This window comes from Muntiacus reevesi, chromosome 1 (genome assembly GCF_963930625.1).
Source record: "Muntiacus reevesi chromosome 1, mMunRee1.1, whole genome shotgun sequence".
NCBI lineage: Eukaryota > Metazoa > Chordata > Mammalia > Artiodactyla > Cervidae > Muntiacus > Muntiacus reevesi.
Window position 1 is genome coordinate 215,745,943 of NC_089249.1, and position 70,337 is coordinate 215,816,279.

Below are 70,337 nucleotides of genomic sequence, written 5' to 3' on the forward strand. Positions count from 1 at the left end.
TCCCTACCAAGGGGCACTGTTTCAAGGGGTAGCCTAAAACCGTCTTGAGCTAACCCCTTAACAGCAAGTACTCGGTAGATGCCGGTGTAACCACGTCTGGTCCAGCCCAGGCGCAGCCTCTCGCTCCACACCGCACCTAGCGGAGTGGGTGGGAGGACCCCGCGCTCCGGGCCGCGCCCCCCTGCTCCCGCCGCCTGTCGCGACAGCGGCGGTGCATTGTGGGGCTTGTAGTGCGGGGCTGGGTTGGTTGGGTGGGTGGGCGCGGCCGAGGCAGTCGCAGTGGGGCCATCTTCGGCAGGCCGGCTGGCTCGGCCTGTGCAACCGGCACTCGCGCCCCTCACCCGCCCCGATGGCGCCGCGGCCGCTGAGCCCCTTGGTGCTGGCGCTGGGTGGCGCGGCGGCCGTGCTCGGTTCGGTGCTCTTTATCCTCTGGAAGACCTACTTCGGCAGCGGACGGGAGCGGCGCTGGGACGGAGGCGAGGCCTGGTGGGGCGCTGAGCCTGCCGGCCTTCCACAGTGGGACGAGTGGGACGTGAGTGCCCGAGGAGGGTCGGCGCCTCCGCGCGTGCAGCCGAGGGGGTGTGACCGCCGCCCTGCGAGTTGGGAGCTTGGCGCCGCAGGCGCCGCGCTGCTGGGCGCGTGGCGGGCGACTGGGAGTCCCGGAACCCTGGAACCGGTGGGCGTTTGGGGGTGTGTGCTGTGCTGCGCCGCTGTAGGCCTCCGGCTTACTCGCCGGGGCTGGGGCCGGGGCGCGAGCGCGCGGCCGGGGAACGCCGTCCCGCCCGCGCCGGGTGCAGCCCGTGTTCGCCTGGCGCCTGCGCTTTGCGTCCAGCCCGGGATGCCCTCCGCCTCCTCCTCGCGTCCTGCCGCTGTTTCGCTCGTTAGCGCGGTTCGGCGCGTCCTACCTCCTTGGAGTGACGAGGGATTGTCAGTCCAAGGAGGCTGAGGCTCCGCGAAGGGGAGGAATTTGCCCGAGGTCACCCAGGGAAAGCCAGAAGAACGGCTTTGGGGAATTCAGGACTCTTGGCAGCGCTCGTCCCAGTGCACCAGAGCGGGCCTGGCAGTCCCTTGAAGGCGGGAGGGCGGGGATGTGCGCTTTGGGCTTTCGGTCTTCCCTGCGGGAAGGGTGAGGCGGGAGGGTGCCGATCGCAGCCTGATCCGTGCTCCGCAGCCCGAGGACGAGGAAGACGTGGAGCCGGCGCTGGAGGAGCTGGAGCAGCGCGAGGTGTTGGTACTGGGGCTGGACGGCTCCGGGAAAAGCACATTCCTGCGCGTGCTGGCGGGGAAGCCACCGCTGGAAGGCCACATCCCCACCTGGGGCTTCAACTCTGTGCGGCTGCCCACCAGGGACTTCGAGGTGGACCTGCTGGAGAGTGAGCAGACACCCCCCTCCCCCCGAACCCGTCTCCCGCGTCATCTCAGCTGGACCCGAGTTGGGGCTTGTTAATTAAGCAGGACACGCCCCTGTAGAAAATTCTTCCCATATGTCCCTGGGGCATAGGATGGAGTCCAGCACCGCTCTGTTTTCTGGTTTGGTCGCCGCCTGTCCGTCACCCTTACTGCAGCCCAAGTGCCTAATCTAACCCTGATACACTCACAGCTGAAGTTTCCTTTATGCCAAGCACTTGACAGACAGCACTTTAAAAAACCCTCCCGACAACTCCATAAAACTGGAAAGAGTTATTACCTTCATTATATATGTCCTGCATGAGGCAGTGAGGCCCAGAAAGTTAAATAATTTATCCAGGCTCAGGCAGCTTGCCAGTCTGTTAATGCTGTCTGGCTCTGGGCTCTCCTCTGAAGTGAGTGAGTGAGAGTTGCTCAGTCGTGTCCGACTCTTTAGGATCCCATAGGACCTCATGGATTGTGTAGCCCGCCAGCCTCCTCAATCCATGGAATTCTCCAGGGTTTCTGAAGGGTGCTTGCTGTTTTCTTTCCTATCATCTGTGCTTTGCATACACTGTTCTTCCCTTTATGAACTGCTGTTCATCCTTCAAGGTTTAGGTCAAAGGTGATATCCCATGAAGCCTTATCTGACCACCAGGCTAGCTTAAGAGTTCTTCCTTCTGCCCTGACTGGGCATCTGGGGCACAGATAAATCTGATCCAGCTCTGGCCCCATGGACCCAGCCCCAATCAGGTACCTGGAAGAGCTTGTTAAGTGAGTGATCGATCAAAGGAAACTCTGAGTAGCCTCCTGCCCTCAATGTTAGGCTTCTTGGGATCTCAGGAGAGGATAGGAGAGAGGGTATTGAGAGGGCAGCAGAACTTTACTACCTGTGTCCAGGTAGAGGGACAGGTAGATTTCTGCCAGCCACAGGACTCAGACCATAAAGACTCAGTGGGTTTAGTTAAGTGCCAAACTGGTGGGATCAGACTCAAGGCCTGGCCGTTGGCCTGAATGGGCCCAGTTCCTCTGGTGTCAGGGCCTTGCCTGCTAGCCTGCCCTGGCTACATCTTTCCTCCCTGATTGTAGGAAACATTGATATTTACCTGAGATTCAGTCCTTTCAGCATGCTTTCCACGTCTCCATCTCATGCCCGGGACACAGAACATTCAGATGGGGGTTCTGCAGTTGAGGCCCCCCCTGTCTGGCAGAGACAGTATCCAGGCTCAATAAGGTCACTCAACCTGGATTCAAACCCGGATCTCCTATTCAAGTCTGGGGCCTTTCCCCTGCCACAACACTCAGTTTGCTGTGGTCGCCTACATTGCTTGGCCTGGAGCCTGGCTGAGAATGAGCCCTCTGTGGGTCTTTGGCTTTTCCCTCCCTGCCCCCGCCCCCGCCCACCCACCTCCTGTGTTCATTTTATTAGCTAGTTCTGTCAGCTTTATCCTCCAGTAGAGTTTGCATCTGTCCATTTCTCCTCACCTCCATCTCTTCCTGCTTGTCCCAATCCACGGTCACCTATCAGTACTACAACAGTCTCCTTGCTGGTCTTCCTGATTCCACTTCTGTCCTCAATGTTGACCAGCAGCATCTTTCAGAAATCCATATCACTTCATGTCATTCTTGCTTAAAATGTTTAAGGGGCTCCCCACGGCCTCACTGTGGCCTTACAGGCCCTGGGTGGTCCAGCCCTGGTCCTCCCTGCTGGTTGTGGCTCCTTCTCCCCCTCTGGTGGCGCCTCAGCCACCCTGAATGCCTTCTATTTCTTGAACACATGGATCTTGCCCTGCCTGGTGCCTATAACGTTTTTCTCTGCCTCTTCTCATGACCAGCTCCTTGTCATCAGCTCATGTGCCACCTCCTTAGGCCACCTTCTCAGACCACCCAATCCAAAGCTACCAGCAGACACCACCCCCACCCCGCCCCACCACTTTCACTTTTCCTGTTTTATTTCCTTCCTTTGTGGAATGTGTTTTTGTGTTACTACTGTGTTGGTCCTGGTTACAGAGGGAGCTCCTTGAGAGCAGGGCCCCCCTGCCTGCCTTGCTGACCTCTGTGTCCCCAGCACCCAGATCAGTGCTTGGCACCTAGTAAGTACTCAGTATATACTTGTTGAGTGCCTGCTATGTGCCAGGCATTGTGCTGAGGGCTTTGGGGGGATCCAGAGATACATAGCTCTGACTCTCAAAGAGCTGAGTCCACAAGTGTCAGAAGTCTAATCAGAAACACTAGGATGCGGGGGTGACCATTGAGGACTTTGCAGAGGGACACAGAGGAACAGGAATGCAACCCAGGTTGGGGGAGGTGCTACTTGGACAGCCACATGGTGGCAGGATTGAGTTTGGCCTTTCCAAGGAAAGAAAGTGGGGCAACCAGACTGAACAAGAAAAACTGAGTGGAGAATGGCTGTTCTCAGGCAACACAGGGGATCCTGGCTGCTGACCACAGCCACTGACCTGAAAGGAAGCTAGGGATTGGGAGGAGGCAGGACAGCCCAGGAGGAAGAACCAGAGTACTGTGTATTAAGGACATGTTATCCCCAGTCCTGTGAAAGGTACATTGCGTACAGTACTTTGGGGTTTTGCTGCAGCCTGTTAGGTAAGTTCAGTGAGGAGGAGACTGATGCTCAGAGGTGTCGACCTGCTCAGAGAGATACAGCTGTCAGAGCTAGAGCTGCACTCAGGTCCGATTGGCTCAGGAACCCGTGGACGTTCCCTTGCTCCACTGGCCAGTGGAGCCTTGGGAGACTGGAAGTGAGGTGGGGGTGGGCTGTAAGTAGAGAGCCTGGGCCCAGGGAGGCTCTGAGCTGGCCCCTGGCCTCTCCTCAGTCGGCGGCAGCCAGAATCTGCGCTTCTACTGGAAGGAGTTTGTGAATGAAGTAGACGTGCTGGTGTTCATGGTGGACTCGGCTGACCGGCTGCGGCTGCCATGGGCCCGACAGGAGCTGCACAAGCTGCTAGACAAGGACCCTGACCTGCCTGTTGTGGTGGTGGCCAACAAGCAGGTGAGGGCCGTGGGAGGCTGGCCAAGGTCGGCTGGGCTTGATCCACAATGCCTGGGGCCGGGAGCACCAGAGAGGGATTCGGGCCTAGACCCATGACCTGCAGCACACAGCTGATACTGGCACCCCCGCTGCTACCTGTGCTGTGTCCTCATTCCTCATCCCTCATCCTCTCTGCCTGCCTCTCTGCCTCCCTGTCATTTGTCATCCTGGAAGAATGAGAAAAATCATTTCTCTGTGTCCACTGTGTCTGAGGTGTGGCTTCAAATAATATTTCATCTGATGTTTCTATTCACTCTGTAAGATATGGGATACTGTTTCCATTTTACAGATAGGGAATCTGAAGCTCAGAGAGATTTTGTACACCTTGAAAATAGTAAATTGGGAAGTCGTACTCCAATTACACCTTTTCCACTCTGATATGCCCTTAATGATTTCTGACTCTAGATCAGAGAGCTATAGCTGGGAAGTGGTAAGAAGTTAACAAGTTTAATAATAATAACTAATATTTGCTGTGTGCTCACAGCATGCTAAGCACACTGTAATCATGACCTCGCTATAGGCCTTGACGTTAGCCCAGAGTTACAGCTGCTATGTGGCAAAGCCAGGTCTTGAGCTCAGATCCTCAAATTTCCTGCTCTTCACTCTATGCTATATACATCTCCTGGCCCAGTAACTGTTGGCATCACATACTTACAGTGCCATTCTCTGCCACAGTAGAGTCCTGTTGTGTTTCAGGTGGCATGGGCCCTTGACCCTGAGAGCTGTGGGACCTGTTTCCAGCCTGGCTTGGAGACATGCTGTCTGTCTTAGACTCAGGTTTCCCCTGCCTATCAAGAAATACCTGGCACAGTTATAAACAGGGTAACCTTAGGTTCTGGTCTACCTGGGACAGGCCCCAGCTATGCCTGTTGCTCTGATATAACTATACTAGTTCCTACTTTGAGTCTCAGACGTGACCCAGTTTGGACAATGAATCATGTCATCATCTTATATATAAACTATGATTTATAGTGATTTTGAACTTTACAGGAGACAGCACCTAAGGTCCCATCATTCTATGAACTGCTTCAAGAAGAAACCTTTTAATCTTGGGCCAGGCTTGAAATTAAATGTACCATCACCAGCCATGTTGAGTAATGGCCTCTGTTTTTTCCTCAGCAGGTTTCTAGGAGTCTAGGGGAGGTGAGGCCTCTGTCTGAAAGTGACCTTACCATAAGATCTCTCCACCATTGAATTTAGGAAACTGAGCTAAGATTTCTATAAAGATCATAAACTTGGTCATCAAACCAACCTGGGTTTGAAACCTGGCTCTGCCACATATCACTGTTATCCTTTGCTAAATGGTATCACCTCCCTGAGCTGATTTCCCCATCAGTTTAGTATGGACAGTGAGTTAAATAAGGTAAGTACCTATCAAAATGCCTGACTTAGACGACATGCTGTTTCTTAGCACAGTGGCTGTGGGTGAGAATGAGGGGATGGAAAGAAGTTGATACCATGGAAAGTCAGAGATGAGGAAGTGAGTTTAGACCAACTGGCCAAGAGAGAACTTAGTCCCCAGTGTTTCCCCCCAGGGAGCCGTTGAACAGTTTATTTCACAGATGACAAGGGTGGGTTGCTGGGACACGCTCTGAGTCCAGCCTGATGTCTCCGTTTCATCCCAGGACCTGAGCGAAGCCATGAGTATGGTGGAGCTGCAGCAGGAGCTGGGTCTGCAGGCCGTCGACAGCCAGCGGGAAGTGTTCCTCCTGGCGGCCAGCATCGCCCCTGCAGGAACCAGCTTTGAAAACCCGGGCACCGTGCACATCTGGAAACTGCTCCTGGAGCTTCTCTCCTAGGCCAGCGCCCGCCCGCTCACCAGCCCTGGGGACCCCAGCTCCGCTCCTCCTGCCTCTTCATCTCCAGCCGGGGCCTGGGGCACGGGCCACATAGCATCACTCCCCTTCTCCCCTCCTCACCCCCGAGAGCAGGCCGGGGTGAGACCAGGAACCACACAGAAGCCCTCCTGGCGAGCTAGCCATGAGGCTGAAGCAGGGAGGCAGCTGAGGCCAAGGCTGGGAGATGGCGGTGTCTCGCTTATTCTGAGCAGCATGTGGATCCCACCTTCACCAGGGAAGGCGGCCTCATCCTCTGACCTCTACAGCGAGCTGCTCAGCAGGCTCCAGTCTCCCCGCCCTGCTGGTCCCAGGGGGTGAGGACTGCTGTAGGTGTCCGAAGTATGCCCTAACCCTAGACCGATCCCTCCTGGTGTATTTTGTACCCTCTCGTGTGGGCAGGTTCTGGGCCGTAAGCCATGGGCTCAGACTCCCTGTCCTGCCTTATCCTCCAACCCCAGTTGGCTCGTGGCCTTGTGCAATCCCTGCCTCTCTGGGCCATCCCTTTTAAAGAGGGGTGATTTAGATGGTGGCTTTCTAACCGAGCCATGAAGATAGGAAGCTTGAGGAGTAATCTAGAGATCCTGGCAAGGAGCTTCCTGAAACCTCCCTGCTTTCCCAAGGTTGAGGTCCAGCCCACTAACCTCTTAAATACAGAGCAGGTGGTCTTCACCCCCTAATCAGAGAAACTGAAACCCGCACCCACCCTAATCTGGAGTCAGAAGCTGCTACTCTTACACTTAACTGTGCCAATGCCCATGTTTACATAAGTCTGGGGAAGGAAGGAGCCTGCCTGTGTTCCTGGGAAGATTTGTCAGGGGAGCAGGATGTTGGCCTCCAGACTGCATTTAATTATTTATTTATTTATAAAAGGAACAGGCCCAAGTTTTAGGCTCTGTTTCTAGGTGCTGTTATCCAAACCCCAGATGACTGTCATGGAAAATTTGGATCTTTGAGGAAAATAGCTGGAATCATGAATGACAGTGTGGTAAGCTACGTGTGTCAATGGAGACAGAGCTCTCGCTCCCCCGACCCTTTGTGGCTGTACTTGATGTCATAGAACTTCACGATGACCCACATGAACTTGAACTCCAACACTTGGCCTAATACGTCAAAGGGACACAAACTCTGTAGAGGTAACAAATGACTCTGGGAGAGGCAATTTCATCATAGTTACTCTTAAGAAGAAATAAGAGTGAGCAGACCAACCGATGGGTATCCTTGAGTATATCGCACAGCCTTCCTGGACCTGCTGATTGTGCAGCTCAGGCAAAGCTGAACAGAGTAGCTGGTGTCCGCTCCAGCACACATTCCACGATTCTCCTGTTTCCAGTGCTCAGCCAGTTTAAAGACTGTCTGTATTTGACCCTTCAGTGCAGGCAGAAGGAACCTTTTGTCTGTAAAGAGGCCACTGAACAGTCAACAGCCACAAATGGGCCTTTTTTTTGAGGAGGTAACCAACTCAGTTTGCTTTTTAATTGAGAATAGAGATCATGTGCCTTTGTTTCATTTGACATTTACTCAGCGTGCTACAGTTTCATACTGTGGCGGGTGCAAGAAGGGCGGGCCGGGAAGGTGTCTCAGAATAGAATCACTTTTCTTTGAAATTCCAATTAACTTTGTCTTAAGAAGTGATTTGACTGATTTTATTTTGAATATTTTGGGAATGACTTGGGTTTTAGAGTAGCCTTTGAAACTCTGCTGACACTTCATTTTGCTGGCAGAAGTTAAGACTTGACTTCTCTGTTCTGTGAACTTCACCTTGTCCTCTAGTGTTAATACTTGAAAGTTACTCTTGGAGCCAGCGTTTCGGAGAGGGGAGCCCTTTTCTACTAATTAAGACCTGCCTTTGTTCTAATGCATATCACTATGTAGGACAGTTTTTAAAGTCCCCACTGTCAGGAGGTGAACTTGAATAGAGTTACGTACTTGAGCAGCTTTCAAAGACCAGTCTCAGAACCAGCAGGTCCCAGGGCACACCAGAAGATGACACTGAGGAGCACCGAAGGTCCAGGGCACCTGTACAGACTGGATGGACATCCTGTTGGCCTGTGGGTGTGCTCATGTCTGTGGCTGACAGCAGCACTCAGCTGGCCTGGCCTCCAAGCGGGGCGCCAGGCTTGTGTTCCGGTCCCTACCAGGACCAGACTGGGCAAGGTCGGGGAAGGGCCTTTATTAAGAACAGCTAACTACCTTGTACTCTCACATAGTTGTTCCTGAATGTGACTTTGTTCAAGAGCCTAGATGACTGCTTTGGGGAAACTGTTCATCTCCAAGTGCAGTTCCTGACTAACCGGGATGACACCATGTTTTTCCCCTCTGCCCCACCTGAGCTTGGGAATAGTGAATGGATGGCTGGGCAGCTCTCGTACTCTCGTGAAGACCATGCAGTGCCCACTCACGCTTGGGAAGGAAGCTCATGCGTCTACATGCTGGTTGATCCTATGACTCACACACCCTGACACTGGGAGCTTCTGTTCCTAAGGTTGTTTGAATGAAATCATGGCTTCTAACCTGCTACTGTCCTTCTGAAAAGAGGTCAGCCTGGCCCAGAGCCTGGACACGTGGATGGTCTAGGCAAGAGGGCTCTTGAGGCTGCTGGGACCACCACCTTGGACCAGCTGCCTATCCCAAGAAGCCTCTGGCACCTCCTGGTGCTCAGAACCATCCATTGTAAGCTTGTGCCAACGCAGTGGTATCCAGCTGTGAGGACTAGACAGGAGGCAAAGTTGGTCCCTCAGGACCTCCGGACCCTCCTCAGAAAGCTGGTGAAAAATTTCACAACTAGCGTGTCTGAATGAGACCCCAGATTCTCCAGAAAAATGTTTCCACTTGCCTTTGGAAAATATTTTGTTCTTAGGCTAGCTTAGTAGCAACTGCCAGCATCTCAAACCAGCCACTGAAACGCGTCTGTGGTGTCTATTCTCGTCCTCTCACAGCTGCCCCAGACCTCAGACCTGCATGGTCATCAGTCTGCCTCTCACCCTCGCCGTCTGCTGTCACATTCTCCAAGTCTTCTCTAGTAACTATTTAAAGGGAAACCTCCAGCTTTCCCTGCTGCCTCCTTCTCCTTATGGAGATGGGCCCATAAAGGGACAAGGGGAAGATTGTCATCAAAGATCATCAAAGAAGTAAAGGAGCCTTGCTGTCCCTGACCATGCCCTGTGTACCCAGGCCCACAAACTACATAAAGTGGAGTGTTGGTGGCTATGTACAATAAATGCCAAAAATTCAGTGGTGGTTTCATATAAATTCTGATTTTGAGGAACAATCATGTGTTTGGTGCTTAACTGTCTGGGGGGGGGACAGCTATGGAGGGTGGTCCCAGAACACTTCCCACATCTAATCTCAATCCCTTCACTCCACATTGGGGTGGGTGGGTACATCAGCTTTGGCCTAACAGTACTTTTGGGGAGATAACCAAACCCTTGTAGGAGTTCTAGCTGACAGGGCCAGAGCTAAGCATGAAAATGGAAGTGAGAACTTTTTAATTGTAGCAATGTTTTTTAGTTGAAATTTAATTGCTTTACAGAATTGGAGAACAGCTTTGACTGCCTCCACACCAGAGGTCAGAATGGAGGTGGCACCATTCCACAAGTGTCCCCCCCAACACCTGCCCTTGGGCTGGGCTCTCTGGGTCCCTCACAAGGTCCCTGCACTCAAGCCCAGTCTGGTAGGGGATGTCCAACCAGACTAAAAGATAGTTACTGGCACTGGCTATAGGAAGTCGGGGCTGTGGGGACTCCAGAACACTGACACAGCCTAGGGGCAGAGGAAAGTGGTAGGGAAGGCTTCCCCAAAGCCCTGTGGTATGGCAGCTGAACTGGATGAAGAAACAAGGTTAAGGGCCTGGCCCAGTCACGGGCCTGATTTCAGAATGCTCTGAAGGACTTGCATTCCTAAAGCCTGTGCTCACGGTGATGGTCACTGCTGGAGTCCAGCAAGCCGGGTCCAGTAGGCAGGTTTCTGTCCAGTGTCCAGCCTGCCTCAACGGGGTCCAGGCTGCCTTAACGGTGTGAGATGGTGGGCTGCCTCCAGTGGCTGAAGAGAAGGCCAGCAAGGGAAAGCCTAGACTTAGTCATTGGACAGACTGACTTCAAACCCCATGTTAATGCCTCTCAATCCTGCTTCCTTATCTGCAAGAAAATAAAACCACACAACTGTGTGGTTTTATGTGAAATGTTCTATGTAAAAACACTTAAGTCCTTCTTTTCTAGAGTAGTGAGGGGAGACATTTTATGTGATTTCAGGAGAAACCTCGGAAACAGAGGGCTTTTGTATTATTAATACCTGATGATAATGAATCAAGAGAAAAAATGCCCAGCACCCACCTCACACTGTGACTACAGTCCTGCTACATACCAATCATGCCACCAAATTACACAGGCCGGGCCCGAAGGAATGCCATGCAGTGTGTAGCCCGGGACTTTGTACACAGCAGAGTTGCATTCAGCAGTCCAACGGACATCTCAGAAAGCAGGTTTGGGGACCTCAGACTCAAAAGACATGTAGCAAAGGCAGGTCACTTGAAGGCAGATCAGGAAGCAGCTGCAAAGCATCTTACCTCTGGCGCTTGAGCCACAGCTGGCTTCAGACCAGGGCACAGAAAACCAGTCCACCAGCCCCTAGCCTGGGGTGGGGCCGGCACTGGAGGCCCCTCCCAAGCAGCCCAGGCTTCCACAGAAGTATTAATCAGCTCAGATGGTAAAGAATCCGCCTGCAGTGCAGGAGACCCAGGGTCTAACCCTGGGTCAGGAAGATACCTGGAGAAGGGAATGACTACCCACTCCAGTATTTTGTCTGAAGAATCCCATGGACAGAGGAGCCTAGCAGACTACAGTCCATGGGTCACAAAGTCAGACATGACTAAGTGAGTGATTCACTTTTTTATATAAGTGATAGTGGAACTGCTATTCAGGAAACCAAGGTAGCGAGCAGTAGAACCAGAACAGGGGAGAAAAGGTAGGGCAGCTCTGCCTAGGAGGGTACATGAATGTGCAAAGGACTGAATGGCCTCTTTACTTTGGTTGAGGAGGTTATTGAAGGGGCAGCCCCAGGGCTTGGCTGGGAGGGCAAATACAAAATTGTCAGAGAAGTAAAAATAACTATTTTATTATACACAGACTATATTCAAACAAACTGCCCGCTCAGAAAACAACAGGTTCTGGCTTTTCCCAGAGCCCCTAGGAGAATATAAATGGGAGCCTCTGGGAGACAGTATCTTCTCCAAAGTGAAATATGAGAGAGATTGTGTGTGTCTGTGTATGTGTGTGTGTGTGCGCGCGTGCACACGCATTGTAACCTTTTGATTCCATGGGGTTTGGCCGGCCTCGTGTAGATGCACACCCCTCCTTGCTTCTCTGGTCCAGGAAGAAGCCTCATCCTGGGGCAGGCATAAACCAGTCACTCAACCTCCATTCTATTCTTTTGTAAAGAATCAGTGAAGGCTTGCCACTCTGCTGGGTAAAAACGCTTGTACACGTTGATCTTATTCCGAATCTGTTTTGGGGTATCTTGATAGTAATTCTTCTCGTCCCGGGCCATAGCCTAAGGAAGGAAAATGGCCACTTGAATGAAGAAGGCTGGACAGGCAAAATTCAAATCCCTAGCCCTGAGTTGGGCAAGGTACTGCCCATCCCTGAGATTCAGATTCCTCGCATCAAAAGTCATAGTGTATGTGGGAAAATGGGTACAGGTGCCCTCAGGGACTAGGCAGGAGCTGAGACCAGCTGAGTAGCTCATTCTTCGTCCATCACCAACTGATCCCACCTGGGCACAGGGGTCCAGTGTAGCCAGATCTTTCCATTTTTAAGAGAAACCAAAAAAAAAATAAGGACTTTTACTTGAAACCTCCCATAATTAAAATGGGAGTTAACCCCTGAACAGCAGTTAACTCTTGAACAGCACAGATGTGAACTGCATGGGTCCACTTATAATGGGTATTTTTCAGGAGTAACTACTATAGCACTACATGGTCCACGGTTGGTTGAATCCTTAGATTTGAGGAACTGCAGACTTGGAAGACCAACTGTAAATTAAACACAGGTTAACTCTCAAGTTGTCCGAGGGTCACCTGCATTCCATTAAAAATACCACGTGAGCAAACAATATATATTTATGAGTGGGATACACACCATAGGCTACTTAGTCTACCCAATTATAAGCATTCTGTCAAAGGGATTCATTTCCTAGGGTATCTTTCCTCTTTGTTTCCACTCAACCTCAGGAAACAGGCACTAGCCAAGCAGATCAGACCCCAAACGGTCCAGGGTACCTTCTCCAAGGGCCCAAGTGGTTCCTCCTGCCAGGCCTGAAACACTTACCTTATAGTTCTCCCCATGGTTCTCCACCATGTAGCGAACATAGTCAATGAGATCTCGCGACAGTGTATTTCCTTTCTTTTCTGGAAGGCTGGCTTCTGCCTCCAGGTCTGGGTTGAGAGAAGCCAAGAGACAGGGAATGAAGCTTTGCTTCCTGCATAAGTTGAATTGCTCAGTCAATCCCAACCCACAAGAGTTGCTACACTGGCCAAGTGATGACCTTTCCCTCTTCCTCTCCAAATTCAGTGCTAGAATCTTCCTCATTAGCCCCTCGGGTCCCAGGCTCTCCCTGTGGCACAAGCATCCATCAGTATGGCAATAAGTCACCTCTCTTTGGGTCTCAGATGGGTGAAAGGAAGGCACCAAACTAAAAATCCCTACTTGGTGCCAGGTACTAGGGACAGAGATGAAGACACATTGCTTGTCCACAATGCAGGGCTCCATTCCAGCTCTAAAACTCTTTGAGAACCTCTTAAAAGTATTAATACGGGAAATGAAACTCGAGCTGTAGAAACTAGGGCCCGAGGCACCTTACTGTTCCACGTGAGGGGGAAAACCAAATTCTGGAGTCAATATGGCCTCACTCCTAAAATAGCTGGGCTTCTCTGATGGCTCAGCGGTAAAGACTCTGCCTGCAATGCAGGAGATGCAGGTTCAATCCCTGGATGGGGAAGATCCTCTAGAGAAGAGGAAATGGCAACCCACTCCAGTGTTATGCCTGGGAAAACCTATCCATAGAGGACCTGGAGAGCGACAGTCCAAGGGGTCAGAAGAGTTGGACATGGCTTAGCGACTGAAGCACACAGGCACAACACTACTGAGCTATGTATTTTTTAAATGATTATGATGGTAAATTTTGAGGGTTTTTACTTTTGCCACAATTAACCTTTTTTAATGGTAAATTTTGTGGGGTATTTTTTTACCATAATTTAAAAAATTTTTAATTAAAGAATTAAAACTTTTTAAGATTAGCTTTCACTACAGTAAGTACACATGATTTTGTATATACAATCCTGTGCAGTAACTCTTACAAGAATCACTAAAATAGACTACAGACAGGAATTCATGGAATTCTATACCAAATGTCTGGTCAGAGGGCTTTCCTGGTGGCTCAGAGGTAAAGAACTGGCCTGCCAAGGTAGGAGACGTGGGTTCGATACTTAATCTGGGAAGAGCTCACATACAGTGGAGCAACGAAGCCCATGGACACAACTATTGAGCCTGTGCTCCAGAGCCCAGGAGCCACAACTACTGAGTCCACGTGCTGCAACTACTGAAGACTGTGCGCTTCCAGCCTGTGCTCCACGAGAAGAGAAGCCTCCACAGGAAGAAGCCTGCGCATGCTTGAGTTATGCTCAAGCCATAACTAGAGAAAAGCCTGAGCAGCAATGAAGGCACAGCCAAAAATAAATAAATACTATTCTTTAAATTTCTGGTCATTCAAATCTTTAAACTTTGCAGAATTTACCCTCTTGTTTTAATATTCGGTCTCTATAGCCTTAAAATACATAAAGTTGATTTATCATTGGAAAGATTCAGTTCAGTCGCTTGGTCGTGTCTGACTCAGACCCCATCGACTGAGGCACACCAGGCTTCCTTGTCCATCACCAACTCCTGGAGCCTACTCAAACTCATGTCCATCGAATTGGTGATGCCATCCAACCATCCCATCCTCACTCGAAAGATTATGTGGTGGAATCTCTAAAAAGAAATCTGTTCATCCTTAAACTCATGAGAAGCTGAATTCACGCCTGAGACTTGATGCTTTTCTCCTTTGTCCTCTCAGGCACCGGTTAGGTCCTCCCTGAACATCTCTGGCCTCCCTTCACGCATTGGAAATTAGTCAGTAGACTGAAAACATCTCAGCCAGGACACAGTTCTAACTCTGCCAGCTGAGCCCTGGACCAGCTCACTTTCTCCCTCTGAACCTCAGTTTCTCCATCTGTACACTGAGAACATCTGAGAGTCCTTTCCAGCCCTGTATAGGATGCTGACCTACAGAAACTGTGGCCCACACCCACCATTAAGCACATACGGCTTCCGCACAAGCTCCTTAGGCCTCTCCTCTACATCCACTTCCATGGTCTTTACCTGCAGAGAACAGAGACCGTGAGAACAGTAGCCAGAAGAAATTATCCTGGATGAGGGAGAATTCTAAAGGCTCCTGCCCATCTCAACACAACTGCGTTATCCATAAGGGCCCCTTCACAAGGTCAGGCAAGACTAGATGACCAAAGAACTAATGCCCTGGATGCTTTTTCTTCCCAAGATGCTCAAGTAAGCAGTTTATCTTTCTGTGCCCATCTATAAAATGGGCAGAATATTCCTTGCCTGCCTCACTTCACTGTGTGATTATCAAATGAAGCAATGCACATGAAAGCACTTTAGAGTTTTCAATGAGGGAGAGAGGTCAGATGCCTTCTCTTATGCAAGGAGCAAGCTGACAGTGCTTGGCTATAGTTTCATATTTATTCAATAAACAGTAGTGCCTTGTTCCTCTAGCATAGAGATAATAAGAAATTTGCCTGAAGGCAACGGGACAAACCCAATCAGCGCTCCCAACTCATGATTCATTAACTACAGACCACTAGTCACATCCTAAGCACCACCGAGGCTTAGTAGTGAATGGAACAGAGTTCTTGTCCCCAAGCAGATTATGTTGGAGGAAAGATGCACAGATAATAAACAGATAAATATATAACATGACATACCATCAAGTATTTACAAGTGTCAATGAATTAAAGTAGGAAAGAAGTTACTGAGTGAAAGGGGGTGCGATTTTTGAAAGTGGTCCAGAAAAAGAATTATTCTGGAGAAACTAGAAAAGGGAAGCATCAGACCAAGGACGATTGGATAACTGAGGAAAGGTGTGAGGCGCAGTAAGGATTCCAAACTCCTTGTTAGGAGAGTTAAGGGCAGAAAAAGATAAATTCTGGAAAACTGAGATACCAAGGAAGACCCAAACAGTTTACTTTCAGAAGGATAAAGTGAGTGCCGAAGGAAAACGGCAGCTCCAACCCAGGTCCAATGTGTGCTGGGGAGGCAGTATGAGGGAGATACTAAAAGGTAATCTCAACGCACTGTCAGGCTGGCCGAGTTGGCTGTGGGGAAGTCGCAAACCCAAGGGCGTGAGGGAGGTAATAGACAGGATTAAGCCAGCTAAGGATGGTGTGGGGGCGGAGGGCAAGGCCGGGACCATGTCAGTACCTTTCTCTTAAGAAAGGGCACTGCCCTGTTGGGGTCCATAGCCAAACCCATCTCGGCCAGGTTCTGCCGCACCGATTTGGTCTGGTCCCAGGCATGTCGGATGTGCGAGCTACGGGAAAAAAAAAAGAGGGCGATCGCGGGACTGTCATCTAGCTAGCCGTCCCGGCCAAGGTCTCCTGCCGTCTGAACCCCGGTCTCCTCACCATTCGATCCGCGGCGCTGCCTTCCGTCGAGCATTCCGGTTCAGACGCTTCCGGTTAATATTATAACCGAACTTCTGCCTCCGAGTCTTTCCCTTGGCTTTGGGCATTGCACTGACCACAGCACCGCGTACTAGACTCTGCTTCTCACTCCAACTACCTCGTGTAGCGACTCCTTCCGGCTAGTGGAGCACGTGGTTTTGCAGGCTTTCGGGAAATGTAGTCTTCTTCGAAGCGACACAAGCTGGTACTATAACTCCCAGAATGCCACGAGCGACCGCGCCTGCGTACAACGTTCAGCAAAGCCCTTTCCCCTGCCCCCTTTAATGACCTCATCAGGAGGCGGGGCTTAGTGTCCGAATTTTCGCCTACTGCTGTTGCCCGAAACATGGAGACTCCTGGCCGTGTCACTCCGGAGGCACCTTTTGAACCATCGCAGCCCCCAGTCATTGAAGGCTTTAGCCCCAGTGTATACAGCACTTCGGAAAGCTTCAAGGAAAAGTTTATCCGCAAGACCCGCGAGAACCCACTGGTACCCATAGGTAAGCAAGTGGGAGCTGTAGGAACTGTAGACCAAGAGGGCAGTATGCAGAGGGAATGAAATAGGGGAGGACCGGGACCCCAGTGGGGTGACCGGAATGAGAAGGGGCCGGGCGGTGAGGGGTGAACGTGATTGGAGTAGGAGCTGGACGGGATTGGGGACGCTGGTACGCGGCGGACTCTGACTCCGAGGACCCCCCCCACCCCTGCCCCGGCCCTCCTTCTTCCCACCCCTCCCACCTCGGCCCCACCTCACGGCGCGCTCTCCTCAGCTCCTGTTTAAGGATATCTTGACCCTGGAGAGGGAAGCCCAAAGAGGGGAGGGGCCCTCTGGAGCCGGACCTGCCACTTCCCACCTGCTTTGTCGCCTCTTCAGGCTGCCTGGGCACTGCAGCCGCCCTAACCTATGGCCTCTACTGCTTCCACCGTGGACAGAGCCAGCGCTCCCAACTCATGATGCGTACCCGGATCGCCGCCCAGGGCTTCACGATCGTAGCCATCTTGGTGGGTCTGGCTGCGTCCACTCTGAAATCTCGACCTTGAACCGGTGGCCTCGCCTTGAAAGCCTCACGGAGATGGCGTATACAGCATTTCGGAACCACCAGTCCTACCACTGAAATAACTCCCTCATCTCCCCTAACAAGCCCTGTATCAGTGCGGGTGGAAGTGGCCAATTGTGTAAACGACAGATTTTTTTTCCGGAATCTCGGGTTCCGTTCAGTTTACGTGTTGCCAACTTCTGTTTGTGCTGCACCTTCGCCACTTCCTACCTAATAAATTCTCATTCACTTGTAATTCAGTGAATTCGTTCCCACTTTCACCGCCATGGTTTTTGGTCTTTGGTTTTAGGAGAAAACAGACTAAAGACTGCAGGGTCTTTTAGAAATCCAGTAGTCTACTGATTCTCAAACTTTCCTGACAGCAGTCACCCCGAGGTATTTTTTAAAAGTAGGCAGTCTTGAGAGTCCCTTGGACAGCAGGGAGATCAAACCAGTCAATCCTAAAGGAAATCAACCCTGAATATTCAGTGGAAGGACTGATGCTGAAGCTCAAATACTTTGGTCACATGATGCACAGAGCCAACTCATTGGTAAAGACCCTGATGCTAGGAAAGATTGAGGGCAGGAGGAGAAGAGGGTGACAGAGGGTGAGATGGTTGAATGGCATCACTGATTCAATAGTCAAATTCGTGCAAACTCCAAGAGATAGTGAAAGACAGGGAAACCTAGCGTGCTACATTCATGGGATAGCAAAGAGTCATGACTTAGCAACTGAACAAGACAGTTTCTACAGTGCTGTTATATGGGGGGCCAGGGTCGGAGGTGGGGACTGATCTTTCCAACAATTTTCAAACTTTAAGTAGAAAACCTTCCTTCCCATGAGGCCTGCCATGCTTCTGCCCTCCACTTGTGTTCCTGACTCCAGTACTACCTCCTGAGAACACTTAAGGCTGATCTAGACCATCCCAGCTTGGTTCTTGATGCATCTTATAGAGCAGGAAACAGGCTTACAGACACAGCCTGATGTAACAGAAACAGCGCACAGGGTAATCTCAAAGCTTGCCAATGATTTGTGGCAGCACCTAGTGTTTTATGGTTAAGGAGAAAAGGAGACTGGAGATCTGAGCAAACTCAAGAAGAGAGGCACCCTCATGAGTTTCTCATTCATGTAAAGTCTCAAAACCAGGTGTTCCTGATCTGCTGCTGCTGCTAAGTCGCTTCAGTCATGTCCGACTCTGTGCAACCCCATAAATGGCAGCCCACCAGGCTCCTCCATCCCTGGGATTCTCCAGGCAAGAACACTGGAGTGGGTTGCCATTCTGCAGTCATCCCTAAGATGTTGAGTCAGATTCTGTTTCCTTCCATCCGTGGCACCATCAGTTTCAATACCAGCTGTATGACTAAGGCCAGCGAAGCTTCTTGCCCCCACCATGGTCTTTCAGCTGTAAGAGAAAGATTCTAAGTGTGGTGACCCTTGGCCTCCACACAGAACAGACATGAAGTGGTGAGGGCTATGGCACTTCTAGAGAGGATGGTCACTATTTTTAACTTGTTGCTGTTCCTCCCCCTCCAACCCCCACCAAAAAAAGGTTAGTTGAAAGTCCTAACCCCAGTACTTCAGAAGGTGATCTTATTTGATAATAGGGTCTTTTCAGAGGTAATCAATTTAAAATGAGGTCAGTAGGGTGGACTCTAATCCAGTATGACTAGTGTGCTTATACAAAGGAGAAGTTTGGACACAAAAGCAGACATGTATAGAGAACAGGTGATGTGATGATAAACTCAGGATTGTAGTAACGTATGTACAAGCCAAGGAACACAGCTCCTTCCCTATGGCCTTTAGAGGGATGGTGACAGCATGGTTTCAGACTTAATAACCTCCAGACCAGTGAGACAATAAATTCTGTTGTTCTAAGCCAGACAATGTGGTTATGGCAGTTCTAGGAAACTAATACGGTTGGCAATTAAATCTTTTTAAACACTTCAGATCACAATGGCTTGAATGTAACCTGTGTGCAACCTCTGTTAAAAGGGGAGAAGGTATAGTCACTGATTGTTTCTCCAAAATCCTTATCTCACAGGCTTGTTCGATCAGAAAGGGTTGAAGTTGCAAATGCATCCTGTGAGAGGTTGGTTGTCTCCTCCTGGAGCTGGAGGCAGCAGACATAGATGGGTTCCCTCACTTCCAGCTGGGAGCTCCTGGGTTACCAGGGAAACAGCCTTACCTTCTCTCTAGTCCATGAAGCTGGGGAGGTTCTAAGCACAAACCAAGCCCTGACACCAGTTGTGGCTTCCAGAGAAATGAGAATGATAATAAATAAGTGTAAAAAGAGTTAACAACACACCCTTTAAGCCAAGAAGAAAAAAAAATAGATCAGGAAGGACAGTCACAATTCTGTGGACCGAGAGGTGTGAGGGGCTGGGCCACTGGGCCGTGAGGGAATGACGGGTGAGGGGGTGAGGGGTCCCCTTCCCGGCCCCCGGGAGATGGGGAGGAACGGAATAGGCTGTGTAGCAGCTGTGGGAGGCATTGCCGCCCCCTGGCCAAAGCAGCTGCTCCTCCTCTGCCCGGCCGGGCCCCTGCTTGGCGGCCATGCTGCTGGCAGGCTCCTAGCGGGACAGCGGTGTTTGCTTCAGGGACATGAGCACCGAGCGCAGGCGGGACACGTCTTTGCACTGCTTGCTGCTCTTGGGGTTGAAGTCACACAGCTGGGCCACCTTCTCCCACTCTGTGCCCGGGGTCTCCTCCTTGGATTCCTTCACAAAAGCCTCCTCAGATGCCCTGCAGGTGGAGACAGGAGAGAGGTTTCAGAGCGGTCTCTCTCTTCCCCGAAGCAGTGATGCTCTGCTCCCATGGAGCAAGGCTGTTTTGCCCAGCCTACCATGGGGTACTTTACCAAGACATCTCCTTCCCGGTTCCATGACCTCTGACCTCAGGCCCACAGGAACACCTTAGCCATCAGAGGAACCCTGGGTCCTGCCTCAGGGCCTTTTTTGAGGTCTTCCCTCAGACCTGCTCACAGCTTGTTGTTTCTTCTCATTCAGGTAGAGTGCGGGCCTTACCTCCTGAGAAAAGTCTTCCCTTGCCACCAAAGCTCAAGTAGCCTACCCCTGCACCAGCACTCTCTGTTCATCACCTCTCCATCAGGAGTTCCCAAACTGGGTCCCATTTATTTTTGCTTTCATTTCCATTACTCTAGGAGACCAATCCAAAAAGAACAGTACCGTGATTTATGTTAAACAGTATTCTGTTTGTAGTATCTAGTCTTGCCTTTAGATCTTTAATTCATTGAGTTTATTTTTGTGTATGATGTTAGGTGGTATTCTAATTTCATTCTTTCACATGCAGCTTTCCAGTTTTCCACCGTGTAGCTGATTCACTTCCTTGTACGGCAGAAACTAACACAACATTGTAAAGCAATTATACTCCAATTGAAAAAAAAGGAAAAAGAGTTCCCATGCTGGGGCTCCTGACACCTAAAGGCCCTTGGAGAAATCAATGTAATACCTCAGCTATTTTCAACACTTCCCCAAACTGAACAGGACATTTACTAACCACCTAACTGAAATCTCTGATTTGGCATTGCCCCCGGGTTCTCTGGATCCTGAGTGTTCCTCAGAAAAGGTTGTGGTCAAAAATGTGTAAAAGAATCAACTGAAGAGAATCTTCAAAACAAGTCACCCGTATTTGACTACAGAACTCTTTTTAGCACAGAATGACTATTCTCTCAGTCTGGGGAATGCTCCACTGGAGTCTTTGCTTTTGGTTAGAATCAGATTAGGATGGAAAGTGGTCATTTCTTCATCAGAAGTTCTGGCTGATAGTTACAGAAGCCACTGATGAAGGAACAATGGGGAAATAAAGTATAATAAATGTAGTTTTGTGGACAAAACCTAAATGTGGGAGTCATTAAGAGAAAGACAATAAGGGACTCTGGGGTGGGGAGGGCTGGGTCTGTGTTCTGTTTGACCGGCAAGTGTCCTTAAAGTCCCTCTCTCCTTAGCAGTCCCCCTTGCATCGCAAGCAGGACCATTTCTGCCAAGGGCTAGGCACTAGCTGAGGGCGAGTGATCACTCTCCAGGTGATCCAGAGGGATCCAGGATGAGCCGGCCCTGGCTCAGGCGACCCAGCCCCTCCCTGGGGATCTTGCTTCCCTGCTGGGTGCTCATTTCCTAATCTATAAAGTGAGAAGCAGTGTCTCCTCTTTGCTGATCCGTTTCACTGGTCTGAGAACCCAGCATCATAACAATGTGTGTGTGGGCTTGGGAAAATGTAAGGTTCTGAGTGGAGCTGGCTGACCAGCAGGGCTGAGGGGAACGATCTTTGAAGCTCTCTCTTCCAGGTCAAAAAGTGAAGTGAAGAGAAAGGCGCTCAGTTGTGTCTAACTCTTTGCAACTGAAGAGGATCTTCAAAACAAGAAGACTATACAGTCCATGGAATTCTTCAGGCCAGAATACTGGAGTGGGTAGCCTTTCCCTTCTCCGGGGGATCTTCCGGACCCAGGAATTGAATGGGGTTCTCCTGCATTGCAGGTCGATGTTTTACAAACTGAGCTATCCGGGTCAAGAGGCTCCCCTCTAACCTTGCTCTCAAAGCGGGATTCATGGTCCAGCAGCACCGCATCACCATGGAGCTTGTTGGCAATGCAGAATCATGGCCTCACTTCAGTCTTTCTGTGTCAGAATCTCCATTTTGACAAGAGCCCCTGGTGATTCACAGGTACATGCAGGTCTGAGAAGCGCTGGTCTAGACTCTTCCTCTCGTTGGGATTCCCTTGGGTGCTCCTTGGGTCACCTCTTCAGGCACAACAGGAGCAAAGAACCCCCTGCAATGTTCTCCAGCACCAATGCCCTTCTGCCATCCCATCTCCTGCTTGAAACCTCCCATGGCTCTCCGCTACCTTCAGGATCAGGTCTGAGCTTTTAAACATCACACTACAGGCTTTCTTCAAGTGGCACCAAACTGATTTTCTCCCCGCCCCCCATACCCCAACCCCAGCCACTGCAGGCCATGAGGTATTTCTCCTCTCATAGCCTTTGCCCTAGCAGCTTTTCCCATCGAGGACACCCTTCTCTTCTCACCCTCCCCACACAGCAAACTCCACCTCACGCTTTAAGGGCCAGGGGTGGGCCCACATCTCTGAAGCTTCCCCCGCAGAGGGTGTCCTTGTGAGCAGCTCTTATCACAACACAGCTCCAACCATGAGCAACTTAAGGGGATGGACTGTGTGCATATTATTCCTGTTGGACCGGAGACTGGCATTGGGTAAGCACCAGTAAGTACTGGATAAATAGGAGAGTGGACAGAGGAAGGAGTGGAAGGCTGTTATTTTGGTGTGTCCCAGGTTCTGTGAGAGGAGGGTTAGCCCAGACAGCATGAGAGGGCTGCCAAGGGCGTACCCAGGGCGAGGAACAGCAAATATTTGGCACATACGCACGAGGCAGTCATCAGACACTCATCACTGCTTTTTTTTTCCTCCTTCAGCTTCACAATCCCCAACACACCACCCAGCTAACTATGAGAAGAAATCTCTTGCCTGGATTAGGCACAGGACCAGCTAGACCCCAAACCAGGAACATGAGACAGGCCAATGGTGGTCTCGCCAGGGGCTCGCAGCCAAATTCAGGCTGGAGCTCTGAGAGGAATAGCGCACTCAGGCAGGAGGTGGGGGATGGCAGGGCATGCTTTATACCTCCAGCACCAGGCACCCCATGCTTGTTTTGTTCAACAAAAGACTCACTCCACCTCCCACCTCCCACCCCGGAGAGCCATCTCAGGGCTGGGGGAGTTGGGATGCTTGGCCCTTTGCCTCTATCACCTGAGGATGGCCAGCATTCTTTCCTTGTCTCTGCTTGGATTTAGCAATCTGTCTCAAAGGTGCTCAGGACACATTTGCCAGGGGGATGGAGGTGAAGGCTGGTGCCTGGGTCCACCCTGCGGGCTCACCTCCTTCTCTGATCACTGCCCCAGGCCCAGCCACACTCATTCATACCCCACCAGGGAGAGACTCAAGAAACTGCCAGCCGCACACAGGGGCCCCAGCAGAGGAGCAAAGGAGACACGTACACGTAGCCGATGATATCAGCATCTGGCTGCTGGTAGAATGCTTTGTCAGCGATCCTTGGGGGAAGGGGGTTAGGTGAGGGGAGAACAGCAGGGCAAGGTGGACAGACAGGCAGAGGGTTAAAGAGAAAGAGAAATCAGCATTAGTACCTCCAGCTGGAGACATGTTAGGAAGCACAGTTCTGGAAGGCTCAGCAACTCTCCACAGCCCAGAGAGGAGAGCGGGGATCCCCCACCCACCCGAGGAGAGGGCCCTTTCTAAAACTCAGCCCTTATCCTGTTACTCCTCCTGTTCACAAATCTTCAGTGGCTCCCATAGCCCATGTCTTCCCAACGCTCACATTCGAGGCCCTGCACACATGAGTCCTCACTCCGGCCCTCCCTCCCGCCTCTCTCCCTGCTGCCCAAGCCTTTCTTGGACAGAAAGAAAGAAAGGACAATGGCCTTTCTTTCACATCATGTTGTGTCCTGGTCTCCTAGTTGTCCTCAAAAGCCCAGGTCCCCAGACCTAGAGGCCCCCTCCTCTGCACACATCCCTTGCTTCCCACATCCCTTGTTTCCACAGCCTTCCTGCAGAGGCCCTGCTCCCGAGACCAGCCCAGCACGTTTGCCCACTGCTGAGCTCTTTGAGGACACAGATGCGGTCCTTCTCATTTCTGCCTCCCCAGGGCCCAGCCCAGGGACTGGCAGGCAGCAGCTTGTTGAAACGGAAGCTGGAAGCTTCCCTGAGCCAGCCTTCCCCTTCCTGGCGGGTCTGGTGCCTTCAAGGGCTCGGCCTCAAAGGCAGGGGCTGCCGGGCGCTCTCTGGGCAGAGAGCGTTTCTGCAAGGGATTCTCTGGTGGGTCTCCACTGTCTTTCCTGCCCAACACCTGTCCTTCTTCCGGGAAGGGCATCCTGATCGTCCTGTAAAGCATCAGCTGCCCCCGCCCAGTCCCTGTGGTTTGTGTGGGATCGGAACCCACACACAAACCAAGAAATGAGACCCCATCTGGGTCCATCAGAGAATATCTGCTCCTGGGACAGTCACTGGGCCTGGGGTGAGCACGTGACCCCACACCAGATCAGCTGAAGCTGCTGGGGGCGAGAGGCTTACTTTCACTGGAGTTGCCAAGAAAATAGAGCAGGAGTCTGGAGCTGCCGGTGGCCACCTGGGGCCCCATCCCTGGGGTGTGTGCCCAAGAGTGAAGGTGGGGGGAAGGAAAGCAGGGCTGAGAGACAGTAAAAGTGAGCACTGATGGACTTTGTTTCAGCCGGAGCCCACTGTGCCTGCCTGCTTCCCCCTGGCCTTTCCAGTTACATAGGTCACGAATTTCCCTCTACTCTTCAGCCACTTCTGAGTCGAAGTGTTGTCACTTCGAGAAGCAGGAAAACCCTGCATATGGCTTGGTTCTTCCCCCCAGCCAGGCCTGTGTTCTCTGTGATGCTAACCGTGGCCACAGGGCCCCCGGTCCAACATTCCAGTGGGTCCTAGGCCCTCGTCCATCGACTGATAGACTCGCTTTTCTCTGTCGTGGGGAGGAGGCGAGAGCTTACAGTCACCAGCTCTGCAGCGTTCAGGGTGCTGAGCTCCACAGGCCACTGAGGAAACAGCCCTGGGGGTCTGGCTTCTCCTTCCTCCATGTTCTTGCCACCACATCACCCATCCTTGTGACAGTCCCCCACACCATGGCTCCTCTCATGTCCCCACAGCCCCCTCACGCCCTGATAGCTCTGCTCACCGGTTGTTGATCTTGTTCTTCTCGACTTGTTCACTCTGGCGCTGGTTCCATTCTTCCAGGTCCTTCTTGGCCTTCTCCCGCCACTCCTGCTCCATCACTTTGGAGGCAGCATCTGCGACCCCCAACAGGTGAATGAGCAGCCGCTTTCCAGGAGGAATGTGAGGCACAGCTGCCCTGGCGGCTTCTCCCCTCAGCCCCGACCTCTGCCAGTTCCCACACTAAGGAGCCCCGTGTACTCTCAGGCTTCCCACCCGACCTTGGTGATGGTCCCAAACCACCACCCCAGTGGGAAGCCCTGTCAGGGGGCCCAGCCCAGCTCGCAGCCTCAGCCGCGTCCTCACCCAGCTCCTGCAGCCGTTTCCGCTGCTCCTCTCTCCACTTGCGGATGCTCTCGGGTTCCTGAGTCAGCCTGTCCGCCTGGGCGATCGCGGCATAGCCGTCCGCTGGACCGTTGGCCTCCTAGGACACAGACAGACGCCAGTGTACCCAGCCTGTCCACCTGCCCCTCTGTCTCTGCTCCTTGACTACTCCGTTCCAGTTACATAGGCCACTAATTTCCCTTTATTCTTTAGCCACTTCTGGGTCAAAGTATTGTCATTTCTGTAAGCAATAAAACCCTACACATCGGTTTTCTTTAAACCCCTCACATCTCAAACCACGTCATGCCCACTGTCTCCTGTGACTGTAGCCTGCCTTTGCACTTGCGGTGCCCTCCGCCAGTCACTCTCTCCCCTCTGTGACCCTGGGCAAGTTACTCAGCCTCTCTGGGCCTGACTTTCCCCATCACAAAACGGGCTACAGAACAGCACCCACTCCATAGGGTTACTATGAGGGTGAGATGAGTTTTAAAAGCGTAAAGAACTTCAACTGCTTCTTGGCACACAGAGAGTTCCCTGTGTTTCTATCATTAAAGTTCCACTCTGTTAGCTGTGGGCTTCCCACGTGGCTCAATTGTAAAGAATCTGTCTGCCAATGCAGGAGCCACAGGAGACTGAGGTTTCATCCCTAGGTGGGAAAGATCCCCTGGAGGAGGAAATGGCAACTCCAGTATTCTTGCCTGGAGAATCTCATGGACAGAGGAGCCTGCCAGACTACAGTCCATGGTGTCACAAAGAGTCGGACACGACTGAGCACTGTTAGTTTTATTCACCCAATAACACACAGCCCCAGATGGCCTCACTTTATAATGCATTTACTTGTCTATTGTCTGTCTCCTCTATCAGAATGTCACATTTGTGACAGCAGGGATTTGCCTGCCCTGTTCCCTGATGTGTCCCCAGCACCCAGCACAGTGCCTGGCACAGAGCAGGTACTCTGTAACTATTTACTGAGTGAACAGTCCTGAGATAGGCAGGGTGGGCTTAGCTAAGATTGTGCAGTGATGGGAAACTCAGACTTAGAGACCAGACCATCTGGATCCAGATCCCATCTCTACTCCCTGCTACATGTGTGTAACTCCACCTTGCTTGACCTCAGTTTTCTCATCTGAAATGAAGATGATACTAAAACTACCTCTAAGAGCTGGTATGAGGATTTGATGCAACAGTACTTGTAAGAAATTTACAAGAGTGCCCGGCATGGAGTGATGGCTCAGCAAATGATAGCTAGAATTATTATTATTATTCATTCTCATCTTACAGGGGGTGGAAACTGGGGCCAGGAGAGATGGCACGATGTCGTGGCAGAACCTGGGCCAGAGTCCAGGCCTCCTCTGACTTCCAGGCCAGGGCTCTGCCCAATTGTCCAGGCTGCCTGCCAGGGTAGGGGACTCCAAGCATGGCAGGCTGAGAGCTCAGCCCAGACAGGATGGGGCTTCCTTCTGTTCTTGAAGAGCCAGAGCTTTTTTATGATCCAGCCCATCTCTGACAGTCCCACTCTGGCTCTGTCCGCCCTGTGCATTCCTGTCTCCACCCATCCCACACCCACGCTGCCCCGCCTTTGTGCTTTTGGCCTGCAATTGTCTCCCCTCCTTCCCCCAGCTGATGAAATCTTATTCCATCCCAAGTTTCTAGCTCAGAAGTCACCAGCTCTGGGGTATTTCCAAACCCCCAAGCAGACCACAGCCCTTCCTCTCCCCGTGCTCCTTTGCCTTCCACCATGTGAGTCTCCTGGCTGGACTGGGAGATCCCTGTCAGCAGGGCAGAACCTTGTTTATAGCCCTATGAACCTGTCCCTCCTTTCACTGCTCTGTTGCTCAAGGACTCATCAAACTGTCATGGATCCCAGTGTTGTTTAGTGTCTTCTCCCCACCCAAGAGCGTCTGTCCAACAGGGCCCACACAGCTGGTGCTCAACAAGCAGTGGCCGTGTGGATGAAGATCCCCCCTGGGACCAGCATGTGCCGGTTCAGAGGAAGTGCTGGGTGTCTGTCCAAGGGGCTGTGGGCAGCAAGGTGGAGGAGCACGCAGATGGACACAAGAGCTGCATCTCCCTGGGGAGACAGAAGGGCAGGCCGAGGGCGAGGCAGTGCTGCCTGGCTCCTTGGATCAGACCACCCTTGGGTGGGGCAGCTGGGGCACTGCCCTTATTCCTCCTTCCTGCCCAGCATTATATTTCAATTCAGAGAGTCTCTCCTGACATCTCAAGGGGCCTTTTCAGGGCCCTAATCTCAACAACACAAGTTGATCATAAGTTGATGTAGGGTGAGCCCCACCCTGTTCTGGGAACAACCCTGTCCTGAGGCCAGGCTACCAGGACCTCTACCCAATCCTATAGAATGTCCCATCTGCAGACAAGTGCAGTTACTTTGCTGTATATGTGTTTATCCAGGTGCTACATTTTATTTCTTCTTGGTACTCGTGATATCTTAAAAGACTGGCTTCCTTGGTGGCTCAGACAGTAAAGAATCTGCCTGCAATGCGGGAGACCTGGGTTTGATCTCTGGGTCAGGAAGATCCCCTTGAGAAGGGAATGGTGACCCACTCCAGTATTTCTTGCCTGGGAAATCCCATGGACAGAGGAGCCTGGTGGGCTATAGTCCTTGGGTTGCAAAGAGTCGGACATGACTAAGCATCTAACACGTTCTGATTTTCTTTACTATCTGCACCCCCCACCCCTCCCCAGTAAGTGAGTTCCATGCAGACAGAGACTGTCTCTGTAAGGACCCAGGACAGGGAGGGCCTGGCTGTGAGAGGAGCTCAAGAACATCTCTTGAATGAATTAACATATGTCCATGCTTGGGGACAGAGATGAACAAGTTGGCCCATTATCCAGGAGCTTGGCAGAGGGAGTTCCTCACAAATGAAGACCATGACTTGGGGTACATGCATAATAACATGGGTCATGAAAAGAGGGGGGACAAGGGAGGGCATGACCTTTCTAGCCGAGGAGCAGAGTAGGCTGGGAAGAGACAGGGGAAAGGCATTTCAGACCAAGAGTTGGCAGCGTAAGGACCACGTGAGGCTGGTGCCTTTGGGAAAATGTGAGTACAGACATGCTGCCACGTGTGGATGAGATGGGTTGAGAGAGGTGGGCTGGAGGGGTAGAAGTCATTCCATGGTGTCCTTCAGGACTCACCATCTCCTTTAGAAGTGCGTGCGTGCTCAGTCATGTCCGACTCTTTGTGACCCCATGGATGGCAGCCTGCCAGGCTCCTCTATCCATGGAATTTTCCAGGCAAGAATACTCAAGTGGGTTGCCATTTCCTACTCCAGGGGATCTTCCCAACCCAGGGGTCGAACCAGCATCTTCTGTGTCTCCTGCATTGGCAGGCAGGTTCTTCACCACTGAGATACCTGGGAAGCCCCACCATCTCCTTCAAGACTGCCCTAAAATTAAGACTCACAGGTTAGAGTGCTTAAAAACTTGCAAAGAAAAAAAAAAAAAAAAAACTCGCAAAGAACCTTCAATTAAATGGTTCTCTTTGGCCTTCACAAACCTTCATGGTGGGTTTTATTATCTTTGTTTTACAGGTAGGAAAAAGTCTAGCTTCAAAGTCCCAAGGTCACCCAGCCAGCAACTGGCAGAGCCAGAATTCAAACTGAATTCCTGGGTGTAACACACCAGCCACACATAGTCAACAGGGGCCAAAGTCACTCTTCTGTGTCACCTGATTTTTTCCTCCCTAACACGTCTACCATCCCAAAGTTAGAGTCCGTGCCCTGTCCTCCCACTGCCCCAAGGCCCACTCCCTGTCTCTCTGACACTTGCCTTCATACCCTCCTTGGCTCACTGAGTGGCTAGCTCAGGGATAAGAAGCTTCTAAGGCTACAGAGCACTCTTCTCAACAGACCTGTGGGGACAGCAAGGGAGGGCTTCTCATCCCCATTTTACAAATGACAAATCCAGCTCAAAGCAGCGACTAGTCCAAGGTCGTCCAGCTGGGAAAAAACAGAAATGAAGCCCAGATTGTCTGACGCCATCCAGACTTCACCGCAGCACCTCAGTCTGGGTGTAGAAGCAGCTGGAGTAGATGCTGGGGACGGAAGGAGGTTAGGAGGGTTGAGGGGAGGAGCCTGGAGCAGCTGCACCCACATCCAGGGGCATTGCTCAGTGTGGCCCCAGCAGGCGGTGCCCAGAGCTGGCTGTGCCCCAGGCTCTGAGTGGAGAGCCCAGTCAAGCTGAGCCCGCCTCCTCTACCAACGCGGCCCACTGATAGGCTCTAGCTGGGAGCTGTTCCCGCCCCCTACACACCCCTATGCCTCCCACCTGCAGGTACACGGCACGCACCTGTGGTCTCTTCCGGCTCCCCCAGCACACCCTTCCCTGCAGCAGCCCCAGACTGAGCATCTTATCTTCTGTGCCTCTGCACATGCTGTCCTCCCAGCCAGGACCACCCACCTTCCCCTGGGCAGCCTGGAACCCACTTCCAGCATCCGTTCCTGTTGCCCTCTCTGACTTCAGTGCAGCAGCTAGCGGCTGAGCCTGCTTCAGGTCCCAGCTCTTTCCAGCTGTGTAACCAGAGGTATTAAACTTCGCTGTGTGTCCTCCTTCTCCTCATCGGTAAAGTGGGGATAATGTATGGAACCTACGTGGTAGGAGTGTTGGGAAGATGAAATGAGTTAATCCATTAAAGCTTTTGGGTGGTGCCCAATGCAGAATAGCTTCCCTGGTGACTCAGATGGTAAAGAATCTGCCTTCAATGCAGGAGACCTGGGTTCAGTCCTGGGTTGGGAAGATCCCCTGTGGAAGGGAATGGCAACCCACTCCAGTACTTTTGCCTAGAGAATCCCCATGGACAGAGGAGCCTGGCGGGCTACAGTCCTTGGGGTCAAAAAGAATCGGACACAACTGAGCGACTGATATTTCCATTTTAAGTACAGTAAGAACTCAGACTCCTGGCTCTTAAGACCAGCCCCATACCTGAGCCCCTGCTGTCCTGCACTTTCAGGTCTCTGTCACTTGGACTCTTTGAGAACCAACAGCCATTGGATTTGCCTCTACATCCAAGGCCTTGAGCACAGCGCATGGCACTCAGAATGTGAGCTGACTAAATGAAGGAATGAGGGGCTGCCTGCAAAGCGATGTGGAGGGCATGGGGAGAGCCTGGACACAGCATCAGAGGGACTTGGGCTTTAAGTCCCCTCCTGCCACTCACTGGATGTGCGACCTTTAAGAAGTCCCCTCCTGGTGCTCCATAGGTGTCATCACCTGTCAAATGGGAGTGACAACGTCCCACTCCAGGTGTGAAGTGGGGCCTGAATGTGATAACTGCCCTGCAACTGCTGTAGTCCATAGGCTTGGAGACAGCACATGTGCAGGGGGCAGAGCTGCATGACTCTGCAGCATCGCCCATGGCACCCACGCCCCCCAACCATCAGTCGGCCGGCCACCCTGCACCATCACCACAACCAGAACACACAGTGGTGCTGCAGGCAGTCCTGAGTAGCTGTTTGCTGGCTCCATTCACCCACTGATCTGGACTTATTTTCCAGCCCTGCCCCTGCCAGTGAGCAGTGAGGCTGGAAGAGTCACGGGATGGGCTCCTCCTCAATCACTAGACTGTCCCAGTGAGGAAACAGGGTCAGCTGCCAGGGGCCTGACAGCCTAGGAGGGCTCGTTCAGGGCTGCAAGAATGCTTGGAGCCCCTCCCAAGCTCGAAAGGGAAGGCATCTGGGAATGGCCGGGACCAAAAGGCAGGAGGCTACAATCAGGGCCGGGCTGGTCTCGGCCCGGCTCTCTGGTGGCACCCCTTTCCCAAGGGACCCCTCCACTGGACACTGGAGACCACCACGAGGGCTTCCAGGGGCCAGGCTGGCCCAGCACGTGCTATGACACCATGGGTAGCCAGGAGGATGAGGCACAGCTGATCCTGGGGATTGACCAGCTAAAGCTGAGCTGAGCTGAGCTGTTGATTCCTCTAAGTAGCTCAGTGGGCATGATGGCCACGTGAGTGGAGGAAGCAAGAGAGCTTGTGTAGGAGGAGGGTGTCCTTCTGGGGCCTTCTCTCCCTGCCCCTGGCAGCAGCAGAAAGAATTAGAATAGGTTTGGACAGGCTTATCCTTAGGCCTTGTTGGGGATCAGGTTCATAGCTGGACCCCGCAATGGCCCATGTGCGTGTTGCGTACCAAGCCACTTCAGTCTTATCTGACTCTTTTCAACCCCATGGACTTCTCTGTCCAGGGATACTCCAGGCAAGAACACTTGGGTTCTTGCCTTGCAGTGGGTTGTCATGTCTTCCTCCAGGGGATCTTCCTGACCCAGGGATTGAACCCATGTCTCCTGTGGCTCTTGCACTGCATGCAGATTCTTTACTGTTGAGCCACCAGGGAAGCTCCCAGTGGCCCACAGGCTTCCAGAAAAGATCAAGTAGCAGGAAAGTTCTGTCCAGGACCCCTGAAAGTCAGACCCTGCTCTGTGCTCCATCCTAAGAGAAATCTGCAGGGGCTTCCCACCCGCAAGCTGGCCCCTGTGGCCTGCCTGGTCCAGCAACAAGGGAGTGGAGCAAAGGGCACCAGATTAGGAAATTTAGATGAATCTGAGGGCTTCCCAGTTGGCGCTAGTGGTAAAGAAGCTGTCTGCCAAAGCCCAAGAAGTAAGAGACAACGGTTCGATCCCTGGGTCGGGAAGATCCCCTGGAGAAGGACATGGCAACCCACTCCAGTATTCTTGCCTGGAGAATTCCATTGACAAAGGAGCCTGATGGGCTACAGTCCATGGGATCGCAAAGAGTCAGACAGGACTGAAGTGACTCAGCATACACTGCATACATACAGATGAACCTGAAATTGGCCACTAAGCTTCTGAGTAACTTGCCTCATCTGTGACCCCCTTCCCTGCCTGTAGGGATGCTAGCGTGGCACAGATGTGAAATGAAAGTGAAAGTGAAAGTTGCTCGGTCGTGTTCCACTCTTTGTGACTCCAAGGACTGACTATACAGACCATGGAATTCTCCAGGCCAGAATGCTGGAGTGGGTAGCTATTCCCTTCTCCAGGGGATCTTCCCAACCCAGGGATCCAACCCAAGTCTCCCACAAATGATTCACAAATAAACATACCTGGGGCTGTTCTTGGTAGCAGTGAGAAGAAAATTCCCACTGAGACTGGGGAGGAAGCCTAGGGTTTCTCAGATTCATTCAATACAAAGTGAGGCCAGGGGGCAGGATGGGAGAAGGCCTCAAGGTGCTAATGTGTAGAAAGGGAAAATTATCTTGCTCCTGGTGTTCTAGGTACTATGGCCCCAAGTATATCTCCAGCTCCAGGGCCACTTTAGGTCACAGACCTTTTGGATCAAGCCAAGTCCTTTGAAGTATGTGCAGGACAGGGGCAGTCTGAGTCTCTATGCTCTGCCTAACTGACCAGGCATCCGTCCTGCTTATTTGGAGCTCTCAGGCAGCCCCAAGGAGACATGAAGCTCTTAAAGTCCTAGAGACTAACTCTTCTAGCTTGCCGGTAGTTGAGTAATTTTCCAGAAATGGGACTTGGCCAGTTGCCCTGTGTAAGGTACCAGCCCATCCCTCTTATATAAGAAACTATTGTTTGTTCTCCCTGAGGATTTAGGAGGCCAGCTCCTCCATGAGGCAGAGCTCAGGAGATCCTGCAGCAGTCAAGGGTCATTGACCCAGTCCAGTGGGAATTAAAGTTCGTCCGGTGAAGACTGTTGCATCTGTGGGGTCCTAAGGATACTATTTGTGTTCCAAATTCTTTAAGTACTCTTAATATGATCTGTATATGTAGGAAAGGAGGGGGCTTAGGTGAGTGTGGAGAGAAGTTTTTAACTAGAAATATCTTTGATGTGCTTAGTCGCTCAGCCGTGTCCCACTCTTTACGACCCCAAGGACTGTAGCCCGCCAGGCTCCTCTGTCCATGGGGATTCTCCAGGAAAGAATACTGGAGTGAGTAGCCATGCCCTCCTCCAGGGGATCTTCCCAACCCAGGGATCAAATCCAGATCTCCCTCATTGCAGGCAGATTCTTTATGGTCTGAGCCACTAGGGAAACCCAAGAATACTGGAGTGGGTATTTACTAGCTGGGTTTTTTTTTGGGGGGGGGGGTGGCGGGGGGGGGGGAAGTGTGAGAGAGAGAGAGAATGTGTGTGTTACAGATCATTACAAAGAATTTTAAAACCACTCAAAGTGAAAGCTTTTCCTCACACTCCCTCCCTTCTCCCACAACCTTGGGGTTAACCACTGCCAACAGTTGGTACACATCCTTTCAGATCTTCATGCAAACATATTTCTAAAATAAAAAACAGGACCATACTGTGCATATTACTCTGCAAGCTGCTTTTCCATTTATTATGGGCATCTTTTCATGTCCATACAGAAAGCTCTGACTGCTCTTTGTAACAACAGCATGGTTTTCCAATTTACCTACCCAGGTCCTCAAGAATGGACACGTAGATGATTTCCAGTTTGTCTGCTACTATAAATAATCAAACAAAGAATCTGAGTGTCTCTGTCCAGCTATTTCTTTAGGAAAATTCTGAGAAGTGAAATCTCTTTTAACTGGGTCGCATGCAGTGAAAATGCGCAGACATGGTGGAGATGGCCGCTGGGTTCAGCCTCCCGCCAGTGGCAAACACGTGCAGGGCCCTGTGTTTCCTTTAGTCCATGCCACTGAGAGCCACTTTCTTTCTTCCTCTGCAAGCTAGACATTACCATGGGCAACCTGAGGCCATACCCCATCGATCCCTATCTGTGTGGTCCTTATTCTTTATCCCCTTCTCCTACACAACCAAAAAAAAAAAAAAGTGTCAAAACTTTTCTTAATGTTCCCATCCCAATGAACAGAACTTGAAGCCCTCTTCCTACCCATGATGGGGGCCAAAAAGTTACTGAGACCCAGGCTGTCAGTCCCTCCCGCTGCAAGGACAGAATCTTGCTTACCTGAAACACATCTCCATTGACCGTGGTCCCCATGTCCTCAGAACCTGATAGAAAGAGAACAAGAAGACAGCATTACTCATTGCTCAGCTTATAATAAGCAGGGTCCTACATTAGCGACTGAGCCAACCTCTCTTATATATCTGTGTGTGTGTACTGACTTCCACATATGCAGACATCATGTACACATAAACAATCTGGGTTCAGTCCTTGACGGTTCACAAAGCCTTCTCATAGCTGTTATCACATCTAATTTTCACCATAGCCTTGTGCTGAAAGGCACAAGGTATGTTATCAACCCATTTTACAGATTCTCAAACTGAAGCCCAGAAAGGCTATGTGATTGCCCAAGGTCGCCAGCCAGTAATAGCTCCTCACCTACCTGAAATTAATTTCCCCTCAGCCACAGTTAGGAATGGCCTGATTACCTATGGGGCCTATGCCCAGTGAGCCAGCTGAGGAGCTGGAGTCTCAGGGCAGGTCTGCAAGGGCTCAGGAAGAAGGCACTGCGCGTCTCCGCTTGTCCCTGAGGTGCCTTGAGCAACGGCTTCACCTGGGAGAGCAGGAATCAGCCCCTACCAGGCAGCACCTGGCTTGTTTTTCCTCCTCCTGCCCCTCCCAGAAGGACTTACTGAGGCCCTCACCTCAACAATGACTCCTCCTGGTCCCTGGCCCTGACACCCGATTAGTCACAAATTCCCGTGACTTCTGCTGCAGCAGGAACCCTTAAAGTTGGGGGTTCCTCCGCCCCCCGCCAGCACAGGTACTAGTGGCAGTGAGCACCTAGAGGAACACACCTGTGTCCAAACCCTCCCCACTGCCTTCCCCAGAGCCGGGTACCATACCTGCGGCTTAGAAAGTGCTCAGAAGCTATTTGTTGAATAGCAAATGAATCAACGCACTAAAGAAAGAAGGATTAAATGGCTTCTGCCCACTCACAGGCCTCCCTGCCTCCATCTTCACCCTCTCCCAAACCTCTTTCAAACCAACCGCCATGGCTGATGAAAAGCATACACTTACCTATGCAACTCTTCTAATTAAAAATAAAATAAACACAAACTAAAATGAAAGCCACTTTCTGTGGACCACGGCAGCCCATAGGGTCTGCTCCTTCTTTGGGAACTTGACAGGTGCCGTTCCCTCTCCCTGGAAGGCTCTCCTGCTCCCTCAAGCCCTTCAGCCTTTGCTCAAACACTTCCTTATTAGAGGCCTTCCCTGACCATCCCTGACATTCGTCCTCTGCACCCCACTCCCCCCTGTACAGTACTTTCTCTGTATCACCTAGCACAGCCTGATAGGTTTATTTTTGTACGTGCTAATTACCTGTCTACCCCACTTGAAAGCCCTCCAGGAGGGTAGGCACTTTGTTTTGTCCATCACTGGGATCCAGCACCTAGAACAGTGCCTGACACACAACAGGTGCCCAATAAATATTTGTTGAATGGATACACTGAACCATAACTCATGAGTTTGCAACCTGGCCCTGCCCATTTTTCCTGCCTCACTTCCCACCAGTCCTTCCCACAAACCCTATTTTGGTTTCCACCTTCCCCAAACACACTATGCCACATTCCACGCCTTTCTTCCTACTTCCCTCACCAAAGAATGCTCTTGGGGATCCAGTCATTCTCCAAAGCCCAGTTCACCAGTCACCTCCTCTGGGAAGCCCTCCACAGCTTCCCCTTCTACCTTGAGTGCTGATGGACGGTCTCAACTACTATGGAGGATCCCAAAATACTATATAGCACCCCCCACCCTCTTACATGATTACTGTGACCTCCCATGGGTCATGCATTCCCTTATCAGGCTCTGTATCCCATTCAGTTAGCTCCTAAGGGTGAGCAGTCAGTATTGGCTAAATGGAAGCTGAATTGCTCTTTGGGGGCCCGCTGTTGTCTGCAAGGCCTGAGGACTCTCAGAAACTGCAATGCTTCTTAGCCAGGAGCCGCGGGAGGCTGTACAAGACCACCCCAGATGGACAAGTACACTTCACCAGCCAGATAGAGCCATGAGTCACAGAGACAGTGCTTCCAACTTGGGGACTAAAGGGAGGGGTCCTTAACCCCATGGAAAAAATCCCCAGCAGATATAAATTCTAATCAATTTTGTTTTCAAACAGTGATGGATTTTAACCAACAGTTGTCAGCCGTCCTCCCTGCTCGTTTAGATGGGGTTTCTCCTGCACAGGTGGCCTGGTCCCTAAATCAGTGGCAGCATCTTCTCCAGGGGCATCTCCTCTACCAGGGTCTGAAGTTACCAGGGTCCATTCATGAAGCTGGTTTGTGCACTTGGCATTTCTGGAGGCAAAGCTGTGCCCCCTCCCACACTCCACCCTGACCAGTCCCAGTCTCAGACCCTTCAACCGCAGGAGCGGCCAGGGGCCCACCCTGTCCTTCAGGAAGTCTCTGCAACCCAGCCTCTCAGTCCCATGGGTGCTCCCCTTTGGAAATGAGGCTTCGGCCTCCTTGGGAATCCACACACACCCACACACGGAATTACGAGTTTCCGTCCTGACCAGCCCACGGCACCTTAATAATCATGTGCCCACAGCCCAAAGCCAGCAGAACAGGAGTGAGGCAGATAGGAGTCCCAGGGATAAGCTGTGTTGTGACTTCCCTCAGATCCCTAATCCCCTTTTGGGACGGGGACAGATGGGGTCCAGAACATTTCTAGGAGCTTACTGAGTCCCATCAGGGGAAAATGGGCTTGCCCAGGAAATGACTGGGCAAGTCCAGGGCAGAGCCAGGCTGGGCGCATAGAAATCTGGGTGTGAAAATGTAAACCTCCTGGGCCCTGCCCAAGGCTGATAAATGGAAACAAAGTATCTATTGCTCAGGCTGGCTGCAACTCCAGCCCCAGAGGAGGGACTCAAAGAAGCTCAGGCTCAGGCCTACTGTAAACAGTTTCGCCTGAGGTATATGCACGCATTCATGCTCCGTTGTGTCTGACTCTGTGCGATCCCATGGACTGTAGCCAGCCAGACTCCTCTGTCCATGGGATTCTCCAGGCAAGAATACTGGAGTGGGTTGCTGTGCACTCCTCCAGGGGATCTTCCCGACCCAGGGATCGAACCCTCATCTCCTGCATTGCAGGAGGATTCTCTACCACTGAGCCATCCAGGAAGCACCCCCTGTCCCCAAAGTCAGGGCACTCAGCACAAGGGCATCATTTAAGAGACAAGACTCAGAAGTGATGAGTGGTGCTGGCTGCAGGAGCTTCCGTCCAGCTTCCAGCAGCCTAAGGCACATTTTTTGCAACTTATTTAGGCTTCTGGCACTCATCACCGGTCTCCGGGGGGATTACTTACTCATCACCATCTAGACCTAGGAGAGTCAGATCAATTCTATCCTATCTGGCCACCTATTGAGCCGAATCCCATAACTCCGCTCAGATCCCTGTGCTCCACTCAGCAGGGCAGCTGAGCATTTGCAGCTTTAGTGATTGTGAGTCCAGGAGACCCTCAGAGGGCCATGTCGCTGCTTCTTTCCCTGCCACCTCCGGTCTGGGGCCAACATGTACCATCCCTGCCAGAGAGGGAACCTCCCATCCAGGCCATAAATCCCTGGAGTCCCGCTGTCCTAGGAGAGGTCACAGCCTGTTCAAACCCCAGCCACCTCTGCAGCCCTGTGCCTGACTTCTCCCTGCTTCTCTCTTAGGTGGTTCTGACATGGGCTCTCCCAGCAGGGCGTCTCCCATGCCAACCTGACTGGGGAAGTTGGTAGTCTCAAGACGTGGGCCCATATTTTCTAGGAATTCCCTGGGGTGTGTGAGGGTCTGTGCCAAAGTGCTAGAAGCTGCTGCTCCTTCAGAAGACATCCACTGCTGACTTGGTTAGGTAGCAAAAGACCTCCCCACCTCCACATCCCATCACCTCCCAGGGTGACTGCCACAGGATTTGAAAGAATGTGGAGCCCAGAGTTGAGAGGCCTGGGATCTAGTTTCAGGTCTGTCACTCACGGCTGTGTGACTTTGGGCAAGACACTCAGGCTCTCTGGGCTTCCAGTTTCTTACATGTGACAAAGGGCTTGTTAATGTTTCTCACAGGAAGAGGATACAGAGATGCTCAAGCCCCTCAAGTCACAGGAACTGTCTTATTCATATCTGTATCCCCACTGCATCTGGCACACAGTAGGTGCTCAGTAAATGTTGAATGAATACAAATATGACTATAAGGAGCCTTACTTGTAAACATTTTTTTAAAAATATGTAAGCTACCACTTATTCCAACAGGCCCATAGACCCCCACTAAAATGACAACATTAACAGGAAACAGGGGCTGTTTTGGATGCGCCCATGAAAATGATAGCTAGTTTTTAACTTTAAGAAATTGTTCTTTCAGGCAGAACTACAGCAGGAACATTGCTGATAAACACGCTATTGCAAGGACCAGGCCCCAAACCCTGAGCCTGAAGCTAACCCCAATAGCCCTGGACCACCTTTGCAAAACCACTAAGCTCCAAACCCTCTCCAAACCCAGGAGGGCAGGGTCCCATCTGACTGAAGCCCTCTGTACCCCTGCCCCCATACTGGCGTCTAACTCAGAGCTTGGCATATGGAAGACAAGGTGGCCAGGGGGAGAGGATTCAGAGTCTGAGAGAAATGGTTTAGTCCTCACTCTGCCACTTACTAGTTCTTTCAGTCGTGTACATTTTGAGCCTTGGTTCTGCCGTCTCTGAAATGGGTTTATAAGGCACATGAAATGATGAAATGTTAAGTAAAGTGCCTAGAACAGTGACCGCAGGATGGCAGGTGATCCTCCGGGAAAGTCTGTAAGTTCTGAGAGTGCCTCCTGCTTTCCCAACTGAAGGAGGGAGCTAAGTCCAAGGGTCAGGGAGGTCTGAGGTCCTGTGCACACTCGCAGGGCTCAGCCCGGGGCAGCCAGCCTACTGGGAAGCTCGAGGCTGGGCTGCGTTGGATTCCAGAGACAGGCAGTGGTGGAGCTGGCTTGGGGATGAAATGTCATGACGAATTTCTTTGCCAGGAGCCACCAGATCCTCAGCCCCAGGCGGGGCCTCAGATGGAGAAGGCCACAAGATCCCCCTCCCCATTTCCTTCTCCAGGTCCCCCTCAGGTACACATACAGCCCCAGGCCTGCTGCTGGCCGGCCACAGCAGGCCTTCTTCGCTCTACCGCAGGGCCCAGAGGCCGAGGACCCCGGGTGCGAGCCCCAGATCCCCCCACCCCCACCCCAACCCCCAGTACCCAGGCCACCGCGCTGACTCACCCCCACTCGCGGGTCCCGGCTGCGCGAGGCCCCCCTGGCTGCCGGCAGGTGCCCCGAAGCCCTCGTCATTCTCTATGCCCGCAATCTCACTCTCCTGCTGGGCCAGGAAGGCAGCCGCCGGGTCCTCCTCGGCCGCTTCGGGGGCCCCGCTCTCCGACGACGAGAAGAAGCCAAAGTCATCAGCCATTTTCCCCGCGTCTCCGCCGAAGCGTCCGTCTGGTGCTCGGCTCTGCCCGGCGCGTGCCCCGCGCTGCGCCCGGCGGCCACGGCACTGTCACCCGAGCACCCCGGGGGGAGCCGCTCGGCCTCGGCGGGGACGGGCTCAGCGCGGCGGCCCCACACTTCCTCTCCGCCACCGGGCCCGGCTCGCCTGTCACTGCGGCTGCAAGGCGGGAGGAGCCGGGACGGGAATGCGGTGATGTCACCGGCCGAGGGAGGAGGCCCGCAGGACGGCCGGAGGTCGCCTCGCAGCGGCCACAGGAGGGCGGCAGCAGGACGGCGGCGCAGCCCGAGGGGCCGGGGCCGCGCTCCCGGCTCGCGGCCACCAGCGCGCCTTTCCAGGACACAGGACTGGCGCGGCTCCTGCCGCGTCCTGAGGCGAAGCAGACGGGACCAAGCGACCATCGCGCGTACAGGGTCACTGCAGGTTGGCAGCCTGGATCTCAGGAGCACCGAGGGGGTGGTCGCTGCGCGACATGGCTCCTCTTGATTCATTCTGCACAAGTTTCTTCTCCAAGGCTCGGGTGTTATGAAACCCGGCTATCAGGAGCCTTGGAGAGGTAACATTGAGACCCACCGCTTTATTGCATCCTTCCTGCAAGTCCAGGGTCTTCCCCACAAGGCCATGTTGTTTCCGTACATTTCTTATGTATTTCCCTTCATTTGGAGGCTTCAGCTCAGGCCCCCAGAGTTTGTGTGACCTGATGGGGTCTCTACTTGGAGGATGGGTCCCTTCAAAGTCCCTTGCTTCCCTGGTTGCTCAGGCGGTAAAGAATCTGTCTGCAAATTCAGGAGACCCGGGTTCGATCCCTGGGTGGGGAAGATCCCCTGGGGAAGGACATGGCAATCCTCTCCAGTATTCTTGCCTGGAGAATTCCCTGGACAGAGGACCCTGGCGGGCTACAGTCCATAGGGTCGCAAAGAGTTAGACATGACTGAAGTGACTTAGCAGTATCAGCAAGTATGAACCAGATTGAGAAAGGCAAACCCAGTTTATCCAGGCAGCCTACCACTCCTCCACTCAGTCACCCTGAGTAAACAGACTTCAAAACATAGTAAAACCCAAGCTCTGGCCATGGGAAGATTACAATCTAGGAGCCCAACAAATGGGAAATGGTCAGACATTTTCTCAGAGTGAGAGGTGCTCTGAAATTTAAACACAGGCTTGGGGCGTGGGAAGGGGAGGAGGGGGAAAGAACAGGGAAGGTGGGGTGGGGAGGAAGAACCTCCATCGGATCTTTAGGCTTTTCTCTTTCTGATTTGAAACTTGAAGGTCAAAAAAGAAAGGAAAGACGAGCCCCAAACAGTGGGTTCCCTTAGTGGGTGGGGAGTGGAAGCAAGGTTAAACTGAAAGGCAGTCTCAGTTTTTCACAGTAATACTTTGGTGTAGGTTTCACTCTTATGATGAAAATATAATCATTTATCAGTAGTGTGGAAAAGAAAGAAACTAGGCCCTGCACAACCTGGTGCAAGCTCAACACTCCACCATCACTCATCTCACTCTTCTTCCTCATTATCCCAGCTGCAGCCTCAGGTCCTGAAAAGAGCTGGAAAGTTGCCTAGTTTAACAAACCAGCCTTAAATGTCAACTCCAGGCTTTGTAGAGACAGAAAGACTACTGAACACACTGTGCGCCCTTTGTGATCACCCATGGATGTACTTACTTGGTTCCTGGAGACTTCAATGCCTCTGCGGGCACTCTTCCCAACTAGTTCCTCCTTCCTTCCTGCTCCTTCCTAATGTAGCCATCAGCAAAATTAATTACATGCTTAACTGATGCAAGTTACTGGATGAAGCACAAGCTGGAATCAAGATTGCCGGGAGAAATATCAATAACCTCAGATAAGCAGATGACACCACCCTTCTGGCAGAAAGCGAAGAACTAAAGAGCCTCTTGATGAAAGTGAAAGAGGAGAGTGAAAAAGTTGACTTAAAACTCAACATTCAGAAAACTAAGATCATGGCATCTGGTCCCATCACTTCATGGCAAATAGATGGGGAAACAATGGAAACAAGGACAGACTTTCCCACTGCAGAAGGTGACTGCAGTCATGAAATTAAAAGATGCTTGCTCCTTGGAACAGAAGTTGTGACCAACCTAGACAGCATATTCAAAAGCAGAGACATTACTTTGCCAACAAAGGCCCGTCTAGTCAAAGCTATGATTTTTCCAGTAGTCATGTATGGATGTGAGAGTTGAACTATAAAGAAAGCTGAGCACCGAAGAATTGATGCTTTTGAACTATTGTGTTGGAGAAGACTCTTGAGAGTCCCTTGGACTGCAAGGAGCTCCAACCAGTCGATCCTAAAGGAAATCAGTCCTGAATATCCATTGGAAGGACTGATGCTGAAGCTGAAACTCCAATACTTTGACCACCTGATGTGAAAGAACTGACTCATTTGAAAAGACCCTGATGCTGGGAAAAATTGAAGGCAGGAGGAGAAGGGGATGACAGAGGATGAGATGGTTGGATGGCATCACTGACTCAATGGACATGAGTTTAAGTAAATTCTGGGAATTGGCATTGGACAGGGAGGCCTGGCATGCTGGGATCGTGCTGGGATCGCAAAGAGTCAGACATGACTGAGCAACTGAACTGAACTGGTCCAGATCATTCTACAGCCATGCTTGCTCCTATGTTAATACATGACTCTTATTCTTAAGCATGAATATTAAAAATTATCATTAAAGTCTGAACTATGTCACATAGCACTTTGTGCTGGAGATCCTCAGTTTCTTGACACTTCCCTAAATATCTTTGTTAATTGCTCAGTCATTTCTGACTCTTTGTGACCCCATGACCTATAACCTGGCAGGCTCCTCTGTCCTGGGATTCTCCAGGCAAGAATATTGCAGTGGGTTGCCACTTCCTTCTCAGGGGACTAAATATCTTTGGCGATCTCTAAACACAGTTCTGATCTTCTAATTCTCCACTTAATTATGAAACTCAGCAGTGGTCAAAAGACATCAGTTGAGTAAAGATATGAGGCAATCTCACAGAATCTAAACTGCAACTTACAAATTCTGAAGTGGAGATATTTTTAAAATGTTTTTAATGGAAAGTTTCAAGCATCCAGAAGAGTAGAAAGACTGATTTAATACAACTACACATACCAACACCTGAGCATCAATATTACCAATACATAGTCTTGTCTCATCCTTAACCTTTATTCCTTCCCATAATTTCATCGGTAAATCATAACTTTTTTCCAAAATCTTGTGGTAAAAAACACATAAATTTACAATCTTTACCATTTTAAGTGTATAGTTCAGTAGTGTTAAGTATATTCACATGGTTGTAAATTGACATCCAGAACTTTTTCATCTTACAAAAACAAACTCTATACCCATTATATAATTCCTCTCTTTTCCCTCATCAAAGCCCCGGCAACCATCAGTATTCTTTCTGTTAATATTAATTGACTGGTTTAGATAGCTCACAAAGGTGAAATTATAAAGTTTTGTATCCTTATTTCACTTAGCATAATGTTCTTAAAGTTCATCATGTTCTGACAGATGTAGCATCGGTCAGAATTTTCTTCCTTTTTAAGGCTAAATAATATTCTGTCATATGATATATATATTGCATTTTCTTCATCCATCTGTCCATGGACATTTGGATTGCTTCCACCTTAGTTACTATGAGTAATGCTGTTGTTAACACAGATGTACAAATATGTCTTTGTGATCCTGCTTTCTGTTCTTTTAGATATGTACCCAGGAATGGAATTGCTGGATTCTATGGTAATTCTATTTTCAGTTTTTTAAAGAATCGCCATACTGGTTTCCAGAGCTACTGAACAATTTTACATTCCCACTAATAAACTCCTTTTTTTTGATTGGTTGATTTCACTTTCAAAGTTTGGTTTTTTTCCTTCATTTTTTCAAGTTTTTGACATATTCCAACTTACAGGAAATTATAAATAATTCCCATAGACTTTTCATCATTCTCACCAGATTCCCTAAATGATAACATTTTATCACCTTGGCTTTATTCTTTTTTTCTTTTCTTTCTCCTAAACTACTGGAGACTGAGTTGCACACACCATGACCCTTCATCCCTAGATGTTTCACTTCATGTTTTCCTAAAAATAAGGACATTCATTTACATCACCACTATACAATTGTCAAAATCAGTGTATTAATTTTGATATAATACCATTATCAAATTGACATAACTTACTCAGATCTCACCAAATGTCCCAATAATAGAGTGTGTTTAGGTATTCCACTCAGTTACCTTCTCTGTTTGATTTCCTTCAGTCTGGAATGGCTCCTCTCTTTCTCTGTCATGAAGATGACGTCTTGAAGATTACTAGTCAGTTATTTTGTCCTTCAATTTGAGTTGTCTTTGTTTCCTCCTGGTTAGATTCAGTTTGAACATTTATGGCAGGAATAATAGGATTCAGGCATTAGAATGATAGGTGACAAATGCTAATCTTCTAGTTCTATTTCCATATACATGTATTAGTTTTCTTTCTACTATAGGGTGTTTGTTCTGTCTGCAAGACTCATAGATTCATTTGATCCAAGTGAATTGTATTAGTAGCACTTTGCTTTCATTATTTATTTTAGTGCTCAAATTGTCCAAGATTGGGTCAGTAGGAGCCCCTTTGAGCTGGCTCCTGTGTTTCTAATGTGTGTGTGTGTGTTGTCAATCATGTCCGATTCTTTGCAAGTCCATTAGGTGCCTCTGTCCATGGGATAGTCCCAGCAAGAATTCCCAGTTCCTCTTCCAGGATATCTTCCCAACCCAGGAATCGAAACTGCATCTCCTATGTCTGCATCATTCTTTGAGCACTTTCTCATTTTCTGGCACAACAAAATATTTCAAGCTTAAGAATAAGTCATTTCTCCATCATCAAAAAGTCTATAAATAATAAATGCTAGGGAGGGTGTGGTGAAAAGGAAATCCGCATAGACTGTTAGTGGGGATATAAGTTGGTGCAGCCACTATGAAGAACAGTATGGAGGTTCTTTAAAAGAGCTAAAAATAGAGTTACCATATGATCCAGCAATCCTACTCCTGGGCATATATCCAGAAAAGCCAAAAACTCTTAATTCAAAAAGACTTATGCACCCCAAGGTTCATAGCAGCACTATTTACAACAGCTGAGACATGGAAACAACCCAAGTATCAACAGATGATTCATTTAAGAGGATGTGAGATATATGTAATATAGATATATAACGAGATATTAGCCATAAAAAAGAATGAAATGTTGTCATTTGCAGCAACATGGGTGGGCCTAGAGAATATCATACTAAGTGAAGTTAAGTCAGACAAAAAAGACAATAATTATATGATATCACATATATGTGTAATCTAACAATGTGGAATCTATATACAAAACAGAAACAAACAGGCATAGAAAACAATCTTGTGGTTACCGAAGGGGGGGTGGGGAGAGGAGGGATAAATGGGTGGAAGAATAAATTAGAAGCATAGAATTAACAGAAATATACTATACATAAAATAGATAATCAACAAGGATTTACTGTGTAACACAGGGAAAAATATTCAGGATCTTGGACGGAGGATGAGATGGTTGGATGGCATCACCAACACAATGGACATGGGTTTGGGTGGTCTCCAGGAGTTGGTGATGGACAGGGAGGCCTGGTGTGCTGCGGTTCATGGGGTCACAAAGAGTCGGACACGACTGAGCAACTGAACTGAACTGAACTGAACTGTGATCATCTATGATGGAAAATAATCTGAAAAATATATATGACTTAATCACCTTGCTGTATATCTGAAACTAACAAAATATTGTAAGTCAATGATACTTCAACTAAAAAAAGAAAGAAATGATGGTGATTAATGTCATACATGGGTGAACTAAGGCTTTGGTGACAATTATTTTGCATTTTGAAAGTATCAAATCAACTGGTTCTACACCTTAAACTTACTCAATGCTATATGTCCTTCATTTCTCAGTAAAGCTGACACTGGAAAGAATAAGCCATTTCTACAAGAAATTCTGGTACTTTTGAGAGGAAAATGAAGAAACCAAGATTCATGCACCAGGTGCTATCCTTGCTATGACTGTAACTTCTCCTTCTCCTTAGTCCTCATCTTCATCTTCTCCTTTGGGCTTCCCTGGTGGCTCAGACAATAAACAGTCTGCCTGAAATGAGGGAAACGGGTTTTATTGCTGGGTTGGGAAGATCCCCTGGAGAAGGGAACAGCTAACCACTCCAGTATTCTGGCCTGGAGAATTCCATGGACAGAGGAGCCTGGCAGGCTATAGTCCATGGGGTCGCAAAGAGTCAGACACGACTGACTGACTTTCGCTTTCTCCTTTACGTAACCACAAAATTATTATAACATCAAAAATTTCTCCTCCAAATTCCATAATGTCATCCATCATAGTATTCAGATTTCCCCAGCTGGTTGCCATAAATATCTCTCTATTGTCTGTTTGCTTACTTAGGATCCAAATGAGGTCAAAACATTGCATTTGATTGATATAACTCCTAAGTTCCTTAAAAAAATGTTTTTATTATGGATAATTTCAATTATATACAAATGTAGAGATAACAAAATTAATATAATGTGTAATGCAATAGTAAGATTATAATAAATCTCAATGTGGCCATCAACTAGCTTCAATAATTATCAATATTTGGCCAGACTTGTTTCATCTACATCCCCATCACTGCCCTGTGTTTTAATTCTTTTAAAACAGATTCAATATACCATATAAATTCATCTATAAATAGGTCTAAAACAGAAGAATTTCTTATACCTTCTTAATAGAATCAATATAATTATCATAGATAAAAATTAAAACTGTTATTAATAGTATCAGCAAATATTCAGTAAGTATTCAAATTTTCATAATTGTCTTATTTTTTTCAGTTGGTTTGTTAAAATCAGGATCTAAACAATTCTCCGTATTACATTCATGTCTCTTAAGTCTTTGAAAAATCAGCTTTACATGGTAAATTTTATAATCAATAAAGTATGTCCATTTTAAGTGTACAGTCCCATGAGCTCTAACAAATGTGTATACCTGTGTGACTGTCAGCACCAAAATATGAAGCATATTACCCTGAAAGTTCTCTTATGCTCCTTCTCAGTCAACTCCCACGGCTGCCTACAACCCTCAGCCCCAAGCAAGCACTGCTTTCTGTTACTACAGATTGCTGTCTGTTATATACTCTGTAATACATATATAACATAAATTGTGTATCTTTCCAGATCTCTCCCAGGTGGCTCAGTGGTAAACAATGCACCTGCCAATGCAGGAGATGCAGGTTTGATCCCTGGGTTGGGAAGATCCTTTGGAGGAGGAAATGGCTACCCACTACAGTATTCTTGCCTGAAAAATTCCAGGGATAGAGGAGCCTGGTGGGCTACGGTCCATGAGGTCGCAAAGAGTCAGACATGACTGAGCACGCACACACATGTAGTTTTTCATCTGTCGATGGTCATTAGAGTTGTTTTCCAAGTTTTTGCTATAATGCAAAAGCTACAATCTTTCAGCAATATGTGAACTGTGAACTTCCAGATGTTCAAGCTGGTTTTAGAAAAGGCAGAGGAACCAAAGATCAAATTGCCAACATCTGTTGGATCATCAAAAAAAACAAAAGAGTTCCAGAAAAACATCTATTTCTGTTTTATTGACTATGGCAAAGCCTTTGACTATGTGGATCACAATAGTGATCTGTGGAAAACTGTGGAAAATTCTGAAAGAGATGGAAATACCAGACCACCTGACCTGCCTCTTGAGAAACCTGTATGCAGGTCAGTAAGCAACAGTTAGAACTGGACATGGAACAACAGACTGGTTCCAAATAGGAAAGGGAGTATGTCAAGGCTGTATATTGTCATCCTACTTATTTAACTTCTATGCAGAGTACATCATGAAAAATGCCGGGCTGGAGGAAGCACAGGCTGGAATCAAGATTGCCAGGAGAAATATCAATAACCTCAGATATGCAGATGACACCACCCTTATGGCGGAAAGTGAAGAAGAACTAAAGAGCCTCTTGATGAAAGTAAAAGAGGAGGGTGAAGAAGTTGGCTTAAAGCTCAACATTCAGAAAACTAAGATCATGGCATCCAGTCCCATCACTTCATGGGAAATAGATGGGGAAACAATGAAAACAGAGGAAGATTTTATTTTTGGGGCTCCAAAATCACTGTAGATGGTGATTGCAGCCATGAAATTAAAAGACGTTTACTCCTTGGAAGGAAAGTTATGACCAACCTAGACAGCATATTCAAAAGCAGAGAAATTACTTTGCCAACAAAGGCCCATCTAGTCAAAGCTATGGTTTTTCCAGTAGTCATGTATGGATGTGAGAGTTGAACTATAAAGAAAGCTGAGCACCAAAGAATTGATGCTTTTGAACTGTTGTGTTGGAGAAGACTCTTGAGAGTCCCTTGGACTGCAAGGAGATCCAACCAGTCCATCCTAAAGGAGATCAGTCCTGAGTGTTCATTGGAAGGACTGATGTTGAAACTGAAGCTCCAATACTTTGGCCACCTGATGTGAAGAGCTGACTCATTTGAAAAGACCCTGATGCTGGGAAAGATTGAGGGCAGGAGGAGAAGGGGACGACAGAGGATGAGATGATTGGATGGCATCACCGACTGAATGGACATGGATTTGGGTGGATTCTGGGAGTTGGTGACAGACAGGGAGACCTGGCATGCCGCAGTTCATGGGGTCACAAGGAGTCGGACACGGCTGAGCAACTGAACTGAACTGAACTGAGTAAACATCTAGGGACGGAGTTACTGGCTTGTACGAAAGTTTTACTGTTTATGTTTTACTTTATAAAAAAAAGCTGAACTTTTTTTCAGAGTGGTTGTACCATTTCACATCCCCAGCAACACTTGGTCTTTTTCATTTCAGCCTTTCTGTTGCGTGCAGTGGTATGTCATTATGGTTTTCATTTGTATTTTCCTGACAAATAATAATGTTCCTCATTTTAATGTACTTATGAGCCATTTGTGTAGCTTCTCTTGTGAAGTATCTGTTCAAATTTTTGTTCATTTTATTATTCGATTATTTTCTTATTGTCGAATTATGAGTTCTTTATGTTTACTCTAAATTCAAGTCCTTCAGTAGATATGAAACTTCCCTGTAGCTATACAGTAAAGAATCTGCCTGCAGGAGACTTCCCTGGTGGTCCAGTGGTTAAGACTTCACCTTCCAATGCAAGGGGTGCAGGTTTGATCCCTGGTCTGGGAGCTAAGTTCCCACATACCTCGATACCAAAGAAACGTAAAAAAGAAAAAAAAACAAGAAACTAAATTGTAATAAATTCAACAAAAACTTTAAAAAAAAAAAAAAAAAGAATCTGCCTGCAATGCAGGAGACCCAGGTTCAATTCGTGGGTTGGGAAATCCTCTGGAGAAGGGAATGGCAACCCACTCCAGTATTCTTGCCTGGAGAATCCCATGGACAGCGGGTCTGGTGGGCTACAGTCCATGGGGTTGCAAAGAGCCGGACATAACTGAGTGACCAACACTACTACTCAATAGATACATGTGCTGTGAATATTTTCCCATCGCCTTTTCCTTTTTGTAACTGTGTCTTTTAAAATACATAACTTTTAAATTTTTATGAAGTTCAATTTAGCAAATTTTTTCGTTTATGGTTCTTGCCTTTTGTGACCTATTTTTAAAATCTTTGCCCTACATCAAGGTAGCAGTTTTTCTTCTGTTTTCTTCCTGAAGTTTTATAGTTTTTTCTTTTATTCTTAGGTCAGTCTGTGATCCATTGCAAGGTAATTTTTATGGAAGGAGTCAGATAAGAATTAAGCTGAATTTTTTCCATATGATGTACAACTGTTCCAGTTTCATCTGTTGGAAAGATTATATGCTCTACCCTCTACTGAAGTATTTTGAGTCTTTGTTGAACATAAACGTATCATATATACGTGAGCCTATTTCTTGATTCTCTATTTTGTTCCATCTTAGTTTTGCCACCAGCGATGGAACATGTGCACTGTGCAGTGTAAGCCCAAAGTCCTAACCACTAGACTCCCAGGGAATTCCCCAAACCTTTCTTAATTTCTAAGGTAAACATTTAATGCTATAAATTTCCTTCTAATCACTACTTTAGCTGCATTTTATCAATTTTGACATTTTAAATTTTAATTTAATTCAAATAATTTCCAATTTCTCTCATGAGTTTTTCCATTGACTTCTCATTTAGAAGTATGTTATTTAATTTGCAAATCTTTGGAGTGTTTTACACTAAATATATTCTATATGATTTCAATAATTTGAAACTATGAGGCTTATTTCATGATACACACAGTCTGTCATGAGTTCTTGAAAATATATTCTACAGTTCTTAAAAAAATATATATATTCTACACGCTTTACTCTAGAGTGGTGTATTTTATGTCAATTAAGTCAAATTAATGGATAATGTCACTTGTCTTTTATATCCATACTGCTTTACTTTATATTTGTTCAGTTGATTACTGAGATAGGAGTGTTCAAATCTCCAACTGTAGTTATGGATTTGTCTTTTGTCTTCTTTTACTTCTATCAGTTTTTGCCTATCATCATTTTGAGACTTTTATTATTTTTAGGTGCCTACACATTTTGGATTGTAAGATCTCCTGATGAATTTAAACCTTTACCATGATGATATAATCCTTTTTATCCTTGATAATGCTCCCTGTTTTGAAATCTATTTTGTTTGATCTTATAGGCATTTCAGCTTTCTCATGACATTATCTTTTCTCATCCTTTCCTGTAAACCTCCTTTACATTTAAAGTGATTTTCTTATTGAAAGCTTATAGTTGAGTCTTGCCTTTATCTAAAAATAATTATTATTTATTTTTGACTGCACTGGATCCTCTTTGTGTGTGGAGAGCAAGGGTTTCTCTCTCATTTCGATGCATGAGCTTCTCCTTGTGGTGGCTTCTCTTGTTGCAGAGCACAGGCTCTAGAGTTTGGGCTCAGTAGCTGTGACTGCTGGGCTCTAGAGCACCGGCTCAATAGTTGTAGCACACAGGCTTGGCTGCTGCATGGCATGTGGGATCTTCCCAGATCAGGGACTGATCCTGTATCTCCTGCATTGGCAGACTGATTCTTTACCACTGAGCCACCAGAAGCCTGAGTCTTGTTTTTTTTTTTTTTTTCTGAGTCTTGTTTTTAAATCCAGTTTGATATGCTCTGCTTTTTAATTGCAATGTTGAAACATTTACATTTAATATAATTTTTAATCTGACTGGACTTAGATTTTGCCATTGTATTTATCTCCTCCCTCTTGCCCTAGGGTGTTTCCTTTTTATTGCCTGAGTACTTTTTAGGATTCAATTTTACCTCCATTATTCGTTTATTAATTAGATCTCTTTGTGTATGCTTTTGGTTGTCATTTGCTCGTTTGTTTGTGATAGCTCTAGGTTTTATGATACTCATCTTTACCTTATCAGAGTTTATCTTCAAATAATGTATTATTACTTCCTGTATAAAAACTTTACAACACTATGCTTCCATTTCTTCCTCTCAGTTTTTGTGCAGTTGTTATTCTACATCTTATTTCTATGTATGGTTTAAACCACACAATTTATTAATAGTATTTTTGCTTTAAATAGCCAATTGTCTTTTATCCAATTTTTTTTATTGTGTTAAGTACACATACCATAAAATTTGCTGTTAATTATTTTTAAGTATGTGGTTTAGGGTGTTAAGTACATTCACTCTGTTGTGCAAACCATCTCCAGAACTGTTTTCAGCTTATAAAACTGAAACTCTAAACCCATACAAAAGGAGAGTAACTCTTTGTTCTCCCCTCCCCAGGTCTTGACAGCCTCCAGTCCAATATCTGTCTCTAATTTTGACTACTTTAAGTATTTCTTGTAAGTGGAACCATGAAGTATTTATCTTTATAAGACTAGCTTATTTCACTTAACATAAGTTTCTTCAAGTTTCCTCCCTATTGTAGCATATGAATTTTTGCATAAGAATTTCTTTTCTTTTTAAAGTGGAATAATGTTCCATTGTATGTATATATCACAACTTGTTTATCCATTCATCTGTTGATGAACATGCAGGTTGTTTTTAAGCTTTAGCTATTGTAAATAATGCTACTATTAACATGGGTATGACAATATCTCTTCAAGACTCTGCTTTCAGTTCTTTTGAATGTATCCCCGGAAGTGGAATTGCTGCCCCAGTATTACAATTCTATTTTTAATTTTTTTAGGAACTGCCATGCTGTTTTCCACAGTGGCTATATCATTTTACATTCTCACCAACAATGCACAGGGGTTGCAGTTTCTCCGTATCCTTGACAATACTTTCTATTTTCTACTTTGTTTTGATAGCAGTCATCTTAATGGGTGTGAATTGGTATCTCAATGTGGTTTTGATTTGCATTTCCCTGATGATTAGATGTTGAGCATCTCTTCATGTGCTCACTAGTCATTTGTATATCTTCATTGGAGAAATGTATGTTCAAGTCTTTTGCCCATTTTTAAGTTGGGTTGTTTGCTTTTTGTTGCTGACTTTTAGCATTTATTTCTGTGTTCTGGATATTAATTCCTTATTATATATTTGATTTGTAAATAGTTTCTTCCTTTCTGTGGATTGCCTCTTTACTCTGTGGATAGTGTCTTTCAACATAAAAATTTAAACTTTTTTCATGAAGTGCAATGTGTCTATCTTTTCTTTTGTTACCTGGGCCTTTGGTGTCATATCCAAGAAATTATTGCCAAATCCAATATTGGGAAGCTTTCATCCTTGATTTTCCTCTAAGACTTTTATTGTTTTAGGTTTTACATGTGTAGATACATTTTCAGTTAATTTTTATATGTGGTACTAGGTAAAGATTCCGTTTCATCTTTTGCATGTAGACTCTTGAGAGTCCCTTGTACTGCAAGGAGATCAAACCAGTCAATCCTAATGGAAATCAACTGTGAATATTCATTGGAAGAACTGATTCTGAAGCTGAAGCTCCAATACTTTGGCCACCTGATTCGAAGAGCCAACTCGTTGAAAAAGACCCTGATGCTGGAAAAGATTGAAGGCAGGAGGAGAAGGGGACAACAGAGTATGAGATGGATAGATGGACTCAGTGGACATGAGTTTGAGCAGGCACCAGGAGATGGTGATGGACAGGGAAGCCTGGTGTGCTGCAGTCCATGGGGTGACAAAGACCTGGACATGACTGAACAGAACAGATCCACTTTTCCCAGAACCATTTGTTGAAAAAGTTGTTCTCTTAATTTCCTTTTTAGACTTTTCATTGTTCGTGTAAAGGAATGCAATTGAAATGTGTGTGTTATCTTTGTATCCTGATGCTTTATTGAATTCATTTGTCAGTTCTAATAGTTTCGTCGGCTTCCCTGGTAGTTCAGCTAGTGAAGAATCCACCTGCAATGTAGGAGACCCTGGTTTGATCCCTGGGTCAGGAAGATTTCCTGGAGAAGGGATAGGCTACCCACACCAGTATTCTTGGGCTTCCCTGGTGGCTCAGACGGTAAAGAGTTTGCCTGCAATGCGGGAGGTCTGGGCTCAAGCCCTGGGTTGGGAAGACCCCCTAGAGAAGTGATGGGCTACCCACTCCAGTAATCTTGCCTGAAGAATTCTATGGACAGCGGAGCCTGGCAAGCCCCAGTCCATGGGCTCGCAAAGAGTCAGACACAACTGAACAGTTTTGTGCATGTGTGTAGAAGCTTTAGGGTTTTCTACATGTAAAACCATGTCACTACATGTCGATTGTTATTTGGTCATAGACTCAAGGACAGTTCCTATGTATATTTCTGAAATTCTTGCTCTGCCTAGATCCCTCCTCTCCAGAACCTTGCCCTGCAAATGCTATTCACTTCAACCTCCCCAGACTCCTCTCGGTCTCCTTGACTTTTGAGACCACTGAGCTCTGTTTGGGTTGTCCTTTCATACGCTGCAGTTTAGAAACTTCTTCCGGAAGAAAGCCTGGAAAGTTATAGGGCTTACTTGTTTATTTCTCTTCTCCCAGGGATCACAGTTCTGTGCTGTCACTGTCTAAAAACAAGAAAACAATTCTATCATATATTTTATCCAGTTTTCTATTTGTTTATAACGGGAGAGTAATCTCTCTCTCTTTTATTTATTTATTTTTTTTTTTGGTTTTTGTTTTTTCTGTATTTGGCCACACTGTGAGGTATGCAGAACTTCTCTGACTAGGGATCAAACCCGTGCCCCCTGCAGTGGAAGCACAGAATCTTAACCACTGGACCACCAAGGAAGTCCTGTGGGAGAGTAATTTTGTACACTATTACTCCTTCATGGCCAGCGGAGAAAAGCAGAAATCTCCTCTTAACATTTTTTGTTTTTTTTAGTGTTTGCAAAGGATAAATATCACTGCTTATGAAAAGCGATGACAAACTTAGACAGCATATTAAAAAGCAGAGACATTACTTTGCCAACAAAGGCCCATCTAGTCAAAGCTATGGTTTTTCCAGTAGTCATATATGAATGTGAGAGTTGGACTATAAAGAAAGGTGAGCACCGAAGAATTGATGCTTTTGAACTGTGGTGTTGGAGAAGACTCTTGAGAGTCCCTTGGACTGCAGGGAGATCCAACCAGTCCATCCTAAAGGAGATCAGTCCTGAGTGTTCATTGGAAGGACTGATGCTGAAACTGAAGCCCCAACACTTTGAACACTTGATGCGAAGAGCCGACTCATGAGAAAAGACCCTGATGATAGGAAAGATTGAAGGCAGGAGGAGAAGGGGATGACAGAGGATGTGATGGCTGGATGGCATCACTGACTCAATGGACGTGAGTTTGAGCAAGCTCAGGGAGATGGTGAAGGACAGGAAAGCCTAGCGTGCTGCAGTCTATGGGGTCGCAAAGAGTCAGACACGACTGAGGGACTGAACAACAACAATGAAAAGCAAAGTTAATCTTCATTAGAGGATGTGCTTCTCCGAGATTTAATGGAGTCACTGAAACTGAACAGAGACATTTCTTAGAACAAAATTGTCTACTCTATAGGGACTGGAGGAGGGCTTTCTGGTTGACAACGAGATACACATCCCTAAAGATAGAGATGGCATCTTGAGGTTCCTGGCATTCTTGGTGCATCCTGGCTGGTGCTGGATGGGACACAGGGTCCCTGTAGGCCATGGAAGGAAGGAGACCTTCACTACTGTCGATCTTGGGAATGCACCATTTTCCTGGGATGTCTGTCTCTGTCTCTGAATTACTTGTCTCTGCCTAAAAATTTCAGCCCCTCAGAGGCCACTGAAGGCTAAGGATCATCCAGCTAAAGGAGTTGCCTGTGCTAATGATCCCTTTCTTATGTTCAAACATGAAATTAACATTTCCTTCTCTAAAATCCACCCAATGCCTTTCTTGTTCTCCTGACTTTCAGCATCTTTATTACCCATAACTTAGCCCTTCTTTTTCCTGGGCCTGGGATGACACGGATTGTACAAGAGACGGTCTACCCTTTGTTTTCTCTCTGGGTTAAAAACCAGTCAAACAAATCTTGAGTCCTAGTTCCCTTTATTTTTTTAATTGAAGTAAAACATATAACAATATATTAGTTCCAAGTGCATAGCATAAAGATTCACTATTTGTATGTATTATGAAATGATCACCACAATAAATCTATTAACATTTGTACACCGTGCATGCGTGCTCAGTTGCTTCCGTGGTATCCGACTCTGTGCAACCCTATGGACTGTAGCTCCCCAGGCTCCTCTGTCCATGAGAATTCTCCAGGCAAGATTACTGGAGTGTGTTCCCATGCCCTACTAAAGGGGGTCTTCCCAACCCAGGGATGGAACTGGTGTCTCCTGCATCTCCCGCATTGCAGGCGAATTCTTTTAACTGCTGAGCCATCCGGGAAGTGGCTCAGCACTTGCACAGTTACACGTGTTTTTCCTATGATGAGAACTTTTAAGATCTACTCTTTTGGCAACCTTCAAACCTGCAATACAGTATTATTAACTATAGTCACTTTGCTATTCATTACGTCCCCATGACTTAATTTCTAATTGCAAGTTTTTCTTTTTGCCTGTCTTCACCCATTTTATTCTCCTCTCATCACCTCTGGCAACCGCCAGTCTGTCCTGTACCTGAGTCTTAGTTCTAAGTTAGCATTTTGGCAGAGACTTTCTTTCCCTTCTCTGATGCAAACTGGAGTATTTCCCTCACAGGATCCTCAGTTAATCCCATCCTGGGAAAGTAGCTGATCTCTATGGTATGAGAGGTCCATATCTTACTTATACTTAAAGTTCTCTTGGTTTGGGGTCTCTTAGGGTCTCACTCCATCCATATGTTGTGAAATTTAACTTTGGGGAGCTTACTAGTTCACTGGCTCTAAGGATGTTTCTTAAATCTTTTTTAATTGACACATCCCCCCCATTTGTTCCCTTGCAATTTGTTGTCATTGAAGGAATTGTATTGTTTTGTAGAGTTTATCTCGGTGTAGGTTTATCCATTTGCATTCCTGTGGTACTTAACTTGCTCTTCGGGACTTTTATTATTCACGTTAGTAGTCAGATTTAGAGTAGTGGTTCTCAACCAGGGTTGATCTTACTCCTCAGGGACCATTTGGCAATGTTTAGAAACCTTTTTTAACTGTCACAACTTGTTTTTCAGTCGCTAAAGTCGTGTCCGACTCTTTGCAAATCCCAGGGACTATAGCATGCCAGGCTCCTCTGTCCTCCATGATATCCTGGAGTTTGCTCAAATTCACGTCCATTGAGTCAGTGATGCTATCTAACCATCTGATCCTCTGTTGCTAACTTCTTTTGCCTTCAATCCTTTCCAGCGTCAGTGTCTTTCCCAATGAGTCAGCTCTTCACATCAGGTGGCCAAAGTATTGTCACAACTTGCCAGTGTGCTAATAGTAACTAGTAAGTAGGTGGCGCTAGGGGTAAAGAACCTGCCTGCCAATGCATGAGATGTAAGAGATGTGGGTTCAGTCTCTGGGTGGAGAAGATCCCCTGGAGAAGGGCAGGGCAAGCCACTCCATTATTCTTGCTGCAGAACACTATGGACAGAGAAGCCTGGCGGGCTACAGTCGATACGGTCACAGAGAGTTGGACATGATTGATGTAACTTAGCCAAGGATGCTGCTAAATATCTTAAAAAGCACCAAACACCCCTTCACAAAAGGAATCATCCACCAAAAAAAGTTTAGTAAAGCCCAAGTCAAGAAACCACAATCTGGAGACTTGAGCAGATTCCACATGACTTTTTTGCAAGAATATTTCATACGTGATGTTGGGAAATTCCCATTGCATCACACTAGATATCACATCACATCTAGTTGCCTCTTAATGACATTAATGTTGATCAGCGGGTTTAGGTGTTAGTCAGCTCAACTCTTTCATAACAAAGTTTCAGATCAGCTTTTCATCTTAGGTTTTAGCATCCATTGTGATCTTTATCTAAATCAATTATTTTACTTGGAATTGAAGTTGTGGTGATTCTATTCCTCTCAATATTTCTGCATTAGCTGGAAGTTATTAAAGAACTTTCACTTGTAATCAATTTGGTTGCCCACAGGTAGAATTCATGGAGGACAGGTAAGACCAAAGTTTGATTCCTTCTCTTAATATACCAGCTTTCAGAAAAATGAAGTGCTGTGCTGGCAATCTCCAAAAGCAGTTAATGAGCTATGGGTTTGGGTTTATTGTCTTCTTGATAGCATAATAAACTCCTGGATTTATATATATTTGATGTGTTTCAATTCATTGTAGGCATTATACTTTTTAAGTACCTCTATTTAGGTATAATTGGTATGTAATAAGCTGCACATATTTAAAATTTACCATCTGAGAAATTTTAACATATGTGTACAGCTAGGAAATCCTCATTGCCATCAAGATAATGAACATCTCCAATAATGTGAAAGATTTATTTGTGCCCTTTGTAATTTCTCTCTGCCTTAAGTCCCAGCCTCCCTCCAATCTCCAGGCAACCACTGATGTGTTTTATGTATTGTCTTGAGTTTTATATAAATGCAATATACAATATTCATTCTTATTTAACTCGGCATAATTCTTTAAAGATTCATCCATGTGGTTCCATGTATCAATAATTCATTCCCTTTTATTGTGTTGAGTACTAAAATGTATTCAGCCATTCACCTGTTGATAGATATTTCGGTTGTTTCCAGTTTCTGGATATTACCAATAAAGTTTCTATGAACGTTTGTGCACAAGGCTTTGTATGAATACATATTTTCTTTTTTCTTGGGTAAATACCTGAGGTGAAATGATTGGATCATAGGATAACAGGAGGTTCAACTTTTATTTTTATCATTTAAAATTTTTATTTTTTCCTGGCAAAAGCTGATATCAGTTCTAAAATATCAGCAGAATGATTTGCTGAATTCATTACAACCCTGTTATGTCACTTTTTGATTACAATAAAAATTTTCAGTAAACTTTTCAAAAAAAAAATTAAAAAAAAATTTTTATTTTTTATAAGAGTTTTAGATTACAGAAAAATTGTGAAAGTAATACAGAGTTCCCATATATGCCATACCCAGTTCCCCCCATTAAGGTTTTACATTAATACTGTATATTTGTCACAGATAATAAATAATATTGATATACTATTTACTAAAGTTAGCATAATATTATTATATTTTATTTAAAGCTTTTACCTAGTGTTTATGTTGGATTGTTTGAGGGACTTCCCTGGTGGTCCAGTGGCTAAGACTCCAAACTCCCAATGCAGGGGGCATTCAATCCCTGGTCAGGGAACTAGATTCCACATGCAGCAACTAAGAGTTCACATGCAAAAACTAAAGATCCTGCATGCTGCAACTAAGACCTGGTGCAATTGAGTAAATAAATAAATATTTTTTGAAAATGGATTGTTTGGTTTTTTGCATGCATGTGCTAAATCACTTCAGTCGTGTCCGACTCTGGGACCCTATGGACTGTAGCCCGCGAGACTCAGCTGTCCATAGGAATCTCCAGGCAAGAATACTGGAGTGGGCTGCAATGCCCTTCTCCAGAGGATCTTCCTGACCCAGAAATTGAACCTGATTCTCCTGCTGCTCCTGCATTGCAGGTAGATTTTTACAGCTGAGTCACCAGCGAAGCCTGATACTGGAATATGTTCGTAAATAAATGTGGTGATGTTACATATCATTTTAATGCACATTTCTCCCTTCATGCTTTTTTGCTAATGACATTACTTGCTGTTTATATTAGACTATAGAAACGACGTTAGACAAAAAGCAGATTCCAGCGATTTTTTTATTCGAATTCATAATGGGTTGTAAAACAGCAGAGACAATTCTCAACAAAGCAATACATTTGCCCAGGAACTGCTAATAAACATACAGTGCAGTGGTGGTTCAAGAAGTTTTGCAAAGGAGAGGAGAGCCTTGAAGATGAGGAATGCAGTGGCCAGCCAGCGGAAGTTAACAATGACCAACTGAGCACCATCATTGAAGTTGATCCTCTTATAACTACAAGTGAAGTTGCCGAAAATGTCAACCATTCTACAGTTATTCAGCATTTGAAGGAAATTGGAAAGTTGAAAAGCTCGTTAGGTGGGTGCCTCATAAGCTGACTGAAAATAAAAATTAAAAAATGTCGCTTTGAGGTGTCATCTTCTCTTATTCTATGAAACAACAATTTCTTGATCGGATTGTGATGTGCAATGAAAAGCGGATTGTATGTGACAACCAGCGATGACCAGCTCAGTGACTGGACCAAGAAGAAGTTCCAAAGCACTTCCCAAAGCCAAACTTGCATCAAAAAATGGTCATGGTAAATGTTGGGTGGTCTGCTACTGGCCTGATCCACTACAGCTTTCTGAATCCCCGCGAAATCATTACATCAGAGAATTATGCTCTGCAAATGAAAGAAATACACTGAAAACTTCAACACCTGCAGCTGGTATTGGTCAACAGAATGGGCCCATTTCTTCTCCATGATAAGGCACAGCGCATGTGCCCAACCACACATCACACAACCAACACTTCACAAGTTAAACGAATTGGGCTACAAAGGCTTGCCTCATCCACCATATTCAACTGATCTCTTGCCAACCGACTACCGCTTCTTCAAGCATCTTGACAACTTTTTGCAGAGAAAATGCTTCCACAGCCAGCAGGAGGCAGAAAATGCTTTCCAAGAGTTTGTAAACTCTTGGAGTTTACATGCTCCATCCTGAAGCATGGATTTTTTATGCTACAGAAACAAACTTATTTCTCATTGGCAAAAATGTGTTGATTGTAATGGTTCCTATTTTAATTAATAAAGATGTGTTCGAGCCTAGTTATAATGATTTATAATTCACGGTCCAAAACCACAATTACTTTTGTATCAACCTCGAAGAAGGCAATGGCACCCCACTTCAGTACTCTTGCCTGGAAAATCCCATGGACAGAGGAGCCTGGTAGGCTGCAGTCCATGGGGTCGCAAAGAGTCAGACATGACTGAGCGACTTCACTTTCACTTCTCACTTTCATGCATTGGAGAAGGAAATGGCTGCCCACTCCAGTGTACTTGCTTGGAGAATCCCAGGGATGGGGGAGCCTGGTGGGCTGCCGTCTATGGGGTCGCACAGAGTCGGACACTACTGAAGCGACTTAGCAGCAGCAGCAGCAGCAGCAATACTTTAGAGTTTCTGACTAAAGCCTCTCATCAGATATGTAGCATGCAAATATGTCCTTCCAGTCTGGTTTGTTATTTTTTTTGGCTGTGAGATCTTAGTTGCCCAACCAGGGATCAAACCTGGGTCCCCCAACCCCAGTCTTGGAAGCACAGAGTCTTAACTTCTGGACCATCAGGGAAGTCCCATATCTTCTTATTTTCTTAACAGTATTTTGAAGAGCAGAAATTTTACATTAAGATGAATTATAATTTATCAGTTTGTTTTTTTATGGATCATACTTTTGCATTATATATATAAGAAATATTTGCCTAACCCAAGATCAGAACATTTTTTTCTTAACTTTGAATCTTATTTATTTATGACAGTGTTGGGTCTTCGTTGCTTTGCTTGGATTTTGTCTAGTTGCAGCAAGCAGGGGCTACTCTTTGTTGCAGTTCATGGGCTTTGCATTGCAGTGGCTTCTCTTGCTGTGGAGCCTAGCTTCTGGGGCATGTGGGCTGCAGCATGTGGGCTCACTGGCGCATGAGAAAGTAAGGGCTGCAGTGTGGGTTCACAGGCTCACAGGCTCTAGTGTGTAGACTCACCAGGTGTGGTGCACAGACTTAGTTGCTCCTCAGCTTGTGGAATCTTTCTGGACCAGGGATTGAACCCACGTGCCCTGCATTGGAAGGTGGATTCTTAACCACTGAGCCACTAGTGAAGCTCTACAGAGATTTTTGTGTGATGTTTTCCTTCTCTAGTTTTATGTTTTATATCTAAGTCTATAAACAAATTTCCCTGAATGACACAAACTTTCTGAATACCCGTATATCTATTAAAGAAATAAAACTTGTAGTTAAAATTTTTCCTACATAAGAATGCTCACTCTGGCCACTTCTACTCAACATTGAACTAAAGGTTCTGATCAGAATAGTTGGGCAAGAAAAATAAATAAAAGAAATCCAAACTGGAACAGAAGATGTGAAATGACCTCTATTCACAGATGAAATGATTTTATATATCAAAAATCCTTAAGTTTACACATCAAAAACTTTTAGAACTAATAAATGAATTTATCAAAGTTTTAGGGTTCAAGGTCAACAAGCAAAAAATAGTTGTATTGTATATCAACTATACTTCAATTAAAACAAATTTTAAAAAACAGTTGTATTGCCATATACTAGTAATGAACAATCCAAAAATGGAATTAAAAAACAACTTCATTTACAAGAGAATCAAAAAAATAAAATGCTTAGGAATTGGGGAACACATGTAAATCCATGGCTGATTCATGTCAATGTATGGCAAAAACCACTACAATATTGTAAAGTAATTAGCCTCCAACTAATAAAAATAAATGGGAAAAAAATAAAAAATAAAATGCTTAGGAATAAACTTAACAAAAGAAGTACAAGCCTTGTACCCTGAGAACTACAAAATATTGCTGAAACTAAAGAAGTCCTACATAACTGGAAAGACATACAATGTTCATGGATTGGAAGACCTAATATTGTTGGATGGCAGTACAGCCCAAAGTAGCCTAAAGATTCAATGTTACTACTATCAAAATCTCAACAATTATTTTGCAGAAATGGAAAGGTTGATCCTAAAATCCAGATGGAATCTCAAAGAACCATGAATAGCCAAAACAATCTTGAAAAAGAAAAACAAAGTTGAAGGGCTCACACTTCCCAATTTTATAACTTACTACAAAGCTGTAGTAAAAGAATGAAGTATTGGCATAAAGATAAATCACCAGAAGAGTATTGAGAGTTCAGGAATCAACCCATTTATCTATCATCAATTGTTTTTGAAAAGGTTGCCAAGACTATTCAATAAGAGAAGACTAACTTCAACAAATGGTGCTGGGACAACTCGATACCCATATACAAAAACATGAAGTTGGACACTTGCTTCATAAGATATGAAAAAGTAACTGAAAATGGATCAAAAACTTAAATGTAAGAACTAAAACTATGAAATTCTTAAACCTAAATATAATTCTTCATGACCACATATTTGACAATAAATTCTTAGAGATGACCCACAGAAACACAAACAGCAAAAGAAAAAAATAGATGAACTTGACTTCATCAAAATTAAAATCTTTTGTGCATCAAAGAATACTGTCAAGAAAGGGAACATACCACCAACAGAAAGGGAGGAAATATCTGCAAATCACACATCTGATAAGGATCTAATATCCAGAATGTATAATAAACTCATATAATTCAACAACCAAAAGATAAACAACCCAATTAAAAAATATGAACGGTCATTTCTCCAAAGAAGACATAACCAACAGTCACATGAAAAGATGCTCAACATCATTAGTCACTATGGAAATGCAAGCTGAAGCCACACAAGATGCCACTAGAATGGCAATAATTTTTTTAAAAAAGAAAATGTGTTGGCCAGGATGTTGCATAATTGGAACCCTGACATTGCAGGTGGAATGTAAAATGAGACAGCCTTTTTGGGAAAACAGTTTGGTTGTTCTCCAAAAGGTTAAACATAGAATTGCCATATGACATAGAAATTCTATTCCTAAGTATATATCCAAAAGAATCAAAAATAGGTGCTCAAGCCAAAAGTTGTTTACAAATATTCATAACAGCACTATTAATGATAGCAAAACTGTGGGAACAACTCAAACGTTTGTTAACTGACAAATGTATAAAAAAAATGTGGTATATCCATACAGTGGAATACTATTCAGCAATACAAAGACTGAATTGCACACTATAGAATGATTAATATGGTCAATTTTATGTCGTAATTTTTACCACATTTTAAAAGAATCAACTCTGGTAATTGATCACATTAACAAAATCAAGAGAGGAAAAACCATATGATCACCTCAATGCAGAAAAAGTCTTTGACTAAATTCAGCATCTTCCTAATTGAAACTCTTAGCAAACTAAGAATTGAAGGGAACTCCCTCAACCTGATAAAGGACAACTATGAAAACCCTGCAGTTAGCATTAAATACCGTGGTAAAAGACTGAACATTTTTCTTCTGTGGCCAGGGATCACACAAGGATGTCCTCGTTCATGCTTCTATTCAACATTGTACCAGAAGTTCTATATTTCAAACCAAGAAGCAAAATTATCTTTATACACATATATAGACAGTATGATTACTTTATGTAGAAAAATAGATTCTACAAAAAAGCTACTAGAGCTAATATATGTGTTCAACTAGTATACAGGATACAAGATCAACATACAAAATGAATTGTATTTTTACATACAAGCAATGACCAAGAGGAAATTGACATTTTAAAATGTCATTTATAATAGCATCAAAAATATTAAATATTTAGCGATTACTCTAACAAATAAAATGAAAGACTTGCACACTAAAAACTACTAAAAATTGCTGAGAGAATGAGAGAAGTTAAGATCTAAATAAATGGAAAGATAATTCTTTGTTCATTAATTAGAAGACTCAATAGTAAGATGTAAATTCTCCTCATATTAATTTATAGAGTCAATTCAATCACAGAACCCCAGCAGTACCTAAAATAGTAAAAAAAAAACTTTGGCAAAAAACAGAATTGGAGGACTAACACTACCAGATTTCAAGACTTATTATACAGTTACAGTTATTAAGACAGTGTGGTTTTGGCATCAAAATAAACAAATAGATCAATGAAAGAAAATAGTCTAGAAAAAAGACATAGATGTATACAAACAACTGATTTCTGACAAAGTTGCCTAGGCAATTAAGTACAGAAGAGATAGTCATTATATTTTAAAAAATAATTTTATTTATTTATTTAAAAATTTTTTTGGCTGTGCTGGGTCTTTGTTGTTGCTCGGGCTTTTCTCTAGTTGGGTAAGCAGGGGCTACTCTCTAGCTGTGGTGCATGAGCTCCTCATTGCGGTGGCTTCTCTTGTCGCCAAGCATGGGCTCTAGAGCACACAGGCTTTAGTGGTTGTAGCTCATGGGCTCAGTAGTTGCAGCTCCCAAGGTCTAGAGCACAGGCTCAAAAGCTGTGGCTCAGAGGCTTAGTTGTTATGCAGCATGTGCATTCTTCCTGGATCAGGGATCGAACCTGTGTCTTCTGCACTGGCAGGTGGATTCTTCACCACTGAGCCACAAGAAAAGCCCATCATTATGCTTTTTGATGCTTAAATTTCCCCACCTTTGGCCCCTTGTAACTGTTCACCAGCTTGTTTGCTCTCTGACACACATTCCCAGCTCATCCTGTACATTACCTGCCCTCAGACTGGGATTAATCGTCTCTTCAAGGAGTTCTATAATCTGTTAGCGGAAAATGATATTTAGAAACCGCTGTTGGGGCTCCTTAGTAGTTATGTTTTATAGACTTCTTTAGTCAATAGAATTGGGCAACACATTTCCTGTTTGAAAAAGAAAAACAAATTGTGTTCTTATTTAATATAATGTTTTTACTTAATCCTTTTTATTTTAGATCTATATATTTCTCTTTCACCAAACATCTTGGTTCTCCTGCAGTGGCAGACAGATTCTTTACTACTGCACCACCTGGGAAGCCATAAATCTTGGTTCTAATGCATAATACAACCACTCTTTTTTGCTCTATCTACAGGAATATATGCTATTGTTGTTGTTCGGTCGCTACGTCATGTATGACTCTTTGTGACCCCATGGACTGTAGCCCGCCAGGTGCCTCTGTTCATGGGATTTCCCAGGCAAGAATACTGGAGTGGGTTGACAGGGATCTAGGGCATCCAGGGATCAAACCTGGGTCTCCTGAATTGGCAGGTGGATTCTTTGCCGCTGAGCCACCAGGGAAGCCCCCATATATAGCTTTTTAAATTTATTTTTTATTGAAATATAGTTGGTTTACAATGTTATATTAGTTTCTGATGTACAGCAAAGTGATTCAGTTATACACATGCATGCACACAAATATATATTCTTTTTCAGATTCTTTTCTATTACAGATTATGACAAGATATTGAATATAGTTCCCTGTGCTATACAGTAGGTCCTTGCTGTTTTATCTATTTTATATATAGTACTGTGTATCTGTTAATCCCAATCTCCTAATCCCGCCTCTTCCTTTCCCTTTAATTATTGTTATTCAGTCGCTCAGCCGTGTCCAACTCTGTGTGACCCCATGCCAGACTTCCCTGTCCCTTATCTCCTGGAGTTTTGTCAAATTCATGTCCACTGAGTCAGTGATGCCATCCATCCATCTCATTTTCTGTCCCCCCCTTCTCTTCCTGCCCTCAATCTTCTGCAACATCAGGGTCTTTTCCCTTTTGGTAACCATATATTTGTTTTCTATATCTGTATAGTTTTTAAATAACAACATCAATATTATTATTGACCTGTGATTACTAAATATTGTTTAAGATTTTTCTGTTTTTAGGATATAGCCTATTGGGAAAATGTAGGATTACTGCCTACAGATAGTATGTTTTCAATTCACTTGAAATTATTATTTTCTCTGTGGTTGAGCCACTCACTTGATACACAATGTCATAGGCTAGGTCCCATAGAAAACATAGCCTGAATCAAAAGCTTATATGTTTATACTTTACTGCGGAGCGCAAATCCAAGATTTCGGGCATGACAGAACAAGGCAGGGAGGCAAGGAACAGGGAGGAATACAGGAGGAAGGCTACTGTTTGGTAGGAACTACATTGCTCCATCCCGTGGGTCTGTCTCCTAGAGGCCATCTGAATGCTTGCATCCTAAGACAGTTCAACACGGAGCAGGAAATGAAGTTTTCATTTGGCAGATCTCAGCTCTCAGAGGCCAGGGTTTTGCCCATGAATTTTCCCACACTTCTGTGTAGTTGATGTGTGGACATCGTGCTGATCCAGTGTCTTGTACCCCAGTAGCAATAGGCAAGCTGTGGGGTGGGAGGCGCACCCAGGAGGCGAAGCACGGTTGTCTGACACAGTACACCCTTGGACCCTCAGTGCTGTTCATTCCCTCTCATTATACCTGGTCTCAATCTGACAATATGGGGTCTCCTCTACTGTGGGAACAAAAGGACTTCACTCCTTCTGAAAGGCGGGGTACAAGTCCAGTCATTCATAAAAATCCCTGAGATGGTTGGATAGCATCTCCGACTCCATGGACATGAGTTTGAGCAAGCTCTGGAAGATGGTGAAGGGCAGGGAAGTCTGGCATGCTGCAGTCCATGGGGTCACAAAGTATCTGACGTGGCTAAGCAACTGAATCACAACAAGCCACAATCTCTCTTAAGACTTAAGAAATATGAGTTAGCAAGACAAGCTACAGTTCTCTGCAGCTGAGGCTGGTTCTGAAGCTCTAAGTGAACATTACATCATCTCCCTCCTGCCATTCAGTCTAGATTTTGTCACTCTCTGCTAACACTTCATCGGCCTGATTGCTTTCCTGAGGAGATATCCAGACTTTGATTTCTGCGGGGTCAGGTTATAGTTGTTGCAATTGCTTCTTTTCTGTTCCCATTGGGTACAGAAGTGGGCAGAGATGTCCCAGTGAATCCCCTGGGCTCCAACCCCATTTTTCCTGACTCTGCTGTGTGTAACAGCAACCCTGGTCCCTGGTTAACGCTTCCATCTCCATGTTCATTGGCATATTGAGCCCGAAGGATCCAGATGGTAATCTAAGCATTGGTTCAGTGGAACCTACACTATGTCTTTGGGAAGCATCCTCCCCTCTCCTCCCCTGAGCCAGAGTCTAAGATTGTAGCAACAATTTCAATGCATCTGAGTTACTGAAACCATCTGTAAATAGGTCTCCTCCTTTCCCTCCCTTTCCCACTCTGCCAACCAAGGTGTTGTTTGAACTTGCTGACAGTTTGCAAACCATGTGATTTTTTATGAACACGGGGTTTTAAAAGAGCAATACAAAAAAAAAAAAAAAAAAAAAAGAGCAATGCATTTGCTATATCTGCCTTTAAAAAGTATATCTGCCTTAAAAGTCACTGTTATTAGCATCCTTTCCTCAATTGGGCAAAACTTAGGTGGTCCTCCTTTTCTTCTCTATTTGAGATGCCGTGATTAAAGACTTTCCCTCTACATCCCACAGGCAGTAGCTTTATTTCCTGATTTAGTTCCCAAGGCTGTATTCCCATAAGTCCATCTACATTCATGAGGTCTTCACTCTAAGGATCTAGCCCGGGCTCAATATTTACAGACCTTCGACTCTAAGCCCGGTGCAGCTCTAAGTACTGGGCACTCAGTGGTGGCCCAAGCCAACTTGGCCTCTCTCTTCCTCCTGAAACACAGAGCTGGGAGATAAACGGATAAACAACACAATAGCATCTGGTTACCAGTGATTTGAAGAAAACATACATTTTAGATTTTATCTGAGGTTGTTATATTCATGTCCTGAGATCTGAACATCAAAAGGGACCTGTCATGTGAGGACTCAAGTGTTCCAGGCAGAGGGTACTAAAAATGCAAAGTCTCTGAGGTATGAGTAAGAATAATGAGGTAGAGGTTTGAGAGTAATGAGTTCACAATAACGAGGCCAAAAAAGTGTAGAGTAGGCTTCCTTGTCGGTCACAGAAAGGAGCTTGGATTCAGTTCCAAGACAATGGGAAGCTAACAGAGGGTTTGGAGTTGGGGAGTGATAGGATCTGAGTTACTTTTTGAAAAGCTTCTCTGGCAACTGTGATGTGAGGGGCAAGAGTACAATCCAGGAGACCAGTTAGGAGGAAACTGCAGCGTTCCAGGGAAGAGATGAGATTGGGAGCTAAGAGGTCCTTTGTAACAAACACGGCTTCCCTGGGGCTCAGAGAGTAAGAAATCCACCTGCAATGCAAGAGACCCAGGTTTGATCACTGGGTCATGAAAATCCCCTGGAGAAGGGAATGGCTGTCCTGTCCTGTATTCTTGTCTGGAGAATTTCATGGACAGAGGAGCCTGGCAGGCTACAGTCCATGGAGTCGCAAAGAGTCAGACCTGACTTAGTGACTCACACACACACACGTGAAAGATACGGTCTATTACCGACTGTATACATTTAGGGCTCTGTCATTTCCCAACTGATACTGCAGTTGACTTCCTGTTATTCTAGGAGATTCCTGAGGCTAGGCCACCCCCAGAGCTGAGTAAGTGTAAGACAGTAACACATGTTGAGTCAATCTATAGCAAAATCTAACTTCTGCAAAGGGCTTTAGCAATAATAAAGCCTTTTCTCTTTTTAAAAAAAATATTTTATTGAAGTACAGTTGATTTGCAACATTGTATTAGTTTCTGGTATATAGCAAGTGATTCAGATATGTATGTGTGCATGTGCATGCGTGCATGCTAAGTCACTTCAGTCATGTCCGACTCTTTTCGACCCTCTGGACTTAGCCTGCCAGACTCCTTTGTTCATGGGATTCCCCAAGGAAGAATACTGGAGTTTGGGGTTTCTCAGGTGGTTCAGTGGTTAAGACTCCATGCTTCCACTTCAGGGAGCAAGGGTTCAATGCCTGTTTTGGGAACTAAGATCCCACATGCTGCATGCTGTGGCCAAAAAGATAAAAAGTAACAAATAAATAAATAACTTTTTAAAAGGAATACTGGATAGGGTTGTCATACTCTCCTCCAGGAGATCTTCCTGACCCAGGGATCAAACACATGTCTCTTACATCTCCTGCATTGGTAGGTAGGTTCTTTACCACTAGCACCACCTGGGAAGCCCATATGTGTGTGTGTGTGTGTGTGTGTGTACGTGTATATATAGATATAGTCTTTTTCATATTCTTTTCCACTATGATTTATCACAGGATATTGAATAGTTCCCTGTGTTATACAGTAGGACCTTGTTTATCCATTCTCTATGTAATACTTCACAGCTGCTAATCCCCAACAACTCCAATCCACTGCTCCCCATCCCTCCTCCCCCTTGACAGCCACAGATCTGTTCTCTGTGTCTGTGAGTCTGTTTCTGTTTCATAGATACGTTTATTTATGTCGTATCTTACATTTCACATATAAGTGATGTCAGGCGGTATTTGTCTTTCTTTTTCTGACTTACTTCACTTAGTTTGAGAATCACTAGGTCCATCCATGTTGCTGCAAATGGCATTATTTCATCTTTTTCTATAGCTGAGTCATATTCCACTGGGTATATATCTCACATCTTCCTTATCCGTTCATCTGTGGATGGACATTTAATTTTTCCCATATCCTGGCTATTCTGAATAGTACCAGATAATACACTGTTTCACTCTATCCTCTCCCAAATCTGCAAGATAGCTATAACAAGGCCATGAATTTTACATGTCCTCTATGATTTAATCATTGCCACAAACTGTGAGGTGGGAATTATTCATTTACAGCTAAGAGATGAGAAAACTGAGACAGAGATATTCACTTGCCAAAGCCACACAGTTAATAGTGCAATACTCAGTAAGAAAAGGCAGAGGAACCAGAGATCAAATTGTCAACATTCTTTGGTTTGTGGGGAAAGCAAGGTAATTCCAGAGAAACATCTACTTCTGCTTCATTGACTATGCTGAAGCCTTTGATTGTGCGGATCGCGATTAACTGTGGATAATTTTTAAAAGACACGGGTGTACCAGACCACCTTACCTATCTCCTGAGAAACCTGTATGTGGGTCAAGAAGCAACAGTTAGAACTGGACATAGAACAAATAACTAGCTCAAAATTGGGAAAAGAGTATGTCAAGGCTATATATTGTCACCCTGCTTATTTCACTTCTATGCAGAGTACATTATGCAAAATACTGGACTGGATGAATTATAAACTGGAATCAAGATTTCCAGGAGAAGTATCAACAACTTCAGATATGCAGATGATACCACTCTAATGCCAGAAAGTGAAGAGTAACTGAAGAGCCTCTTGATAAGGGTGAAAGAGAAGCGTGAAAAGGCTGGCTCCAAACTCAACATTAAAAATCTAAGATCATGGCATCTGGTCCTATCACTTCATGGCAAATAGAAGGGGAAAAAATGGAATCAGTGCAAATTTTACTTTCTTGGGCTCCAAAATCTGTGTGAATAGTGACTGCAGTCATGAGATTACAAGACATTTCCTCCTTGGAAGGAAACCTAGTGTGTGCATGCTAAGTCACTTCAGTCGTGTCCAAGTCTTTGACCTTATGGGCTGTATGTAGCTGGCCAGGCTCCACTGTCCATGGGATTCTCCAGTCAAGAATACTGGAATGGGTTACCATGCCCTCCTCCAAGTGATCTTACTGATCCAGGGATCAAACCCACATCTTCTGCATTTCAAGTGGATTCTTTACGACTGAGCCACCAAGGAAAGTGGAAGTGAAAGTTGCTCAGTTGTGTCAGAGTGGGGCGGATTCTTAACCAGCTGAGCC

At 46.5% G+C, this 70,337-nt stretch overlaps 4 protein-coding genes across 4 annotated transcripts; 2 read left to right on the forward strand and 2 right to left on the reverse strand.

Moving 5' to 3' along the window:
* Positions 1-273: 273 nt before the first annotated feature.
* On the forward strand, positions 274-9,538 carry ARL10 (ADP ribosylation factor like GTPase 10). The gene is made up of 4 exons (XM_065918232.1): positions 274-532; positions 1,172-1,373; positions 4,218-4,393; positions 6,058-9,538. The coding sequence occupies exons 1-4, from the start codon at positions 350-352 to the stop codon at positions 6,229-6,231; spliced, it is 735 nt and encodes a 244-aa protein (XP_065774304.1). The 5' UTR covers positions 274-349; the 3' UTR covers positions 6,232-9,538.
* Positions 9,539-11,363: 1,825 nt separating this feature from the next.
* NOP16 (NOP16 nucleolar protein) lies at positions 11,364-16,220 on the reverse strand. The gene is made up of 5 exons (XM_065918234.1): positions 15,998-16,220; positions 15,795-15,903; positions 14,609-14,678; positions 12,591-12,697; positions 11,364-11,814 (listed from the first exon to the last, which is right to left on the reverse strand). Exons 1-5 carry the CDS (start codon positions 16,102-16,104, stop codon positions 11,671-11,673), a joined length of 537 nt encoding a protein of 178 aa, XP_065774306.1. The 5' UTR covers positions 16,105-16,220; the 3' UTR covers positions 11,364-11,670.
* Positions 16,221-16,326: 106 nt separating this feature from the next.
* On the forward strand, positions 16,327-18,958 carry HIGD2A (HIG1 hypoxia inducible domain family member 2A). The gene is made up of 2 exons (XM_065918235.1): positions 16,327-16,536; positions 16,911-18,958. Exons 1-2 carry the CDS (start codon positions 16,383-16,385, stop codon positions 17,075-17,077), a joined length of 321 nt encoding a protein of 106 aa, XP_065774307.1. The 5' UTR covers positions 16,327-16,382; the 3' UTR covers positions 17,078-18,958.
* A 409-nt stretch (positions 18,959-19,367) lies between these two features.
* Positions 19,368-39,714, reverse strand: CLTB (clathrin light chain B). The gene is made up of 5 exons (XM_065918233.1): positions 39,303-39,714; positions 34,082-34,125; positions 25,158-25,275; positions 24,817-24,928; positions 19,368-19,816 (listed from the first exon to the last, which is right to left on the reverse strand). Exons 1-5 carry the CDS (start codon positions 39,487-39,489, stop codon positions 19,645-19,647), a joined length of 633 nt encoding a protein of 210 aa, XP_065774305.1. The 5' UTR covers positions 39,490-39,714; the 3' UTR covers positions 19,368-19,644.
* Between the last annotated feature and the right edge of the window lie 30,623 nt (positions 39,715-70,337).

What these genes read in the sequence shown, in the direction of transcription:
- ARL10 (XM_065918232.1), top strand. Translation starts at nt 350, where the DNA reads ATGGCGCCGCGGCCGCTGAGCCCCTTGGTGCTGGCGCTGGGTGGCGCG. An exon ending in CACAGTGGGACGAGTGGGAC is followed by an intron (nt 533 to 1,171) that starts GTGAGTGCCCGA and finishes CGTGCTCCGCAG; the next exon opens with CCCGAGGACGAGGAAGACGT. An exon ending in CGAGGTGGACCTGCTGGAGA is followed by an intron (nt 1,374 to 4,217) that starts GTGAGCAGACAC and finishes GCCTCTCCTCAG; the next exon opens with TCGGCGGCAGCCAGAATCTG.
- NOP16 (XM_065918234.1), bottom strand. Translation starts at nt 16,104, where the DNA reads ATGCCCAAAGCCAAGGGAAAGACTCGGAGGCAGAAGTTCGGTTATAAT. An exon ending in TGCCCTTTCTTAAGAGAAAG is followed by an intron (nt 14,679 to 15,794) that starts GTACTGACATGG and finishes TGTTCTCTGCAG; the next exon opens with GTAAAGACCATGGAAGTGGA. An exon ending in ACCATGGGGAGAACTATAAG is followed by an intron (nt 11,815 to 12,590) that starts GTAAGTGTTTCA and finishes TTCCTTCCTTAG; the next exon opens with GCTATGGCCCGGGACGAGAA.
- HIGD2A (XM_065918235.1), top strand. Translation starts at nt 16,383, where the DNA reads ATGGAGACTCCTGGCCGTGTCACTCCGGAGGCACCTTTTGAACCATCG. An exon ending in GAACCCACTGGTACCCATAG is followed by an intron (nt 16,537 to 16,910) that starts GTAAGCAAGTGG and finishes TCGCCTCTTCAG; the next exon opens with GCTGCCTGGGCACTGCAGCC.
- CLTB (XM_065918233.1), bottom strand. Translation starts at nt 39,489, where the DNA reads ATGGCTGATGACTTTGGCTTCTTCTCGTCGTCGGAGAGCGGGGCCCCC. An exon ending in TCAATGGAGATGTGTTTCAG is followed by an intron (nt 25,276 to 34,081) that starts GTAAGCAAGATT and finishes TCTGTGTCCTAG; the next exon opens with GAGGCCAACGGTCCAGCGGA. An exon ending in AAGAACAAGATCAACAACCG is followed by an intron (nt 19,817 to 24,816) that starts GTGAGCAGAGCT and finishes CTCCACCTGCAG; the next exon opens with GGCATCTGAGGAGGCTTTTG.